The sequence below is a fragment of the Nicotiana tomentosiformis genome, chromosome 12 (assembly GCF_000390325.3).
Source record: "Nicotiana tomentosiformis chromosome 12, ASM39032v3, whole genome shotgun sequence".
Taxonomy (NCBI): Eukaryota; Viridiplantae; Streptophyta; class Magnoliopsida; order Solanales; family Solanaceae; genus Nicotiana; species Nicotiana tomentosiformis.
The window spans coordinates 32,603,420-32,675,508 of NC_090823.1; the positions used below are offsets into that span (position 1 = coordinate 32,603,420).

At 39.3% G+C, this 72,089-nt stretch overlaps 2 protein-coding genes and 1 long non-coding RNA gene across 4 annotated transcripts; all 3 read right to left on the reverse strand.

Annotated features, from left to right (window-relative positions):
- Nucleotides 1–14,685: 14,685 nt before the first annotated feature.
- LOC104105587 (uncharacterized) lies at nt 14,686–16,349 on the reverse strand. Its single transcript, XM_070190303.1, has 2 exons — nt 15,825–16,349; nt 14,686–15,120 (listed from the first exon to the last, which is right to left on the reverse strand). The coding sequence occupies exons 1-2, from the start codon at nt 16,347–16,349 to the stop codon at nt 14,686–14,688; spliced, it is 960 nt and encodes a 319-aa protein (XP_070046404.1).
- Nucleotides 16,350–38,449: 22,100 nt separating this feature from the next.
- Nucleotides 38,450–42,090, reverse strand: LOC104105586 (inactive glucose-1-phosphate adenylyltransferase small subunit 2, chloroplastic). Of its 2 annotated transcripts, none has more exons than XM_009613933.4 (9): nt 41,602–42,090; nt 40,784–41,074; nt 40,251–40,502; nt 39,963–40,130; nt 39,727–39,830; nt 39,510–39,624; nt 39,283–39,381; nt 38,961–39,068; nt 38,450–38,796 (listed from the first exon to the last, which is right to left on the reverse strand). In XM_009613933.4, exons 1-9 carry the CDS (start codon nt 41,758–41,760, stop codon nt 38,680–38,682), a joined length of 1,413 nt encoding a protein of 470 aa, XP_009612228.1. In that variant the 5' UTR covers nt 41,761–42,090; the 3' UTR covers nt 38,450–38,679. The 2 variants fall into 2 exon arrangements, with proteins under 2 accessions (XP_009612228.1, XP_009612229.1); XM_009613934.4 differs by having other exon boundaries at nt 39,510–39,621; nt 41,602–42,087.
- Nucleotides 42,091–43,536: 1,446 nt separating this feature from the next.
- On the reverse strand, nt 43,537–52,767 carry LOC104105585 (uncharacterized). Its single transcript, XR_011412700.1, has 3 exons — nt 52,151–52,767; nt 48,658–48,717; nt 43,537–43,836 (listed from the first exon to the last, which is right to left on the reverse strand). It is a non-coding gene; the product is annotated as an uncharacterized lncRNA (long non-coding RNA).
- Between the last annotated feature and the right edge of the window lie 19,322 nt (nt 52,768–72,089).

Consider the following 72,089-nt stretch of genomic DNA (forward strand, 5'->3'; position numbering starts at 1 on the left):
AAAATCTGCTTCGCGAACGCGAAGGTGTTGTCACGTTCGCGAAGAAGAAACCACTGGATAGAAAGTTTAAGTTTTGAAAATGGGATTTCATTCCATTTTCCATTTTTTCCGATTTGGAGCACGGAAAGAGGCGATATTTGGGAGATTTTCAAGGAAAACAATGGTGTAAGTATTCTTAACTCAATATTGATTAAATTACTTGAATCCATGGTTGGTTTTAACATTTAACGGGTAAATTAAGTTGGAAAATTTAGAAAACCCTCTTGGTTTAATTTGAAGATTTGAGGGTCGAGTTGATGTCGGAATTAGGTAAAATTGGTATGGTTAGACTCTTGGTTGAATGGGCTTTTGGTTTTTGTAACTTTTGTCGGGTTTCGAGACGTGGGCCCCACATGTAATTTTTGAGATAAATTTCAGATTTTTGTTGAAAATTTTTATTTTCATATGGAATTTGTTCCTATAATTTGTATTGACTAAATCGAATTAATTGTGACTAGATTCAAGCCGATTAGAGTCAGAAAATCGAGGGAAAGGCATTCTTATTGACTGATTGAGCTTGGCTTGAGGTAAACCCTGTGTGGGGGAAATCCCCTTAGGATTTGATACTATTGTAACATTTTGTGATATGTGAGCGCCGTGTACACGAGGTGACGAGTGCGTACACAGGTTAAATTTGGAAATATCAGTTCTTGCTGAGTAGTCTTCTCTTAAATTCTTTAACTGAGTTGCTTTAGTATATGTAGTGATCATGTTTAGTCTAGTATCACATGTCTACATGCCCTAACTCTTACTTGCAATATGTGCAACATGCTTAGCTGAATTACATGCTTATTTGATTTGATTTAAATCTTTAATAGTGAGATTCTTGCTGTAAATCCGTTGTTTCCTTCAGATATCTGTTGCATATTTACTTTGGGACTACGAGGCGGTTCATCAGGAGATCCCCCTGTACTGCATATTTACTTTTGGGACTACGAGGTGGTTGCTCCAGAGATCCCCTTGTACTGTATATTTACTTTTGGGACTACGAGGCGGTTCCTCGGGAAATCGCCCTGCACTGCATATTTACTTTTGGGACTACGAGGCAGTACCTCAGGAGCGCCCCTATTGTTTACCTCTATTTGATGTGTTGTTCACTTCTCAGTCATTTCGGTATATTATTATATCCTTTGTCTTACTTTTCTATTATTTCCAGTAGGGTCGGATCTGACCTCGTCACTAATCTACCGAGGTTAGGCTTGGCACTTACTGGGTACCGCTATGGTGTACTCATACTACGCTTCTGCACATCTTTTTGTGCAGATCCAGGTACTTCTTACCAGCCTAGATATCAGTGAGCTACCTGTGGGCGGAGACTTCAAGATACATCTGCCAGTGTCCGCAGGCCTCGGAGTCCCCCTCTATCCTTATCATGTTGTTTTTCTTATTTTAGTAGACTCTGATATATAGAGATATTAGTATTTCTCTTAGAAGTTTTGGGAGATTGTAGTTCTTTGACTTGCACTTTTCATTTATTACAACTATTGAGGTTTGAGTTTCAGACTCTTATTATGTTATTCCTCAATTTGTTAGGCTTACCTAGTGTTAGAGACTAGGTGCCATCACGACATTCTACATAGGGTGAATTGGGGTCGTGATAAGTTGGTATTAGAGCTCTAGGTTCATAGGTATTATGAGTCACAAGCAGGTTTAGTAGAGTCTCGCGGACCGCTACGGAGACTTTTGTACTTATCTTCGGGAGGCTATGGAATTGTTAGGAAAATGTTCACTTCTTTGATTCCTTATCATGCGTATTTGTTGACTTCAAAATTCTAATCTCTTGTCTTTCTATTCACTCACAGATGGTGAGGACACGCACAACTAGATCCGATGATCAGACACCCACGCCCGCTGTTGAAGTCGCAAGGGGGCGGGGCAGAGGCCGAGGAAGACCACAGGGTTCAGCTAGAGCACTTGCACGAGTTGCTACAGCAGAGCCACCAGTATCTCCTATTGGAGAGCAGGCACCTGAGATGCATGTTACTACCCCTGCACTTCAGGAGACTCTTGCTCAGTTTTTGAGCATGTCTGGCACTCTAGGTCAGGCATGTTTGATTCCACTTTCTCCTACCATATCTCAGGCCGGGGAAAGAGCACAGACTCCCACCGCCCATACCCTAGAGCCACGGTCCCAGGTTGACCATGCTGTCGTTTTAAGAATTTAAGCCCCGTCTGGCAGCATAAGGCACTGAGCAGCTTCTTATTATGTGTATTAACTTGCGTGCGCGGTTGAATTCAGTTACCGGATGATTCGGAGTGATTTGGGACACTTGGTCCCCAAAACGGAAGCTTAAGTCTTAGAATTTTTTACCGTAGTCGAAACTGTGTGATAACGACTCCAAAATGGAATTTTGATGATGTCAATAGCTTTGTATGGTGATTATGGACTTAGGAGCTTGTCCGAAAAATTATTTGGAGATCTGTAGAGGAATTTAGCTTGAAATGGCGAAAGATGAATTTTTGGAAAGTTTGACTGGGGGGGTTACTTTTTGATATCGGGGCCGGAATCCGATTATGGAAATTGGAATAGCTTTATTATGTCAATTATGACTTGTGTGCGAAATTTAAAGTCATTCCAAATTGATTTGATGTGTTTAGGCACAAAATATAGAATTTAAAATTTCAAAGTTTATTAGGCTTGAATTGGGGTATGATTCGTGGCTTTGATGTTGTTTGATGTGATTTGAGACCTCGAGCAGGTTCGTGTTATGTATTGGGACTAGTTGGTACGATTGGACGGGGTTCCGGGGGCCTTGGGTTTGATTCGGGGTGGTTCCGGACTAAGTTTGAGTGTTTTGATGCTGCTGGTTGCTGGTTCTGGTGTTGTTCTTCACGTTCGCGAGGAGCCTCTCGCATTCGCGGAGAAGGATTTTGCTGTTGGGACTTTGTTCTTCGCGTTCGCGAAGAAGGAAAGTTTGTTGTTCGTCATTTGAATTTAGAGGCTCATAGCTCACAATCTATAAGGAATTTAGAGATGATCCAAAAATGAAAGTTGTACCCCTTTGTGTATAGTTTTCGGAACAGTAAACTATTTGTCATTTGGAGTTGTGTAAAACAATTTATGGTAGATAAACTATAGGTTTTCCGGGAAGAATTTGGAAATCTCTATTGCATAGGGCTAACTTTGGAAGCTTATATCTCATCATCTCTAAGGAATTGGGAGATGAGCAACAAATTAAAGTTATAGCCGTTGGAGTCTAGTTTTCATAAAGTCAAACCATTCATAATTTGGAGTTTTATACAAAAGGTTATGACCATTATACTAGAGGCTATCTCAGAAGAGTTTGAAAATGACTTTTGAAGAATTTGTTCATCGCGAACGCGAGGGGTGTGTGGCAAACGCGAAGTACAAAACCCTGGGCAACAGAATAAAGTCCAAATTCGTGTCATTCTTCCATTTCTGGACCAAGGAAGCTCGAGTGAGGCAATTTTTGGAGAGTGTTTCAAGAAAAATATTGGGGTAAGAATTCCTAACTTGATTTTGGTTAAATTACATGAATCTATTGTTGTTTCTATCACTAAATTAGTGAATTGGGTTGAAAAATTTATAAAACCCTCTTGGTTTAAGTTTAAGATTTGGATGTCGATTTATTCTTGAAATTCGATAAAATTGGTATGGTTGAACTCGTATCGGAAAAGGTGTTCGGATTTCATGAAAATTATGTCGGGTTCCGAGAGACGGGTCCTGCATTGACTTTTTGGAATAAAATTTAAAGTTGACGTATTATTATCCGGAATTATTTTCGATGAATTTTAATGAAGTTGTACAATTAATTTGGATAGACTTGAGCTGGCCGGAGGTCAATTCAAGCAAGAAGGCTATTTTGGAATATCGGCCTAACTTCAAAAAGGTAAGTGTCTTGCCTAACCTCGAGTGGGGGAATTACCCTTTAATCATCGAGTCTTATGTGCCGTTTGTGAAATGTGAGAAGCCGTGTACGCGAGGTGACAAGTACGTACTCGGGCTTATATGTGAAAAATATATTGGGTTTAAGTCTTAGGCATATTGTGTAGTAAATTGGATAATTATTGGCATTTATTTAATCATCTATTTGCCATGCCTAAATCCTTGTTGGTTGAACTTGTTTTTATATAACAATTTGATGTGATTGTTATTTGAATATTTATGTAATTCTGCGAGTTTGTTGGTTTGATAATTCTAGGAATTTAATTTCATTTTGAATTTTCCCTATGCAAATAATTAATTAAGCAAGTTTAAGAAGAAGCATTAATATAATTATCTAAATTTAGATTAATGAAGGCTTTGATTTATGCTGAATAATTTCTATCTATGTTGATTGTTTTTGTGGTGTTATACACGTTGTGTGGACCCTTCGGCTATTTATTGTGAAATTTATTGATTTGGTTATATCTTTGGAATTTGGTTGTGGCCATTGGGCAAATTGTGATGTGAATTGATTTTGTTATGTTGTCGTGATAAATTCCCGTATCAATTGTTGTGTTGTGTGAGTTGTTATTTTGAGGATATAAGGGTGGCATTTCACTGTTGATATTATGTGGGTATAAGGGTGGCATTTCACTATCGTTGTGTTTGTTGGAATATTGTCTGGGCGGAGCGATAAGGGTGGCTATAGGAGCGATAAAGGTGGCAATAGGAGCGATAAGTGTGGCTATTGATATTGTCTGGGCGGAGCGATAAGGGTGGCTATAGGAGTGATAAGGGTGGCAATAGGAGCAATAAGAGTGGCTATTGTCAAGGATGATATGTGATGATGTGGGGTTGTGGTGTTGATAATTTTCATGTGATGTTGTGATTTTCTTGTGTTTATTTTTATACCTTGTGCAGTTTGTCTTGTTGTTGGTAAATTTATAACAATCTGATTTATGTTGAAATTGAGAGCATGTGGATATTGCCAGGCAGATTATAAAAATAAAATGTGGGCACGAGGTGCCGTGAGTAAATAATGAGGATATTTGATACGTGAATTATCCGTGCAATTATGATATGAAATGAGGGCACGAGGTGCGGGGAAAATATGATGATTTAATTATGGGCACGAGGTGCCGTGAAAATATGAAAGTGGGCTGAGACCCGTGTTTACGAAAAATATGAAGATGGGTTAAGACCTGTATTTTTATGATTATGAAATGAGGTGTCACATGGTGACTTTTTAATTGGAAGAATTATATTCAAAATATTTATTTGGGATGATTTTTATTCAAAAAGAATTATATTTGAGAAAACTACATTTGAAAGAGAGTTATTTGAAAGAATTACATGTGAAATATATTTATTTGAAAAACTTGAATTAATTGGGCGTACATGTATTTATTAATTGTTGAGTGATATTTATGGTATTCTTGTTGTCTTGCTGCGCATACCACTGGTTGTTTTATCCTGCCATTATTGCTATCTGTTTTCTAGTATTTTGTATATTATATTGCACAGGTTATTAGACTAGTGAGTGTCTTGACTGTACCTCGTCTCTACTCCATTGAGGTTAGTCTTGATACTTACTGGGTACCGACCGTGGTGTACTCATACTACACTTCTGCACATTTTTGTGCAGAGCCAGGTATTGGAGATCTCAGACTTGAGTAGAGTTAAGAGGGGATCGTAAGGATTCAAGGTAGAGCTGCTTGGCCGTCGCAGTCCCTTGGAGTCTTTTCATTTCATTGTACTGTTAATTTGTAATCAAACAGTATTGTATATTCGGTCCTCGTGATCATTCCATGTATTCAGTTAGAGTTCGTGACTCAGTATTACCAGTCTTGGGAAGTTGCATATTCATATTTGTTCCGCTGTCAGTTTTGATTATTTATTTAATTAAAAAAATGGCTTCAAAATGTAATTGAAATCAGCTTACCTAGTCTTAGAGACTAGGTGCCATCTCGACGCCTGTGGTGGGATTTTGGGTCGTGAAAATGCCCCAGAGGTTATACCGGTGTAGCCAGTTGTCCTAGTTCGGCTCGAGGTTAGGGCATTAGTGTTGGAGGGGGAACAACTCAGGCTCGAGAGGTACAAGAAGTACCAATCTCCCATGTTCAGCAGTTTGGCTTCAGAAGATGCTCAAGGTTTTCTTGTGGAATGTCACCGTATCCTCCATACTATGGGTAATGTGGATTCTAGTGGGGTTTCTTTCAAGGCATTCTAGCTTAGAGAAGCATCCTACCAGTGGTGGCGGGCATACGAATTGGATAGTCCAGCTGAGACAGCTTCACTCACTTGGACTCGATTTTCAGATATGTTCTTGAGGGAATATGTTCTTCAAAGTCATATAGATGCATGGCGCGCAAAGTTTGAGCAGTTGCATTAGGGTTCTATGATCGTGTCAGAGTATGCGGTCTGATTCAGTGATTTGGATAGGCATGCACCAGCCTTGGTTGCCACAGTTCGAGAGCGGGTTCGCCGATTTATTGAGGGGATCCACCCTAGTATCAGATTCAGTATGGCCCGAGAGTTGGAGATGGATATCGCATACGAGCAAGTGGTGTCGATTGCTAGGAGATTGAGGGTATGCGGATCCGGGAGAGAGAAGAGAGGGAAACTAAGAGACAACGGGATTCTGGCATGTATAATAGTTCTCATGCCCCATCTACAGCTCGTCAGGGTAGGGGTTATAGGAGTCGTCCTATTCATTCAGCACTTCTAGTCGCCAGCGGTACTCCGGCCATTCCTAGGCCCTAGGATCCCTATTATGCACCGCCAGTGTCTAGTGTACCTCATGTACAGGGTGCTTCCAATGGTCAGTCCAGTTGATCATTCCCGAGCCAGTCACATCAGCCACGTCCTCCAAGAGCTTATTTTGAGTGTGGTGAAACTCGTCATATAGTGAGAGATTGCCCCAGATTCAAGAGGTGTGCACCTCCACAGATTTTGCTGGCTCCACCTATTCTACAGGGCCCTCAGGCTTCTCAGGCCATGGTTATTGCACCAGTTTCCACTCCACCTGCATATCCAGCTAAAGGTGGAGGTTAGACATGTAAAGGCCGCCCTAGAGGGGGAAGCCATGCCAGATATTATTCCCTTTCTGCTAGGACATAGGTCTTTGCACCCGATTCTGTTATCACATGTATTGTTCTGGTATGCCATAGAGATGCATCAGTCTTATTTGATCTAGGCTTCACTTATTCTTATGTTTCATCTTATTTTGCCCCGTATTTGGGCGTACCCCGTGATTCTTTGAGTTCTTCTGTTTATGTATCTACACTCGTGGGTGAATCTATTATTGTTGACAGCATGTATCAGTCGTGTTTGATTATTATTAGTGGTTTTGAGACCAGAGATGATTTATAATTGCTAAGTATGGTAGATTTCGATATTATTTTGGGCATGGACTGGTTGTCGCCCTATCACGCTATTACAGGTCTACCGCGGCTAGAGTGGAGAGGTACCTTGGATTATGTTCCTAGTAGGGTTGTTTCATTTCTTAAGGCTCAACGAATGGTTGAGAAGGGGTGTGATGCGTATCTGGCCTATGTGAGAGATGTTAGTGTTGATATTCCTACCGTTGAGTCAGTTCTGGTAGTAAGGGACTTTCCCGATGTATTCCCAGCAAATCTTCCAGGTATTCCACTCGATAGGGATATTGACTTTGGCATTGATTTGTTACCGGGCGCTCAGCCCATTTCTATTCCATCATATCGTATGATCCCAATAGAATTGAAAGAATTAAAAGAGCAGTTACACGAGCTGCTTGATAAGGATTTTGTTCGGCCTAGTGTATCGCCTTGGGGTGCTCCTATCTTATTTGTGAAGAAGAAGGATGGTTATATGCGGATGTGTATTGATTACCGCCAGTTGAACAAGGTTACAGTGAAGAACAAGTATACATTGCCACGTATTGATGACCTATATGCTCTTCTTTAAAGTGCCAGAGTGTTCTCTAAGATCGACTTACGTTCAGGCTATCATCAGTTGAATATTTGGGAGCTAGATATCCCGAAGACTACTTTCAGGACTCGGTTTGGTCATTATGAGTTCCTTGTAACTTCATTTGGGATGACCAATGCCCCAACAACATTTATGCACTTGATGAATAGTGTATTCCAGCCCTATATTGATTCTTTCGTCATTGTGTTTATTGACGATATTCTGGTGTATTCCCGTAGTCGCGAGGGTTATGAGCAGCACCTAAGGACTGTGCTTCAGACTTCGAGAGAAAAGAAGTTATATGCAAAATTTTCAAACTGTGAATTATGGCTTGATACAGTGGGATTCTTGGGTCATATAGTTTCTTGCGCAGGGATCAAGTTAGATCCGAAGAAGATTGAGGCAATGCAGAGTTGGTCCAGACAGTCTTCAGCTATGGAGATCCAGAGTTTCCTTGGTTTGGCAGGGTATTATCGTCGATTTGTAGAGGGTTTCTCTTTTATTGCTGCACCTATGACCAAATTTACCCAGAACGGTGCTCCGTTCAGCCGGACCAAGGAATATGAGAAGAACTTTCAAAAGCTCAAGACAGTTTTGCCTACAGCCCCAATATTGGTGTTGCCTAGGGGTTCAGGGTCTTATACTATGTATTGTGATGCATCGCGAATTGGTCTCGGCGCAGTGTTGATGCAAGACAATAAGGTAATTGCCTTTGGGTCCTGACAATTAAAGGTACATGAGAAGAATTATCCGGTCCACGGCCTTCCGTTAGTAGCTATTGTTCATGCCTTGAATATTTGGCGACATTATTTGTACGGTGTCCATTCTGAGGTTTATACCGATCACCAGAGTCTACAACATCTGTTTAAACAGAAGGATGTGAATTTGCGACAACAGAGGTGGTTGGAGTTGCTTAAGGATTATGATATCACCATTCTCTATCATCCTGGCAAGGCCAATGTGTTGGTCGATGCCTTGAGTCGTAAGGTGGAGAGTTTGGGTAGCTTAGCATACTTACCGATAGTAGAAAGGCCTTTAGCCTTGGATGTTCAGGCCTTGGCTAACTAGTTTGTTAGATTGGATGTTTCCGAGCCGAGTTTTGGCTTGTGTGGTTTCTCAGTCTTCTCTCTCTGATCATATCAGATAACGTCAATATGATGACCCCCATCTACTTGTCCATAAGGACAAGGTTCAGCACGGTGATGCACAGGAAGTCACTATTGGGGATGGCGGTGTATTATGGATGCATTGCAGGCTATGTGTGCCTAATGTAGATGGTTTGCGTGAGTTAATTCTCTAGGAGGCTCACAGTTCGTGGTACTCCATTCATCCAGGTGCCACGCAGATGTATCAGGATTTGAGGCAGCACTATTGGTAGAGGCGGATGAAGAAAGATATAGTTGGGTTTGTAGCTTGGTGTTTAAATTGTCAACAGGTGAAATACGAGCATCGGAGACCGGGCAGATTACTTCAGAGACTTGAAATTTCGAAGTGGAAGTGGGAGCGTATTACCATGGACTTCGGAGTTGGGTTCCCATGGACTTGGAGAAAGTGTGATGTTGTTTGGCTGATTATAGACCGGTTGAAATTTCAGTTGGTACTACTTATTATTTGGATTGTTGGCTGATATTTATATCCGCGAGATTGTTTGCCTACACGGTGTGATAGTATCCATCATTTCAGATCAGGGCACGCAATTTACATCACAGCTTTGGAGAGCAGTGCAGCGAGAATTAGGTACACAGGCTCAGTTGAGTACAACATTTCACCCTCAGAAGGACGGACAATCCGAGCACACTATTAAGATACTGAAGGCTATGCTACATGCTTGTGCATTGATTTTGGGGGTTCTTGGGATCAGTTTCTGCCACTCGCGGAGTTTGCTTATAATAACAGTTACCAGTCAAGCATTCAGATGGCTCCATATGAGGATTTATATGGGAGACGGTGCCGATCCCCGGTGGGTTGGTTTGAGTCGGGTGAGGCTATTGGGTACTGACTTGGTTCAGGATGCTTTGGAGAAGGTTAAATTGATTCCGGAGTGGCTTCGCACGACGCAGTCTAGACAGAAGAGTTATGCCGACAGAAAGGTCTGTGATGTTGCTTACATGGTTGGGGAGAAGGTTCTACTCAAGATTTCACCCATGAAGGGTGTGTTGAGGTTCGGAAAGAAGGGCAAGTTGAGTCCTAGGTATATTGGACCTTTTGAAATACTTAAGAAGATTGGAGATGTGGCTTATGAACTTGTTTTGCCACCTAGTCTATCGGGTGTTCATCCAGTGTTTCATGTATCTATGCTTCGAAAGTACGTTGGAGATCCATATCATGTTTTGGATTTCAGCACAGTGCAGTTGGATGGTGATTTGACTTAAAATGTGGAGCGGTGGCCATTTTAGACTGGCAGGTTCGAAAGCTGAGATCAAAGAATATAGCTTTAGTGAAAGTGCAGTGGAGTGGCCAGTCAGTCAGAGAAGCTACTTGGGAGATTGAGCGGGAGATGCGGAGCAAATATACACACCTATTTGGGGCTCCATGTATGATTCTAAACCCGTTCGAAGACGAACACTTGTTTAAGAGGGGGAGAATGTAACGACCTGGCCGGTCTTTTTGATTATTACACCCTCGTTTCTCTATTTACTACTCAATTTATGATTTACAGTTGTTTTATGACTTACCGGGTTAGTTGGTTTGGGTCCGGAAGGATTTCGGAGTAAATTGAGACACTTAGTATCATAATTGTAAACTTAAGTTGGAAAAATTAAACGGATGTTGACTTATGTGTAAACGATCCCAGATTTTAATTTTTGATGGTTATGTTAGCTTCGTTGGGTGAATTTGGATTTAGGAGCGTGTCCAGATTATGATTTGGAGGTCCGTAGTGGAATTAAGCTTGGAATGGCGAAAGTTTATTTTCTGGGAAGTTTGATCGGGGAGTTGACTTTTTTATATCGGGGTTGGAATCCGATTATAGAAATTGGAACCGGTCCGTTATGTCATTTATGACTTGTGTGCAAAATTTGAGATCAATCAGACTTGATTTGATAGGTTTCGACATCGGTTGTTGAAGTTGGAATTTCTTAGTTTCATTAGGCTTGAATTGGGGGTATGATTTGTGTTTTTAGCGTTGTTTGATGTGATTTGAGGGTTCAACTAAGTTCATATGATGTTTTAGGACCTGATAGTATATTTGGTTGAGGTCCCGGGGGGCTCGGATGAGTTTTGGATGGTTAACGGATTGAAATTTGACTTGGAACTTTGCTGGAATTTTCTGATGCACTGTCTGGTTTCCTTCTTCGCATTCGTGAGAGGGGTCTCACGTTCGTGAAGAAGAACTGAAGGCAGGCGAGTTTGTTCTTCGTGTTCGTGACAAAATGACCGCGTTCGCGAAGGGTTGATCCAGTGTTCATCGTGAACGCGTGATGGCGTTCGCGTAGAAGGTTTGGGGACATTGGAACGTAAAGCTTTGCAATCGCGAAGGGTAGCTCACATTTGCGATGGAAAAGCTTGGTAAAGAATCGCGTTCGTGAGGTTTTCTTCGCGTTCTCGAAGAAGAAACTCGGGAAGAACAAAAAAAATGTGCTTCGCGAACGCGAGGGTGTTGTCGCGTTCGCGAAGAAGAAACCACTGGACAAAAAGTTTAAGTTCTCCATTTTTACCGATTTGGAGCTCGGAGAGAGTCAGTTTTTGGGAGACTTTCAAGAAAAATAATGGGGTAAGTGTTCTTCACTCAATATTGGTTAAAATACCCGAATCCATGGTTATTTTTAATATTTAATGGGTGAATTAAGTTGGAAAATTTAGAAGACCCTCTTGGTTTAATTTGAAGATTTGAGAGTTGAGTTGATGTAAGAATTAGGTAAAATTGGTATGGTTAGACTCGTGGTTGAATGAGCTTTCGAATTTTGTAACTTTTGTCGGGTTCCGAGATGTGGGGCCCACCGTCGAATTTTGAGTTAAATTTTGAATTTTTGTTGGAAAATTTGTATTTTCATATGTTTGTTCCTATAATTTGTATTGACTGAATCGAATTAATTGTGACTAGATTCGAGCCGATCGGAGTCGGAAAATCGAGGTAAAGGCATTCTTATTAATTGATTGAGCTTAGCTTGAGGTAAGTGGCTTGTCTAACCCAGTGTGGGGGAAATCCTCTTAGGATTTGATATTGTTGTAAAAGTTTGTGATATGTGAGCACCGTGTACGCGAGGTAGTAAATTCTTTAACTGAGTTGCTTTAGTATATGTAGTAATCATGTTTAGTCTAGTATCACATGTCTACGTGCCTTAACTCTTACTTGCAATATGTGCAACATGCTTAGCTGAATTACCTGCTTATTTGATTTGATTTAAATCTTTAACTGTGAGATTCTTGCTGTAAATGCGTTGTTTCCTTCGGATATCTGTTGCATATTTACTTTGGGACTACGAGGCGGTTCCTCAGGAGATCCCCCTGTACTGCATATTTACTTTTGGGACTACGAGACGGTTCTTCGGGGGTTCCCCCTATACTGCATATTTACTTTTGGTACTACGAGGTAGTTCTTTGGGAGATCCTCATACATTGCACATTTACTTTTGGGACTACGAGGTGGTACCTCGGGAGCATCCCTGTTGTTTACCTCCATTTGTTGTGTTGTTCACTTCTCAGTCATTTTGTTATATTATTATATCCCCTGTCTTACTTTTCTATTATTTGCAGTAGGGTCTGACCTGACCTCGTCACTACTCTATCGAGCTTAGGCTTGGCACTTATAGGGTACCGCTGTGGAGTACTCATACTACGCTTCTGCATATCGTTTTGTGCGGATCCAGCTACTTCTTACCAGCCCAGATATCAGTGAGCTACCTATGTGCAGAGACTTCAATGTACATCTGCCAGCGTCCACAGACCTCGGAGTCCCTCTCTATCCATATCATGTTGTTTTCCTTATTTTAGTAGACTCTGATGTATAGAGACATTAGTATTTCTCTTAGAAGCTTGTGACTTGTTTCTATCGGGTTTTGGGAGATTGTAGTTCTTTGACTTGCAGTTTTTATTTATTATAACTATTGAGGTTTGAGTTTCTTATTATGTTATTCCATAATTTGTTAAGGCTTACCTTGTCTTAGAGACTAGGTGCCATCACGACATCCTACGGAGCGTGAATTAGGGTTGTGACACGTCAAGAGTCTTACTCGCATAGTAGATGGAATAAAACATCTTGTCCTTCCTCTGTCCTAGCACTGCCCCAATAGCATGGTCACTTGCATCACACATAAGTTCAAATTCTAAGGACCAATCCGGTGCCGCAATAATGGGAGCAGCCACCAACGTCTTTTTGATCTCTTCAGGCAGGCGTCATCAAACTTGGAAGTTATATCATTTTCAAGCAACTTGCACAAAGGAGTAGAAATTTTAGAAAACTCTTTAATAAAGCGTCGATAGAACCCCGCGTGTCCCAAGAAACTCCGGACACCCTTCACAGAAATGGGTGGAGGTAATTTTTCAACTGCCTCCATCTTCGCCTTATCAACTTTAATTCCGCTCCAAGACACTCTGTGACCCAACACGATGCCTTCCTGTACCATAAAATGGCACTTTTCCCAATTCAACAATAAATTTGTTTCTTCACAGCGGGCTAACACCTTGCTCAAATTCTTCAAATAGTCATCATAAGAAGGCCCAAAGACTAAAAAATCATCCATAAAGACTTCCACAAATATTTCCACCATATCGGTGAAAATAGCCATCATGCATCTCTGGAAAGTGGTTGGTGCATTACAAAGACCAAACGGCATTCGCTTGAAGGTGAAAGTTCCATAAGGGAAAGTGAAAGTGGTCTTCTCCTGATCCTCTAGGCATATGACAATCTGGTTGTACCCAGAATAACCATCAAGGAAGCAATAATATTCATGCCCCGCCAATCTATCAAACATTTGGTCAATGAATGGAAGTGGGAAGTGGTCCTTGTGGGTTGCTTTGTTGAGCCTTCTGTAATCAATGCAAACTCTCCACCCCGTCACAGTGCGAGTAGGAATTAGCTCATTTTTCTCATTCTCAACCACAGTCATCCCTCCCTTTTTAGGCACACATTGTACTAGGCTTACCTAGTTGTTATCAGAGATAGGAAAGATGATACACGCATCTAGCCACTTAATTACTTCCTTCTTCAGAACTTCTTTCATGATGGGATTTAATATCCATTGCTTCTCAACACTGGGGTGGTGTCCATCTTCCAGAAAGATTTTATGCATGCAAAACGATGGACTAATTCCCTTGATGTCAGCAATTGTCCACCCTATAGCCTTTTTATGCTTGCGAATTACTCTGAGCAATTTTTCTTCTTGTATATTAGTCAAGCTGGATGAGATAATCACTAGAAATGTCTCAGAGTTCCCCAAATAAGCATAGCACAGATGCGCTGGAAGGGGCTTTAGTTCTAGCTTTGGAGCTTCTTCAATGGATGGCTTAGGAGGGGTTAGAGTGACAGGCCTGCCCAACTCCTCAAATCTCCCAAACCCATGGACATAGCTGCAAGACATGTCAAGTACTTGCTTAATTTCTCCCATCATCTCATCTTCACTGTCTTCTCCATCCCCAATCAAGGCTCGTTCAAGAGGATCTATGGGGCTCATATAAGGCACCAATGACGTAGCATCACTTTCCACTAGAGAAATCATGGATAACTCTTCATAGTAGGCTGGCAATCGGAGTGCTTTATACACATTAAATACCTCCACTCGATTCCCTACTCTCATCGTCATCTTTCCTTCACATACATCAATAATCGCTCGGGTCGTGGCTAAAAATGGACGCCCCAAAATAAATGGGACTTCCTAATAAGGCTCGTAATCCAAGATAATGAAATTAGCAGGGAATATGAAAGAACCCACTAGAACTAACACATCTTCAATCACTCCTTCAGGACGAGCAAGGGAGCGATCAACCAACTGTAAGATTACCGTTGTTGGACGCAACTCACCCAACCCCAACTGTCTGAACACAGACAACAACATCAAATTGATGCTCGCTCCAAGATCACACAAAGCTTGCTCGACTGCATGCTTACCAATCGAGATTTGGATAGTGAAACTATCCAGATCATTCAATTTCTGAGGTAGCTTGCTTTGAATTCTTGAGCTACATTCCTCAGTGAGTGCCACAGTCTCGAATTCGGTCAACCTCCATTTATTTGCCACTATGTCCTTGATGTATTTTGCATATTTGGGCACTTCTTGCAGGATGTCTACTAGCGGAATATTGATTTGCACCTGCTTCAAAATATCAAGAAACTTTTTATATACGGCATTATCCTTCACTTTTTCAATCTTTGAGGGAACGGAGGTGGTGGCTTTGCAACTAATAGTGGGGGTTGCTTAGTCACCGCCTATTCAGCTGGCTTCTCTAACTTCTTTGATTTTTATGATTCTGACTCTATAGTGGCCGGCTTCTCATTAAAAATCACATATTTTCTGTTTTTCGACTGGACTTCTTCTAACTGTCTCCCATTCCTCAATGACACAACATTAATAGATGATTTAGGATTAGCCTCAGTGTCGCTTGGAATAGGTCCAAGTGTTCGAGTATTTTGGGCACTAGCAAGTTGTCCCAATTGTCACACCAAATTTCTCATTGCTGTTGCTTGGTCCTGCTGGTCAGTCACCACTCTTTTCATCATCTATGATGTTTGGGCATGCTGGTCAGCCATCAATTTCTTCATCATTTCCTCAAGGTGACTTGTTGAGTTTACATGTTGTTCAGCCTAAGGTGGTCTATATTGTTGTTGAAGTGCTTGTGGTTGGTATTGATTCTGAGCACCTTGGTTTCCACCCGAAGAGAAGTTTGGGTGGTTCCTCCAGTTGGGATTATAAGTATTCACATACTGGTTTATTTTTCCCCTATTTACATTACCCACAAAACAGACAGACTCATGATAAACTGGGCATAAGTCACTCGTATGACCCTCTCCACATACTTCACATAACAATTGAACCTGTTGCACTGGCTGGGCTTGTTGCTTGTTAATAACCAAGGCCATCTCATTGACATGGTTGGTCAATGTGGAAATGTGCGTTGATAATGTCGAGATGACATCTAACTCGAGAACCCCTGTAGATTTTTGCACTGTGTGTCTGCCTATCTCTCCTTGCCAATCAGGATTGCTTTTGGCGAATTTGTTCAATAACACATATATATCACCAAAGCTTTTCTCCAACACTTGACCTCCAGCTGCAGCATCTACCACAATATTTGTCTCAAGATGTAACCCTTCTATGAAAGTGTGAGCTAACACTTCATTTGTCTGATTGTGATGAGGACAGTCTCTGAGCAGTCCCTTGAACCTCTCCCAAGCTGAGTATAAAGACTCCCCCGCTTTCTGTTTGTAGGAGACTATCTCACTTCTGATCTTTGCAGGTTTACCTGAAGGGAAGAACCTTGCCAAAAATTTTCTTGCCAGATCATTCCATGATGTAATAGAATTGGTTCTGCCTTCAGCCATTGCTACGCTTTGCCGAACAGAGAGAACGGGAAAAGTGTGAGCCTTACATAGCCTGGGGTGACTCCGTTAGTGATATAAGTATCACTAATCTCCAAGAAATTCAGGATATGTTGTTGTGGATCCTCGTGTGGAAGATCCATTAACTGCCCATTCGCATGAAGTAGCTGGATCATGCTTTGTTTCAGCTCAAAGTGCCCAGTGATTCTAGGCTTCACAATGTTGGAGGTGACATTAGCAATGCTGGGCATTGCCACCTCCTGAACAGCCATATGTTGCTCCTCTTCCATGTTCACAGGAAATTGAACAAGTGCCTGAAACTTATTTGTGTCCCTTGCTTCCCTCAACCTCCTATGAAATGTTCTCTCAGGTTCGGGGTCAAAGCCTTGAAGTCTGTCCTGGCTTCTGATCATTCGCATTCAATCAATGTTCCTAAGAGCAGAGCAACAATCAAGTAACGTTAGACATGATGAAATAAATAATTAAAGCAAAAACTAGAAAGTACTCAATATTCAAGTCCCCAGCAACGGCGCCAAAAATTTGTTGCTCCCTAATGCACACGCAAGTATACGTAGTCGTACAAGTAATAAAATGATAAGTCGAATGTCGAACCCATAGAGACTTGTATCAACCAACCACTAAATTCACCAAGGTTGTTATTCATTCGAGCCAATTCGAGTTCAAGAGTGTGATTATACTAAATAATAACTAAATTATCAAGCAGCAAAATAATTATTGTGTATTCAGTAAAGACAATATTCCAGGGTTGTGATCGATTCACCAATCCTATTGTGTTCTAGTTAACTCTCCCTTTCATACAATTCACCCGTGGTTGCTAATTAATCGAACAATTTCTCTCGTAGCCTTCTCCCGAAGTACTACTCGCATATTCAAAATAGATTAACACCTATATTCCTATGAAATCAATCTATTAAGAACGCATTAAGATTACGATATTTAATTAAGCACGGTGACTAGGTATATTCCTATCCTACCACAAATCCCCCCACCCCCCAGAGTTAAGATCGTACTCTCTTCAATTCTTCTCTAATCTAAACATGAATTTCCCGAGCATAGCATAGATAATAAATAGAACCTAACTGCTGGCCAGACAATTAAGCAATTAATCACAGAATTGAAAAAATAATCATATATTGATGAATTGTAATCAAGGTTAAGTCAACGTTAAACAACAATATTCATGGCTAAATCACAACCCCAGAACTATGAGTTTTAGCCACTCATGAAGGTATGAAACAAATTCATAAGTGTTGGATAATTGAAAATACTAAGAAAAGATGAAGAAAACTGAGATCTCCTCGCTCCCGGATATTCCTTGTGTGTATTCTCCCTCCAAAGTGGCGTCCCCCTCTAAAAATAAGCTTAGTCTTGCTTTTATACGTGTTGGGTAGGTCTAGGGCCGAAATAACCTTGTCCGGGGCAAACTTGGACAACTCCCCCGTCACCAGCATCCAGCCCAGCGCCCCACGCTGAACCTGGCGCTAGCTAGTAAAAGTTTTTGCCACTGGCGCCACAGGTGGTGTGGAGCGCTGCCTGTGGCGCTGAAAATTCAACTTTTCCCGTTTTTCTCCGTTTTGGCTCTGATCTCGCACCTTTCTCCCCCAATTTCTTCTGAATGATTCCTACACATAAAAGCACCCCAAATTAATATAACTCAATACATTTTACATCTGAAATCTACGAAACACGAGTAAAACATGAGGCGATATACATATAAATATATATACTTTAAGCTAAATATTAGCAGGCAACAAGTTAAGTTCGGTGGTGTGTGACTCGATCCACCTCCAAGAAATTTGTGCCATACGACCCAGAATTGGATAAGCTACCTGTGGCAGTTAAGAAAGGATAAAGAATCGAGCGGATCAATCTTGGGGCAGACTTCGACTCAAGAAAAGATGGTGCACCAGGAAGATGAGGGGGTGGACTTAGCTGCAAGAGAAGCGGCATGACAAAGAGAATTAGTTGCACAGGTAGCAGCATCAGCAGCCCTTAGAGCTGCTGATGAGGCTGTCAAATGGGATGGGGATCGAACATTCAATCTATATCGACTGATGGTTAAAAGACGAGTTTGAAAATGCTGTAAGAACTCTTATTATATTAGCATTGAGACAAATCTGACCTTTTTGTTACGAGAAAAGTCTAATTCAAGATCTCTATAGCGACTTCATAATTTTAAATTAATATTTGAACTCATTATGACTCCCCTATCGTATAAACGGATAAAGCTTCAGCATATAGCGCAATAGATTCCTATAGCCAAGGTATCTATAACAAAATAGTATATATTTAATTCTGACTTGTACAAAACTACAGGGAGTGAGTATTTCTATTATCGAACATTTGTCAGTCACACGTGTCTCTAACGGGCTATGACTTCTAATATATTATTCCCGTATATGATTTGCATTCACAACACTAAACAAGAAGTAACTATCACCTAAAGGATGGTTTGTAATACCCCTCTACGTACATTACTGCTAACTAGTAACATTCAGCACACTTGAATAGAAATAAACATGATGGACACCTTTAAACACGTACTAACATTGCAAATAGGAGAATTCACATATACTTTGAAGAATATTGTAGTTGAGAGTACATCCAGTGACAAGACTTCAAAATCCAATTAGGAGAATGAGACTATTGAGTTAATTTTCACTGCCAAATAAGCAATGTGATGTTGTTGCCATGGCTTTTGTAGTCCTCTTTTTGCAAAATAGTTGTTCATATTTTAGGTTGCAAATACCCTTTCTTGTTCGATAAATCTTCAGATAATGGTACATTAACTGCCAGCTAAATTTATTTCCCTTGTCCCCAATAAATATAAAGAAAGTTAAAATGGACCAGAATGACTTTCATGATTTACTATGTTTTTTAAATATCCACATAACCAAAACATTTAGAGTGAAGTTGTAGCCTAAGCTAGCGTTTGGACATATATTGTTTGAATCTTGAAAAGAAAATTGAAGTTTACCTTTTAGAAGTTGAAGTTGTGTTTGGACATGCATTTTACTTGAAAAAAGGATGAAGTTATGTTGAAAAATAATTTTTAGAAGTTGAAGTTGTGTTTGGATATGCATTTTACTTGAAAACAATTGAAGTTTTGTGAGCGAAAGAAAAAATTTCAACCAAAAGCTCGCACAAACCAATTTTCGGAACCAAAAATTTTCATCAATTGTTTTTCAAAAAATAATTAAATTCTATGAACAAACAATGTTTTCAATTTTTTTTTTTTTCTGAAAAAAGAAAAAAAATCTATGTTTAAACGGGAGCTAAATATTCTAACTTCACTTGCACACGATGCAAGGTTGAAATCTCATCAAGGGTCTTTTCTCTTCTTTCTGCTTTTTTGCGATTCATGAGAAGAAAAAGATAATAAAAAGCAACAGCAGTATTTCTTTTTCCCAATTCTCTCATATACCTGCTAATTTTCTCAATATACCTCCCATTAGAGCCCTAAGTATATTTTTCTGCTATTAGGGGCTATAAGAAAATCTCTTATTAACAAATTTGTATTCTTTTCCTTTAAAAAAAGAACATTAAGCTTGCCTTTCTTCTATAGGGTCTGAAGACAACCTTTAAGAGGTACTTGTATACGGGTAAAATCGGGGGCAATGTCTACCCCGATGAGAGAACGAAGGGGGAGCACATGCCCGGGTTTTGCAGTCGAGGTCAAAGACCCTTCGTATCAAGACCCAAGAAGGGTGAACGGTATATCCAACACCAGACGTGGAAACGTGACGCGCCCGGGCGGTGTGTAAGTTCTAGACCTCGGGAGACGCGCTAAACGGTTATGCATGACAGATAGAGGGCCGTGATACCCGCCTTCAATCGAATATCACGTCGTGAATCTCGCTCGATGTCGATTATGGATCAACATTTATCAAAAAAAAAAAAAAGATTTTTACCTTTAGACTTTTACTAAGACTGAAACTATTCTACTACATAAAGAGAAAGTTTTTTTTTAGTATGACATATTGTAGCACGCAATTCAAGGAATAAAAGTTTATTTTTACCTTTTAGCTACTGTTGAGAACTTTGTTTACTTGTTCTATTCTTCATTCACTCTTGGGCTCGAACCGAGGGTCCAATCGAGGATGGGATCACCGCTCAATTTAAGATTAGGCTTGTTCATAACATCAAGATTGGTTTGATCGTTTCTTTCATCTTTAATTCATTTATCTGCTATTCTAAATTATTCGTGTTGAATTAAACTATGTATCTTTTAAATCACGTGCAAATTCAATTGTTACTCAATTTTGGGGTAAACGGTTTGGTGCCCACCGTGGGGCTAAGGATAATAGTGGTAATTTAATACGAATCTCCATAACACACCCTATTTTACACTTGTTCTTTGAAATCTTAATTCCAGGTCAATCTAAAAATGTCAAACTCTCAGTCTGCTCATTTGAACGTTGACGCTGAGTCGGGCCATCATGATGAAAATAATAACATGGTGCTCACTAATGATGTGCTTCCCACCGATCCCAACGACGTCCCAGCCATCGACCCGGTCAGTGCAACTAATAGGGTACCTATTTAATTACTAAAGATCATATTCTTTATTAGTCTGCTAACCGGTGAGATTATGGATAAGGGTTCTTGTTCTTCTAAGGGGAAGGTGTTAGACACCCCTTAAAATCTACCTGAGGGAGCTCCATAGGACTTAGACTAGGTTTGGGACTAATTGTTTGTACTATGCCTTAATTAGTGTTCAGAAGTGTAGCTTATCATATATTAGGATATAATATCTATAAGGGGAGAGTATGGTTCAAAGAGGATGGATTTAATGAAAAGCCTTTAAGAAAATAATGTTAGTATATATAAACTTGAAAAGGGACTTTGAAAAATGGAACATTTGTTATGAAAACGTTTTAAAAAGAAGCTTAAGTTAGTGCACTTTGTTTGAGTTTTTAGCCAAAATTGTCCCTTATCTTTGGGGTTAAGTCTAACTTTATCCTTTATCTGATGCCCTCAACACTTATTGTCCTTTAAGTTTGCTAAACTTGAGTAGGTTTAATCCATTTAACAAAAAACCCAAAGGGAGACCTAAAAACTAACAGTGATTTCACTGAGTCAACTGGGTAAAGAAACTTTCAGTACTCAAATTTTGCAGAACCGATGTAGTCAACCTAAACCTATTTAACGGGTCGGGTTGACCCAGTTCCTGACCGACCTAGACCAGAAGTAAACTGGACCGTCCCGAACCGGTGGAAGGGGGTCGGGTGTGGTTGGGTTTGGGGGGTTAGGGGGTTGGTCCGTATATATTTTTTTACCGGTTAACCGAACGGGACAAACTCGGTCAATAAAAATTATTGTTGAACAGGTTAACCGGACCGGACTGACCCGATTCAACGATTATTTTTTAAATTTTATTTTTAAAAATTATCACACTTGTTTCTACAATCTTAAAGGTAACAAAGGGGTGGGTCCTTAGGCCCAGAACCGTTCTGTTTTAATTTTTCATCGGATGGGCCGAGACCCGTTAAGTCCGATTTTAAAAACTCGGTAACCGTCAGGATTGGTGACCGTCCGGTCACTATTTTTCTCAATCGGGTCGGGTCGGGTCGGTTAACCGGTTCAACAGTAATTTTCATTGATCAGGTTTTACCGGTCCGGTTAACCAGTAAAATAATATATACAGACCAACCCCCTAACCCCCTAACCTAGACCTACTCGTCCCCCTTCCACCAGTCTGGGCCGGTTCGATTTACTACCGGTCTAGGCCGGTCCGAAACCGGGTCAACCTAGCCCGTTAAACATGTTTAGGTTCACTACATCGGTTCTGCAAAATATGAGTACTGAAAGTTTCTTTACCCAGTTGACTCAGTGAAATCACTGTTAGTTTTTAGGTCTCCCTTTGGGTATTTTATTAAATGGACTAAACCTGCTCAAGTTTAGCAAACTTAAAGGACAATAACTGCTCAGGGCAATAGATAAAGGACAAAGTTAGACTTACCCCCAAAGATGAGGGGCAATTTTGGCTAAAAACTTCACTTTGTTTCCTAAATCATGGAAATGCATATTACCTTAATGTGGTTAAAGTGTAATGAAAATGATCCAAAGATATACATTGGTTTTAAAGTAAAAAACTGCTTGAAAGCCTTTGTTTTAGGGCAACAACACCTTAATCTTTTCGAAATGGTTGATTCCCTTTTTAAAGATTTAAACTCGCCACTCAGTTCTGGTTTTTCCTTTTGAAAGAGGGTCTGCCACCTTCGTTAAGCCTTTGATCTTCAAAAAACTTTAAGGAAAAGGTTATCAAGGCATAATGAATTAATAACAAGCTCGTGATTAGTGATTATAGAATTAATTGCTAACTAATGACTCTTTTAATCCTAAATTATTTAAGGCCTGCATAAGTTATTGTATGTGAGTTAAAAGATAAAATAAAGCATTCAATCCAATATATAATTATCATATACATATGAGATAAAATAACAGAAAATATAGCAAAGAATAACGACATAGTGCAACTGGAGAATAACGAAAATAGTAAATAAAGAACAGAAGGGAAAGAAGTGACTCTGGGAGGTTTGGGCCTTAAAGAAGAAGGCCTAACAGTAACAAGGATGAGCGATGGCAGACTCTTGGATCATACCATGGGTTGGACTTGGGTCTGAGTTCCTACAGAACTCAGCAGGCTCAAATCATTGTACATGTCCAAAAAAAAGGTCATTAAAATGACAACACTATATACATAATCATATATGAAATTCACAAGGCAAAGAATAAAAGTAAAGATCAATGACAGTACTTAAATACTAAGAAAAGTCATACTAGTGTGGAGGTTATGCATAGAAAATGATCCACATTGAACACCTTTCGTTGTCATTAAATACCAAACCCAAAGAGAGTAATAAGTGTCAATGAATTTAAGGGGTAAGGGGATAATTCTACTCAAGGTCGATGCCCCCTTTGAATCCCGACACTTCAAAGTTCCCAAGGGTCTCAAGGCCTAGGGCAATGCTTGTGCCGGGGAGAGCAGTCCAACTTTGAGTTAAACTCTACTCCCAAATACCATTAACCACTAACGACTAATTATTCCCTATCGGTTTGAATGCCAATGAGGCTCTTTCAATGCAAACCAACTACTATGACATTTCCTACCACATAAGCATACTCCACCTTATCAGAATAACTGGGAAAAAACTCATAGAGACAGTATGACTATACTTCAGTATTAAGTGAGTGAAACACATATTAAACATGTTCAAAAGTCAAGTTCTAAGAACATATGGAGGCAGGAACACTTGTACTACTGTTTCTAAAGAACCAAACAACGGGGGTCATATGACTCATAGATAGATAAGGCATATAGTTTTAGAGCTGTAACATCAGATGCTTTTGTCCTAATGGACTGATCACATGTTAGTCCAACATTAGATATTATCATGAGTACATAAATGGATAACACCACTTTAATCCTTTGGAATTCTCAGTATAGATCCAGACAATAATATAGGCAAGTTATTGTACTCAATTAGTAATAACAAAAGGTTTCTCATATACCATATTCAATCCAGAATGACAGGCGAAAGGAAGGATTGAGTATAATTTCAAAACAGTATTCAAAATATAAAGTCATGAGGAATAAACAAAGGTTGATACCAAACTCCCACACATACAGAGATTTCAATCAAGATTACAACCTCACAAGACAAGATAAGCCCCAAACGTTACAGAATTAGGTTATTAGTATCATTAGGGGTTAAGAATAGGGGAAACATCGTACCTAAACAGACTTAAATCAGTTGTACAAACATAGGTTGAATACTAGACATGGTGGAGTTGTATTCAAATTACAAAAAATAGTTAGCATTCAACCACAACATGTACAATTGTACCCTAACTTATAAGAGATAGACTGATCATAACAAATGTCACTGATGTGCACAGAAGTTCATCCTAATAGGACTGTTTACGACTAATAATTAGACATTGATGTAAAGCATTCATAAAGAGGACTCAAAGGACCCTTAAGGAATAACAAGCATTTATATAAAGAAAGCAAAACAGTTTTGATGTTCAGACTTCACAATCCCTAACCAAGTAATGCAGGGTTACCCTGTGTACCTTCATATATACCCTAGCTAGAGTCATCTAACAACATCCCATGTTTAGAATAACAGAACTCAAAAGAATATGGCATGATAAGCATGAAGACTGCAATAACAACCCTAAATATAGCATAACAGAACTCAAAGAATATGGCATGATGAACAGAAAAACCTAAGTATAGGATAGCATAACTTAATGGGTACAACATGTTAAGCATGAAGACTATAGCAGAACCTAAATACAGAGTAATAGAACTCATGAGAATACAACATGATAAACAAGAGGACTAAAATAAAATATTTTAGGATGATCTGAAGTCTAGGTAGATGTGAGAAGTCATTAAGGCAAGTTATGCAGCTTAATCATGTAGGCTATTCAATATAAAGATTTAAGTCATACAACTACTTAACCAATAATAAATACGACAACTTATCACAGATCATCAGTAGATCATGGTGAACCAAAAATAAACAATTATACACTGAACATATATTATAAGCAAAGCAGTTAATCAGGAAAATAATAGCACTTTCATGATGTTCAAATGAAGCAATTAAGAGAGGGAAGATGGAGGTGTACTAATCTTCTCTTGAGCAGGAAACAAAAATAAAAGACTCTTGTTTAGCCGTATAGAAACCAAGAACTCACCCCAACCAATGTAATACTCAGAGTCAATAAGAAACCGGAAGCTAGTTAGAACCCTAGCTTAAGTTACTACTCAAGACTAAAATCGAGATCTTTCTGAGTAATTTCGTGATAGCTTTTTTCTATTTGTAGGGTATGTTAGCTATCTATGTTGAAGATGTTCAGTCTGTTAGGTGAGAACATTAAAGCCCCTATTTATAGTGCCATTAATGGCTTAGGGTTTCAGCAAAATTCAAACTCAGTAGTGGAAGATGATGACTACTAGATGATGCAAGCGTAGGCGAGTGAAAATTAGAGAGACAAAGGTGAAATTGGTGAGGGATGTTACCTGAGAGGGGAGAGGTTCGGCTGTTGAAGTCTTCAACTAGTGGTTAGACTCTAATGTCCAGAGGTCATTGCGTTTGGCCTCTAAAAAAAGAATAATAATGATGAAGCTGAAGTTATCAACCATGCATGCTCTGATTTGAAAGAACGAAGGGAGAAATCACACGAATTGAAGTTTCATCCTTTAGGTCTAGGGTTTCAGATTGTGGATTTTTAATTTATTGATGGAAATAGAAAATAAATTGCAAGCTTCATATCCTAGGGACAAAGCGAATGATTTTCCAAGTTTGGATTTGAAAGAACGAAGACGAGGCAGTGTATCGGTGCTAAGGTCGGTATTCTAGTGATTCAGATTTGAAGAACACAAAAAGGGGAACGGAAAGGGAGGCGGCTGAGAGGGTTGTAAATGAATAAGGGTTAAGGGGTTTGGGGTCCGTCTCTAAGGTTAAACTTGAGAGATTGGATTTGGGTCGTTGATACTGATTTTTGTGGAAAATTCGGTGGTCGTTGGATATTTGTGATCCAACGGTCAAGATTAAAAACTCGAGTGTTTTGAAAATTAAAGAGGAAAGTAGAGTAAAATTGTGGGCTGTCGATCTAGGAAATAAACGTCTTAGATAAGTTGTGTTTGTTTTGTGAGTGAGGGAGACCGGTGACGTGGTAAGCACTGATTGGTTTAGGGAGAGTGGCCCGGATTGCTAAGATGGAAAGAGATGGGGTGTTTGGACTGGGTCAATTCCGAAGGGGCTTGTGCATTGGGCTGGAATTGATTTAGGAAATATCCACTTTGTATTTTAATTAGGATTTGCAATTGTAGCCTTTTAGTTTTTTAACCCCTTATAAATTAATTTAAATAAACTTAATTATTTTTAATAAAATATATTAGAAATTATAATTATCAAATATACTACTAATTATTGTAATTAACTATTTATAAAATACTTTGTCTTCTAAATTATAACACTAATTTTGAACATAATAATCTAATTAATCAAAATTTGAGAAATAATTCATTAAATTAATTATAAAGCCTAAATGGTGCATTTTAGAAATTGTTCTAATGATGTTTAAAGTAGTATACTTGTAATTACATAATGGTAATATGTTTTATAAAATATGTATTTTTTGATGAAAAATACTTGCAAAACATTCATTGCAAATTATTAAGTATGAATAAATTAATTTTAAAAAGGAGGGTCAAAATTGGTCGTCAACAGATGCTAACTCGCAGATGGCCATCTGATAAGTGAGAATTTTGACTACTTATTTGCGCCTTTTGACTTTCGTTTTAGTTCAAAAATGCTTAAAGGTATTCCCGAAAACTGATGAAATATGCTTACTTGAAGGAGTATTGAAAAATGAGCCAAAGTGAAGAAATTCAACTCAACAAGGAGTGATTTTGAACAAGGACAAAAATCAAGAAAAAAGGCTAAAGTGCGGACCACAAAATTCTGTCTGCGACCGCAGAACTAGAAGAAAATTCAATAGAGTTTCAGTGTAAAGTGAGGTCGCAGAAGTCAAAGTTCAAATAGTTTTAAATTCAAGCCCAACAAGAACTGCGGACTGCACTATAATTGTGCGGTCGCACCCAGAATTATGCGAACCGCAGAACTTAGGAGATGCGGCCGCATTCCAGAATTGTGCGGCCCCAAAATCTACTCCTGTCAAGAGTTGAAGAAAAGTGCAGACCGCACACAGAATTGTGCGGTTGCAGAACCTCCTAAAGGGAAATTTTGTCCGAAAATTCCAGCTTTGTATAAATAGACTCCTTTCGTGAAATTTGGTCAAGTTTTTTTAATATCTGAAAGTTGGTAGCCGTTTTTCTTTACTGTTTTAGGAAACTTTATCATAACTTGTCAATTTTACATTGAATTTTCATCTATTTATCATTAAATGTGAGTTTAATAATCTTTTCTTCTTTATTTTCTTCATCACCCACTATGAGTAGCTAAATTTCTAGCTAGGGTTGTGACCCAACCCTAGTGTGGGTACCTAATGAGTATTTGATTTAGGGCTTATTTATGGTTGGGTGTGTAATATTTAGCCTAGTTCTTGCTATAATTGTAGAATTAATGGTTGCAAACATTGATTCAAGCCTATTTGACTTAGTCTCTACTTGAGAAATAGAGACTTAGTCTAGGAAAACTTGGCTAACAAGAAATTGGGATGAACTCAAGAAATTGATAGTCCCAATTAAAGGGTTAAATCTAGAGATAGTAAAACCCGACTTGAGCATCCATCAACTATTTTGTGCATTACCCATTTGGACTTGAGAAAGCCAAATTAGGCAAAACCACTCTATTACCGAGAGGTATTGAGTGGGTAATTGTGTGTTGATTGCTATAATACACCCTGACCAATAAAACCCGCTCTAAATCTCACAACCCATTAGGCAAACACCTAGGTAGAAGTCACAACCTAGATCTTTTAAATACTTGAAAAACAACACCAAAAATATTATTCTCTAGCTTTACATTTGCATACCGTAGCATAATTTAGAAGTAGAATCAAAACACAGTTTGTGGAAGTGCATCTTAGACACTTTATGCGCTTAATCCGAATATATACCTAATCTCATCTACGCTCCATGTGGATTTGATCCTGACTCCTAGTTGGTTATTATTATTGCAATCAATCGCTTCACCATCAACATCAATTTGCCAACTGATCCCGAAAATAATGTTCGTAGAGGACCCCGACCAACAGCTCAAGAAGCGCCTGAAGGTGGGGACAATGGGGTGAGCCTACGACTGATTTTTGAAATGTTATAGGCCCAACAGGCGGCAATCGCACAGTTGCAGAATTAAAGCCACGCCCCCAACAGGGTCGAACCCAAATAATCCAGGGGAAGCATGCGAAGAGACGAACAAATTACCGAGAGACCAGGGTAACTTTCGAGTGATGAAGATGCTCGAGGCGTTGACCAAATGGTGGATTCAGGTGAGGAAAGTATTGAGACCAATGACAAGAAGGTGGAAAAATACAACTCTAGGGTCGATCAGATTCCAGGAGCACCCCCGATATTGAAGGGATCAGACTCCAAAAACTTTATCCAGAAGACCTTCCCCCGTGTGTGGCACAAAACCCGATCCCAAAAAGGTTTCGCATGCCCGTCATCCCCAAATATATTGGGACCACAGACCCGAATGAGCATGTGACCTCCTATACATGCGTGATCAAATGGAACGATTTGGAAGATGATGAAATCAAGTCGGTGTTGCTGAAAATATTTGGGGAAACTTTTTCCAATGGAGCGATGATATGGTATCACAACTTGCCTCCCAATTATATTGACTCATTTGCTATACATGTAGATGCTTTCGTAAAGGCCCATGCTGGGGCCATCAAAGTTGAGACGAGAAAATCAGATCTTTTCAAGGTCAAACAAAGGGATAACGAGATGCTCATGGAATTCCTATCGAGATTCCAGATGGAACGGATGCACCTTCCACTAGTTGCATATGATTGGGCCATTCAGGCATTCACTCAGGGGCTCAACCCCTGAAGTTCCTTGCCCTCTCAACATCTAAAACAAAATTTGGTGGAGTGTTAACCTGGGTTGACGTCCATAATAGGTACCAGTCGAAGATCAAGGTCGAGGACGACCAACTTGGGGGCCCTAATAGATATGTTTACCATATCAGGGCCGATGATAGAGCTAAGAGAGCCATTGATCAAGAGCCAAGACCGGTCCGAGAACGGTATCAACCATACAGCGCAGACCGGGGGGCAGGAATAGATCTGGGCATCACCCCACAAGAAATGAAAAAAGAAACGATCGAGGGCCTGGTGGCCGAGGTCTGATGAGCAAGAATGGGTTTGATAGGCCGCTTGGAAGTAGGGAAACACCGAAGTTATCAGAATGATACCTCAATGTGGACGCGACCAACATCGTGTCAACCATAGGGCGCATCAAAGAGACCAAGTGGCCCCGACCGTTGCAATCCGACCCTACCCAGAGAGATCCTAATTTGATGTATAATTATCACGGCACTCACGGTCACTAGACCGAAGATTGCCGACAGTTAAGAGAAGGAATTTTCCTGTTATTCAACAACGGGTACCTCTGAGAATTCCTGAGTGAGCGAGCTAAAAACTACTTCGGGAACAGGGAAGCCAACAAAAAGGTCGAATAAGAGGAGCCTCGGCACGTGATCAACATGATCATAGTAGGAGTCGACGTTCTCCAAGGACCAATGATAAAATGCACTAAAGTATCTATCACCAAGGAAAAACGCATCTGGGATTATGTTTCGGAGGGAGCCATTTTATTTAGCGATGAAAATGTCAAGGGCATCGTACACCCTCACAACGATGCACTGGTAATATCCGTGCTTATCAATAAATCTCGGGTTAAACGTGTGCTAAATCATCCAGGTAGCTCGGTCAACATCATCAGATCAAGGGTCGTAGAGCAATCGGGGTTGCAGGACCTAATTGTACCAGCATTCCAGGTATTGAACAAATTTAACATGGTGTATGAGACCACAAAAGGAGAGATAACCTTGCTAGTAAATACCGCCAGAACTATCCAATAAATGAATTTCTACATGATCAAAGGGGCCATGAGGTACAACGCTCTATTTGGAAGGCCATGGGTCCACAACATGAGGGCGGTGCTCTCGACCTTGCACCATGCGTTAAAATTTCCCACATCGGGGGGAGTCAAAATTGTCTATGGAGAATAGCCAGTCGCAAAGGAGATGTTTGCTATCAATGAGGTAATCCCGGTGACCGCGGTTTCGACATCAAGGAACATAGAACCGACCAAAAAGGAAGGGACTAAATAAAAATCACTGATATCGGCCTCGGCTGAACTGGAGAAATAGAAAGAACGATGAGCAGAAGAGGAGGACAATTATGGCATCCTGAGATCATTCATAGCTCTTGATGACACCGACACCACCAAATCAACGGTTAAAGAGCTAGAGAAAGTCATATTAATCAAGTATCTACCGGATCGAAAGGTATACCTGGGCACGGGGTTAACCCCCGATCTCAGGAAAAATCTTATTGATTTTCTTAAAACTAACGCCGATTATTTTGCTTGGTCCCATATTGACATGACAGGGATCCTATTGGAGGTAACCACTTATAAGCTGAGTTTGGACCCGAGGTTCCACCCGGTTAAGCAGAAGAGGAGACCATAGTCCGAGATCAAACATGTGTTCATCAAAGATGAGGCGTCCAAACTTCTAAAAATAAGATCCATCTAGGAAGTAAAATACCTGGATTGGTTAGCTAACATAGTGGTAGTCCTAAAAAGGGAAATAAACTAAGAATGTATGTGGATGATAAATACCTAAACAAAGCATACCCTAAGGATTATTTCCCTTTGCCTAACATAGATAGAATGATCAACATGACAGTCGAGCATGAGATATTCAGTTTTCTCGACGCCTACTCCGGGTACAACCAAATTTGGATGGACCCGGACGACCAAGAAAAGACTTCTTTCATAAACAAATTTGGTACCTACTGCTATAACGTAATGTCGTTTGGATTAAAGAACACTGGTGCCACCTATCAATGCCTAGTAAATTGATTGTTCGAAGAACAAATAGGAAAATCAATGGAAGTTTATATTGACGATATGTTGGTCAAGTCCCTACGAGAAGAGAAGAATTTGAAGCATTTGCAGAAAACCTTCGACATAGTAAGGAAATACAACATGAAGTTAAACCAGGAGAAGTGCGCGTTTAGGGTTGGTTCGGGTAAATTCCTCAGGTTCATGGTATCCAATCGGGTGATAGATATCAACCCCAACAAAATAAAGGCCATAGAAAGCATCACTGTAGTGGACAACATCAAGGCGATTCAAAGACTAACCGGGCGTATAGCCGCTTTGACCGGTTCATCTTGAGGTCCTCGAATAAGAGCCGCCGATTCTTCTCACTATTGAAGAAGAAGAAGATTTTTTCCTGGACTACGGGATGCCAGCGGGCTTTGGAAGAATTCAAACAATCCTTGTCGAGCCCCCCTCTACTACACACTAAGAAGGCAGACAAACAGTTGTACCTATACTAAGCGTACTCTGAGGTGGAGGTAGTGGTGTCTTGGTTCGGGAGGTAGAAGGTACGCAATTTCCCATTTACTATGTCAGTAGAACTGTAGGAGATGCTGAATCGAGATGTCCCCACCTGGAAAAGTTAGCACTCTCTTTGCTTAGCGCTTCCAGGAAGCTGAAACTGTACTTTCAATGCCACTCTATATGTGTCGTAACCTCTTACCCGCTGAGGAATATCATGTATAAGCCCCAGCTCTCTGGCCGATTGGCCAAATGGGCCGTGGAGATTAGCGGGTACGATATCAAGTACCGACCCCAAACTGCCATAAAATCCCAGGTGTTTGGCATACTTCGTGGCCGACTTTACGCCGGCCTTAATACCTGAAGTCGAGAAGGAATTACTTCTCACCTCGGGGGCTAATCGGGAATCTAGACCATATTCACGGATGATCCTCCAACACGAAAGGGTCCGAGCTCGGTATCATGTTGAAACCACATGTGGTAAGCAAAATTAGATAGTTTATTAGAACTGTAAAATTGACTAACAATGAAGCTGAGTACGGGGCCAGGATTGCAGGTCTAAAACTGGCTAAGGGCTTGGGGCCGAAATAATCGAAGCCAAGTGCGACTCCCTCCTCGTCGTAAATCAAGTCAACAGAACGTTCGAAGTAAAAGAAGAACGGATGCGGAGGTACTTAAACAAACAACAGGTAACCCTGTACCAATTCAAGGAATAGACTCTGCAACACATACCACATGATCAAAACAGTGAGGCCGATACACTGGCTAACTTGGGGCTCCGATGAATTCACTTGGGGGCAGTGGTACAACTGATGAACTCGGTGATATAAGAGGGTCATGCCAAAGTAAACTCTATGCGTTTGACATGGGATTGGATAAACAAATACGTAGACTGCTTGAAGATAGCAAAATTGCCTTTGGATCCCAAAGAATCGAGAGCCCTACGCACCAAAGCTGCCAGATTTAGCTTAGTCGAGGGGGCCTTGTGCGGAAGATTTTTCTTTGGCCCCCTGGCCAGATGCTTAGGGCTTGGAGCGACCAAATATGCCATAAGAGAAGCTCACGAGAGAACATGTGGGAACCATTCGGGGGCAGAATCCTTAGTTCGGAAGCTAATCAAAGTCGGCTACTACTGGAGCGAAATGGAGAATGGTGCAAAAGACTTCGTATGAAAATGCGATGAGTGCCAAAGACACACCCCGATGATACATCAACCGGGAGAAATGCTCCACTCGGTCCTATCTCTGTGGCCGTTTATGAAATGAGAAATGGACATTGTCAGCCCCCTACCATGGGTGCCCGGTAAAGCTCAATTTATACTATTCATAACCAATTATTTTTCCAAATGTGTCGAGGCTCAGGGTTCGAGAAGGTCCTAGAGAAAGAAGTCATCGACTTCATCTGGGACCATATAATATGTAGATTTAGGATACCAGTCGAGATCGCCTACGACAACTAGAAGCAATTCATCAGTAGTAAGGTGAGTAAGTTTCTCGAAGATCATAAGATCAAAAATATATTATCAATGCCTTATCACCCTAGTAGGAACGGGCAAGCAGAATCTACAAACAAAACTATACTCCAAAACCTGAAAAAGAGGTTGACCAGTTCTAAAGGAAAGTGGAAGGAAATCTTTCCTGAAGTCCTGTGGGCATACCGCACGACTTCGAAGTTGAGCACCGGGGAAACCCCATTTCTATGGTATACGGAGCTGAAGCCTTAATACCAGTCGAGGTAGGGGAACTGAGCTTTAGGTTCTAGTATGCTACCGAAGAGTCGAACTGCGAGGCCATAATCACGAGCTTGAAACTATTGGACGAAAGGCGGGAAGCCGTCCTGGTCCGGTTGGCCGCCCAAAAGCAGTTAGTAGGAAGGTACTACAACCGAATAGCTAACATCCGACACTTTCAAGTCGGGGACTTGGTATTGAGAAAGGTAACACTGCACACCAGGAACCCAAACGAATGGAAACTGGCCCCGAATTGGGATGGATCGTATCGAGTTATTGGAATAACTAACAAAGGCTCATACAAATTCGATGCGGGAAACGTCATTAAACTACCAAAAAATTGGAACGTGGCACACTTAAAGCGGTACTACTGCTAAGGTACGATCTTAATTTCTTTTAATTTTGTTACATTACGGACTAACGCATGCAGGTACTCGGCCAGGGGCGAATGTTGATATTAGGTCTGAAAGCACGTGTTGCACTCTTTTTCACTTGAACCGTTTTTATCCCGAGGTGGGTTTTTCGGTAAGGTTTTCAACGAGGCAACAATAAAATGTGCTACGTTAATTTTGAAGACCGGCCTTGAACCAGAATTAATGATCGTTTGCACCAAATCAACGGTATCCAAGCCCTCACAAGTTCGGCCTCGACTACTCGGGGTCGTTACCCCTAGATCAAGATATTAAGCAAAGGAAATGAAAATTTTATGTGTCAAAAACAAAGGCTTGGTGGCTAGGATTCATTGTAAGTGTCAAACGGTCATACGAATCGTGCACATATAGTCCATTCTAGCCACGGAACAAGGCTTATGCACCCCCGATCATATATCTTACATATTAAATAATGAAAGAAATCATTTACTTCCCTTATACTTTATTACTGCACAGTTCACTTCTCCGATCCGGGATCCTAAATCCCACGGGCTACCACTACTCGATGACTATCGATTGATAAAAATTCGGACAACCTGGGCTATCGAATCCCGGAGGTACCAAGCCTATTAGGCAGTGCCCGAATACAAAAGGCTACGGCCACTCTAAAACGGCTCAGAGACGTCCGAAGTCCATACTCAGAAAGTAAGGCCCTTATAAAAAATTGAAACCTATGGCAAAAACATCATCTAAGACACTTAAACATCTTAAAAGCCTTCGATTCTATCGATATCTTGAAGCCACGAGTAACCCCGAGTTGCCATCGAAATCAGCTACCATTCAAATCTCTAAATGATGGATACTTTAGATTACATTTGATTTTACGCTAAGACATTTAAAATGATGCAAAAATAAAATATCGCAAATAGATGCTGGAAAACAAAGATACAATATTGCCAAAAAGGGGAAATTTTATATATTACAAACAATATTTACAAAGGCACAATTAAAGGGCCTCAAAATAAACAAAGATGAAATTATATAAGGGAAAGCTTAAAAAGAACTAAGGCATTTACGCCCGATCTTAACTGGGGCTCGACTCGTCACCATAATCGTCGGAATCCTCGGAGCCTTCGCCGACATGTCAAAACCTCGGGCATGGATCTCTTTGAGGGTCTCTCTTCGGGATAGCCGCTTTACGTACTAGGTCTTCATCTTTAAGCGGGCCTTGGCTATCTCTACACCAGCCTTATACTAGGCCAGAATTTCCTTAACGTCGGAGGAATCATTAGAATTTACCTCCAACTTGGACCTCAGCGCGGCATACTCTTGGCCGAGGGCATCCCGTTCCGTGATGGCTGAGTTCAGCTTTGCCCGGAGTTCATCATTTAGCCGAAACCACTTGTTGGCCTTGTCCTTTGCCACCTAGAATTGGTTCTTGACTGATGCCATCTCCTCTTTTGTTCCCTCTTATCCAAAGCCAACATATCCATCCTGCCCTTCCACACCTCAGTCGCGGCCTTGACCTAGTCTATCTCATCCCAAAGCTGGTCGATCAAATCTACCTTCTATTGGACCTGCGGGGTTGCATTATTAATTACGAGTAGCTTCTCATTTTTAGCCATAAATATCCTTACCTTCTCGACCAGATCAGCGTGATCCCATTTCGCGGACGAGGCCTCTTTCTGAGCCTTTTCCAGCTCGGCCCGAATAGTTGGGAGATCCTTAAGAGCCTCATCTTGTTGCTCACAAAGAGACCTATACATGTCCTTCTTCCGGATATGCTCTTTGAGCTCAAACTCGAGCTAACTGGTCTCGAAACGAGATCGAATGAAGCTTTCATGGTGAAGCAGTGAAGTCTAAAAAAATAACAAAGCAATTAGAATATGGTGAGCAAAATCCGCAAAAGATACAAAGGATAAACGTCTTACCCAGTTTAGTGCTTGTTTCTCCTTGTTGAAGAGGCTCGACGTGCCTACATTGTTCATCTTTGCATGTTCTTCCTCGATCACCATGCAACAAAGGTAGTTGGCCATGCCCACCAGAGCGGACAGTGCCCGGGTGCCCGTCGAGATAGTAAGAACGACTATTCTCTTGCGGTCAGTGTCAACACTCGGGGCGGGGAATTGATTCATTAATTTTGGGCTCGATCTCGGCTCCCTCGCCCCCGATGGCACATCCTTTTTTGGGACCTCCAAGTGACTAAGCTCGGAAAAATCCTCTAACGCGGCCATGTCCATGCCATCGAAGAACGTGTTGAGGGCATCATCTGGGCCCGATGTTGTCTCGTTTGACTTCTCTTTGACTGCTTGGGCCTCTTCAAGCATGAACTCGGTATAGTAAGGCATCTCCACAATGTAAATGATACTGTCTACCTCCTCTAGGATAGGAGCGGCTTCTCGGGAGACCACGGCATCTGTCTCTCCCTCTGGTCCCTAAGCTAGAGGGTCATCGACCTCGTTGCCACTTCTTTCGGTTGTCGCATGCTCCTCCTTGATGAGGGTCGACTCATGGGCCATTAACTCGAGGTCGTCATCCTCGGGGTAATCTCTTAACCGGAAAAGGGAATCAGAATCCGACACCCTGGATTTGGAGCTCCTTTTATTTTTTCGGATCCGGATAGACACCCTTTTCTTCCTCACCTCGGCATCCAGGGAACCTAAGGACTTCCTTTTTCTTATTTTTCTCCTCCTTTGCGGCGGCACAGGGCTGTCCCGAAGCTGAGGGTTTGACAAGTGCGGACGAATCCTTGTTCTCATTCAACGGCCTGAGCTAGGCGGTCTTGGGCAAACCTGTGAGAAAGAAGAAGACTCAGCGAAATATAAGTCAGATGTATGGATGTAATCATTCGGAAAGAACCTCACAATGGGAATGGGCCTCCCACTTTCCCTTCGAGAGCTTGTGCTATGTGCGCTCGGAGTAGGGCATCTATTTGCAAATCCCCTCGATTCACTCCGTGAAATGGGGTATTGCAATAGGAACCCGGGAAACCACTGCACAATGACAAACAGGTGCAATTAGAAAGAGAATAAAACGGAACGCCAAATACCCAAGAAGGAAAACACTTACGAGATATGTTCCACTTGTCGTAGAACGGTAGAAATTCAGAGGGGGTGAGGTTTACGGTCTTCACCTGAACGAACCTCCCCTGCCAGCCTCGATCTTGGTCCTCATTGATGCTCGAGAACGGAGCCTTGCTTGCTTAGCGAACGAGCTTGATCAATCCCCCTCCCCCCCTCCCCCCGGAAGATTCGGGGACTGTATAGACGAAGCCGATGGTCGCGGGTGAACCGAGGTGCTTCGGTGTTGTTTTCAAAGTGTTAGAGGAGGATTACGATCCTTCAAAAGGATGGGTGAATCTGCCCAAGGCAGACCTCAAACCTTTTGCAGAAGTCGAGAACTATAGGGTCCATCGGGGTGAGTGTGATGGGGTAAGTGTAAATACTTAAGTACCTCTCCATGTGAGTGGTGATGTTTTCGTTGGGCTCGGGAACGACGAACTCCTTGCCCTCTCAGTTACAGTCTATGGACTGTGGGTAATGTTTCCTCAGTAATGGAGCATATGTACCTCTATTCTCCCTCACCCCGGTCCTGTTGACTGGAGGCTTTCTCGACGTTGAAGTCTCTCCCGACGGAGTAGCCCCCAGGTACGAAGCTATTCAAAGGAGGCTCCTGGGCCACCTGGGGAATGGCTACCTCGGCATCTGTGGCCGGATTGGAAGATGAAGGGGCGGATTTCTGAGGCACGGATTTAGAAGTTTTCGCCATTGAGTTCTGGGAATATGAAGATTTGAATAAAAGCTATGAAGGTTTGAAGATGGGATGAAGATATGAAGGTCTAGGTTGAAGATTCAAAAAAAATCTATGAAGATTTGAAGATGGACTGAAGATATGAAGATCTAAGGAGCAATGTGTGAAGATTTGCAGAAGTCAAAGGCAAGTAGAAAGTTCGAGGGTAAATTCAAGAGTTCTGGAATCGAGAAGCGTGGAAGTAAAAAAGGGGAGGCAGTAGCTTTTATAGAGGGAGAACAGTCAATGCGCGACGTTTCGCATTCGAGGACAGTCAACCGGGGACTGACACGTGTCCAAAGTCAGAGCGATGCAACTGATGGACCGTTTTGTTGATCCAGCAACCCTGTCGTGACGTACGAGGGAAGAAGCCGGGGATCATTTATTGCTTCCCGTCGTTTAGATAAATCTACTCTCCGAAAAATAAGTGGACTATCTGTATACGGGTAAAATCGGGGGCAATGTCTACCCCGATTCCCCGATGAGAGAACAAAGGGGGAACACATGCCCGGTTTTTGCAGCCGAGGTCAAAGATCCTTCGTATCAAGACCCAAGAAGGGTGAACGGTATGTCCAATACCGGGCGTGGAAAAGCGACGCGTCCGGGCCGAGTGTAAGTTCTAGACCTCGGGAGACACATTGAACGGTTATGCATGATGGATAGAGGGTTGTGATACCCGCCCTCAACCGGATATCACGACGCGAACCTCGCTCGATGTCAATTATGGATCAACAATTATCGGGAAAAGAAGATTTTTACCTTTTTATGGCTTTTATTAAGACCGAAACTCTTCTACTATATAAAGGGGAAGTTTTTCTTTAGTCTGACACATTGTAACACGCAATTCAAGGCAATAAAAGTTTGTTTTTACCTTCTAGTTATTGTTGAGAACTTTGTTTACTTTTTCTATTCTTCATTCACTATTGGGCTCGAACCGAGGGTCCAATCGAGGACGGGATCACCGCTCAATTTAAGATCAAGCTTGTTCATAACATCAAGATTGGTATGATCATTTATTTCATCTTTAATTTATTTATCTGCTCTTCTTAATTATTCGTGTTGAATTAAACTATGTATCCTTTAAACTGGGTACAAATTCAATTGTTACTCAATTTTGGGGTAAACAGTACTCTTTCCACCAAAAAGAACAAGCTGACATATTTTTATTAAAAGATTCCAAGAATTTGGAAACTTTATTCCCCTTCACATGAATTCAAGTCATCACAGCATCATTCTGTATTATCTAAGTCTGAACTAAAATGTCTCAAGAAAAGAAAATTCTCAGTGTACAATTTGACTTCCTGCAGCTATGTATTCCTATCAAATCATTGAAAGAATGATATTTTCTGTCCAAAGCGAAACTCATATAATGCTTCCATTTGGAATAATGGCACCCTTCAAAATTACAACTATGCCTCCAGTGATAATGTAGCCATTTTCTTCATTACTACACTCTTGGACATTTTCCCTATTCAAAATCTGCATGAAAACAATAAATTATGAATGCAGTTTGACAAAGGAAAGAAAATGAAACTGACAAGATCAAGGCACAATGTTCTCTGCTATAAGACTTTTTATTTGCAAATTCAAACATCTAGTCCTTAGCATCATAGATGTTCAAACCAGAAATTCTCTTAAAATACCTTAACATTTTTGCCAATTCTCACATTCTTATCAATTATTGCTTTCCTTATTTGCGTGCCTTCTCCAATTCCAATAGGAATGTGGATATCCTCCTCTAAGCGACCGCCCTGCATATTTTCACTAAGTTAAATATCCTTCTCTAGAAACTTAATCCTCCTAAGTACCATGAGTGGATAAGAATCAAAAGTAGAAATATAAGGGATCTCTCCAACAACAAACACAGTGGGATCAAATGAGGTCTGGGATAGAGGCTGTTTCCGATAGACCCTCGAATAGGTATCTCTCCGATGAAAGTAAATAAAATGTTTTCATGTGTCTTACTTGATAGGTATCGGAACCCATTATTACTGAATCCTCAACAGTTGCTCCATCACCTACTCTTGTTCTCATGCCAACAACTGTACCTCTGATCTTGCATCTCTGCACTCAGAAAACACGAAGCGCGAAAGAAAGATGTTTGTGAGGCCAAATGGTTGTATAGTCTTGGTCTTAATAAAAATTCTAATTTTCTTTTTATAAATTTCAAGGACAATTGATCACTTTTATACATTGAGAAAGCATCCATCTCCGATCACAGAGTCCGTTATAACAGCATCAGTTATCTGAGTTGGAGGTAGGTGTCGAGGCAAAGTGTATAGCGGAGAGTCTTTGTCATACATGCTGCTATCGAAAATGAAATTTTTATTAAGTCATTGAAGGACCTATTCTGGGTAACATTAAAGGGATGTAGTGCCTTTTATTCTTGAGACTTTTGAAGATACTGACCAATATGCCTTATTTGTATTCTTTATGCTTTCCATATTTGCCCGGTAGTAAGCTTCAATGCTTCTGATATCGTCCCAGTAGCCGCTGAATTTGTGTGCATATACCTGTTTGTTCCAAAGAACGGTTTAAATTAGAGCGAAAACAAAATATTGACTATGTTTACACCACAAGAGGGAGATATTTTATGTTGAGAAAATCTTAAAGATCTGGTAGATATGAAAATACATGACTCTTACATTCATTCCTAAGGAAATTGCACCTGGTACAACTTCTCTTCTGAAGTCATTGGCCAAAGGATGATACTCTGTCAGAAGCTTTATCATAGCATCTTTATTAACAACATAGATATCCATGCTGGCAAAATTATCATGAGAAATGTCTTTCAATTTCTCTGAATTTTGTACCTGAAATAATGTGTTGATCTTTTACAAGGAAATTAAAGAACCTCCAGTGCTAATTCATGTTCTTTTTTAGCAGTATGAAATGACTTAATGAGAAACAAATGAAGCAATTGGAAGTCGTACTCGCTTCTCTGGATTGTCTTTGAAAGCAATGACTTGATTTTCAGAATTTAGTTGGAAAGTACCAAATTCTGTATCGTTATCCCTCGTTCGACTTAACACTGCAACAGTTATATCAGCTCTGTTGTTCCAGTGAGCCTCTAAGAGTTCCTGGAAATCCATTTTGTAAAGATGGTAACCGGGAAGCAGTAGAAACTCGAGGATCGGGTACTCTTCTAGTACCCACAAACATCTTCTTATAGCATCAGCAGTTCCCTGAGAATACAAGAAAATGACCCCCATTGTTCCGACGGAGAGAACATATGATTAGCTTTTGGGGAAAGTTCCAAACGAACAATTTCAACAAAGTCTTACTGTCTTCAACTCTATGTACTCCTCTATCCGTAGAATAATTGAATGCATAGAAATGGCAATATCAGAGTTTTTCTTATTCGTATTAACAGCTACTCGAGGGGGAATGTTTTAGCAAGCATTTATAGATAGTTGGAAAACATGCACATAGTAAAGGTTTGAAACTACCTTTTGTGTTTCTTTACCTGAAACCATCCTTTGCCCTCAGGGCTCTGATAAGCTGCAATGACTTCAACTAATGCTTCGTTCCCGATTCGTGCACTAGAATAAGCTCTTGAAAGGTGGGAATTTAGAGAGGCAGAGTTAAACTGTGTAAGTGCATATACCTTCCTTATATTACTATTGATGCAGTTACTAACAACTGCATCAATGAGTCTGTAGTTCCCTGCGATAGGAAGTGCAGACTCTGACCTTCTCTTTGTCAATGGATAAAGTCTTGAATTTGATCCATCTCCAAACACAATTGCTGCAACATTCTGGCAACAATAGTTAAGATCTTTTAAATATCTGAGGTGAAGAAAAAAGAACATCTACATTATAGATTCTTGAAACATTGACATTTTTCTTCTTTTAAGAACCACTAGAAAACAGTAATAAAATATAACAGACTCAAGCCCGACTGCCAAGGTATTGTCCGCTCTGGCCCAACTTTTGAGGCCTCACAGTCAGAGGCGACCTATATTTGGAGAAGAGGGGTCACTGGACCCCGTTAACTACAAAATTTTTGGATATATATGTGTATGTATAGAACAGTCATATATTTTACTTGGAACCCTTAAAATCAAAAGTCGGGGGAACTGGTTGAGCAGTTCGGTCATGTACCCCGACAGTTGAAATTCTTGAACCCACCTTTAATGGCCCCTAACCTTTCCATCCCATTTGAATGTGGGATTCGCCTAAAGCAAGTTTCTCGGCGAACTCCTTTCGAGTTCAACCGCTAGCGGTCCATGAGCTGTTATACAGATGTAAATAATGTGAGTGTTTAAGGAAAAGGTTAGCAAACCTGGTCTGCTGGAGGAATTAGAGAGTTTGGACATTCAAAATGTTGTGTATATGATAGATTCAACTTTGATGGAACAGAAGCTGGAATGAGCTTTGATGTAGGCTTGTAAACAAAATGAGGGGCATTAATCTTGAGATTCAGCCAAGTAGGAAGAGACATGACTGAATACTTTGTATGTCAAAATCTCTATATCCCCTACTTGGTATACTTTGCTTCATCTTCCCTTTATGTGATGTGACAGCAATTTAAGAAGGGGAAGTTTAGGAGGGAATATTTAGCTTTCTTCTGGTTCATGAACAGTGTAACATGTAGTATATGAAAACATCAGAATATTGTCCTACAATTAGTTAGCTTAAAGTGAACCTATCATAAATACATTCTATTGTTGCTAAGGTTTTCTTTGTCCCTTTTTCATGGTTCTATGTTTAACTTTGATTCTAAGCTTCTCTTCACATATACAATGTAATTAAAAAAAATTCTCATATGATAATCATGTTATTCCATACGTCTCTTTTTTCATCTCTATTTATTTTTCATTTCTCTTTAGTAAGGGTGTCATCCTTACAAAAAAAAGTTCTTTTTATATATGTGTTTGTGTAAATAATATCTTTCTAAATTATAATGAGTATATATATCAAGTTGACATTATTTGAAAATAATATAAAGTAAATATAAATTTAAGACACGACGTAAAGTCTTAAAAACATCACCGTCTCATTCTCATGAAACTCATTTACAAGTTGAATTATGACAATAATCTGATAAATTATACAAGGTGATCCGAAGGGTGGGGGTGGTTAGCAATATTTGAAGTTTGAAAGGAATCTTAAGAAAGTTTTGCTTACTTTTGGCAAATGAGAATGGAGTGGATCCGAAGGTAGGCATTATCTCTGCTTTCGTGTCTTCTGTTATTGTCCCCTCTAAATTCTATACCAAGCAAGTTTCAAGAATTTTATATCCAATTTACATTTTAAAATGTGGACTAATGCTTTTAATACTAACAATGGTCTCTCAATAATTAGCTTTACACCTAATAATGAGAAACTTTTTGCTATTACGAAAAAGCTAATTACTCCAACTCACATTTTATATTGATAATAATGCTCCATGTTTTAGGATATTTTTCAAACATTCCTAACAATTGATTTTTTAAGAAGATGAACAATTGATCCCACAAAGTTCAAAACTCTCAATTTAAGAATTAATCCAATTGGCTAAATTTTTTGAAATTAATCTGACAGTAACTAAACACTTTCGTTTGGTATGATAGATAAGCAAATATAATCTTCGGATTGGTATGATAGATAAGCAAATATAATCTTCGGATAAAAGTTGAGTACCATCTTATTTCTTTTTTGATTACTAATCCTGGAATAAGTTATCCAAGGAATAAAAATAGTATCAGAATAACTTATACCTGACAGAGGGAGGAATAGTAATCCTAAAATAAGTTATCACAAGATAAAGCAGTAAAATTGACAATTCCAATATTAATATAAATAATATCAGATTACTAATCCCAATATAACTAATTTCAGCATAACTTAGTCTTCAAACCAAAACCAAACGTTGTAGGATTCAAATGGTAAGTTCACTTAATTCTACAATCTCGATACAAGAAAAAAAAGAAAAGAAACTTCTCTATACCTAACCTTGATATTTAAACTTACACAAGTTAGCAGTACATAACGAATTAATCATATAGGACAGTTAGAAGAGTATATCCTTTTAAAATGGAAAAGAAAAGAAACAGAAGTTTCTTAAGAAAAAACCTGTTCCATACACCTAACCTTAATATCTAAACTTACAGAAGTAGCAGCACATTAAAAATTAATCATTCTTCTGTTATTTACTTTTGTTTTCTACTATTGGAGAATTGGGGGGGTGGGGTGGGGGGTGCTGTATTACCATCGAAACAAGTATCATGTCAGTAAATTCAGCATGGGAAAAGAGAGTTTATTTTTATAATAGGTGTCCGGGCCAACTTGCAAGCACGGACAACCGAAGAAAAAACAAAAAGTCTTTAATATTCAAAAATACGAAATTGAAAGATTGCAGTTTTGTCCAAGAATGGCATTACTGCAAACAATTCTCAATAAGACAATTCTGGTTCCACAGAAGAACAATTTCCGAATTGCAACAATTTTCTTGCAAATGATACAGCTGCTGGAAACAAGGATCTTTGCCTACTCTAAGGGCTTCAAATGATGCTCGAACAAAGATGCCATTTCAATCCTGAAACATTAGCACATTAGTATAAAATCAAACTTGAAGCACAGTAAAACAAGACTTCCAAGAAAACCAAAGCTATCTGAACTTGGAACATTTCAAGCTGCACTTCAAGCTTTTCGTAACAATTTTCACAATAAAAATCAAGTTGAGAGATTTGTGGACCCAAAAATTGAAGTTCTCTATCCAATAGAAAAGATAAAAACAATTTCTTTTTTTGTGACAATTGTTAGTTTACAGATATGTATAGTGTAGTCTTGTCCCATATTGGAATAGGAGTAATATCTCCTTGTAGTGTATAGCTATAAATAGGGACCTCTTGTATTGTATTTATCATCTAATATCAATAACATATTTACTCTCGTGCCTTCTCACATGGTATCGGAGCATTAGTGAGAAACCCGTCGTTGTGCATCATTCCAGCGACTTGCGGGAAGAAAGACCTCTTCGCCGTGCAATTTTCCGGCGACTTAGAAGGTTGTCCGTAAGCAAATCATTTTCTGTTGGTGTTGTGCAAAAACCAACACCACCACAAGACTCATCAGGCTCCGGCGACCAAACCCCAGTCAACCCGACCGGAAAACACACGTCCACGCGCCCTCACGCGCCTGGAAAAAAGAATTCGGCGAGATCGGACCCACGCGCTGGCGCGTGAGCACTGTTCCGGCCAGATTTTGAAAAAGTTTCAGTTGAACAGTAGGATCGCCTGGTAATTCCGATCCTACCCTCACTGGTTTTGTTTCATTCCGACCACTTTGAGTTTTTTCGTCAGTTATAGTAGATTCCGGCATTTCCAATGTGAACAGTGTTGTTTCCGGCACAGAAACAGTGTTCTGTTTTCCTGCTGTAAACAGTGTTTTTCAAGCTATTTCTTCAGTTTTCTCACCGGAGTTACTTATTTCCACTATTTCAAGTTAACCCTACTACTACATCTCGTAGCGACATGAGAACCAATGCTTTGAATAGTCAGATAGTTTTTTTGCAGATTATATTGAGTTCCTTCAGTACAAAGCATGTAAGCAGACATCTTCTGAGATAGCTTCTATTGTTCAAACAGGTAATAGCGTGACTTGTTTCTCCCAATCTTCATCCTCTGAGTCTTGAGTCATTGATTCAGGTGCATCAAATCATATTTCTGGTAACAAATCTCTTCACTACTATTTCGTATTTTCAATCTCTTACAAAAGTCACAATGGCCAATGGGTCTCAAACCATGGCAACTGCAATAGGTCAAGCAAACCCACTTACTTCCTTACCTTTAGATTCAGTCATTTATGTTCTCAATAGTCCTTTTAATCTAATAGTTGTTAGTCGCTTAGCCAAATCACTTAAATGCGCTGTTTTATTTCTTGATGACCATGTTTTTATACATGAACGCAGTACGGGGCGGATCATTGGTACCGGGCATGAATCAAACGGACTTTAATACCTTATCCTTGCTAAATCACATGGACTCACATCTTGTCTTCCTTCTACAACTTGTCCTGTTACTGATTCACCAGATTTATTACATAAACGGTTGGGACATCCCAATTTGTCAAAACTTTAGAAAATGGTATCTGGTTTATCTCGCGTGTCAGCTCTACAATATGAGTCATGTCAGCTCGATAAGCATACTCTCTCCCATTTCCCTCGGCGTCTTGATAATCGAGCAGAGTCACCCTTTACTTTAGTCCATTCAGATCTTTGGGGTCCTAGTCGGGTCAGTTCCACCTTGGGATTCCGTTACTTTGTCAGTTTCATTGATGATTATTCTAGGTGCACTTGGATATTTTTGATAAAAAATCGATCTGAGCTGTTTTCTATTTTCCAGACCTTCCACGCTAAAATTCAAAATCAATTTGGGGTTTCTATTCGCACATTTCGTAGTGATAATGCCCGAGAGTATTTGTCTTCTCCATTTCAGCAGTTTATGAAATCTCATGGGATTATTCATCAAACATCTTGTCCGTACACATCTCAACAAAATGGGCTAGCTGAAAGAAATAATAGACATCTTATTGAAACTGCTCATACAATCTCATGCCCCGTTGCGTTTTTGGGGGATGCAGTTCTTACATCTTGCTATCTTATTAATCGTATGTCATCTTCAGCTATCCAAAACCAAGTTTCATTCTCTGTCATGTTTCCCCACTTACCTTTGTTCTCTCTTCCACCCCGTATCTTTGGAAGCACTTGTTTTGTCCATAACCTTACTCCAGGAACAGATAAGTCAGCTCCTCGTGCTCTTAAGTGCGTATTTCTGGGTTTCTCGAGAACACAAAAGGGGTATCGATGCTATTCTCCTGACCTCCAGCGGTACCTTATGTCCGTTGATGTTACCTTCTTTGAAACCCAATCATACTTCACAGGTTCAGGTCATCACTTAGACATTTCTGAGGTACTACCAGTTTCATCTTTGGAGATTCAGTCACTCCAGCTCCACCACCTACAGCTCCAGTTGGTTGGCATTGGGTTTATGCAGTCAAAGTCGGCCCGGATGGCGAGGTTGATCGGCTTAAGGCTCGTCTTGTTGCAAAAGGATATACTCAGATTTTTGGGCTTGATTATAGTGATACTTTCTCTCCCGTGGCTAAAGTAGCATCTGTTCGTCTCTTTTTGTCCATGGCTGTTTATTAGTTAGACATTAAGAATATTTTTCTCCACGGTGATCTTGAGGAAGAAGTTTATATGGAGCAACCACCTGGTTTTATTGCTCAGGGGGAGTTTAATGGTTGTGTGTGCAGATTGCACAGGTCACTATATGGTTTGAAACAGTCCCCTCGAGCTTGGTTTGGTAAGTTCAGCACAATTATTCAGGAGTTCGGTATGACTCGTAGTGAGGCTGATCATTCTGTGTTTTGTCAGCATTCTGCTCCTAATCTGTGTATTTATATAGTGGTTTATGTTGATGATATTGTTATTACTGGTAATGATCAGGATGGTATTACCAATCTGAAGCAACATCTCTTTCAGCACTTCCAGACTAAGGATCTGGGTAGATTGAAGTATTTTCTAGGTATTGAGGTCGCTCAATTTAGTTCAAGTATTGTTATTTCACAACGGAAGTATGCCTTAGACATTCTTGAGGAGACTGGAATGATGGGTTGCAGACCTATTGGCTCTCCTATGGATCCGAATGCTAAGCTTCTGCCTGGACAGGGGGAGCCTCTTAGAGACCCTACAAGATATATGAGGTTGGTTGGCAAATTGAATTACATCACAGTGACTAAACCTAACATCTCTTTTCCGGTGAGTGTTGTAAGTCAGTTTATGGATTCTCCCTGTGATAGTCACTGGGATGCAGTTGTTCGCATTCTTCGGTATATAAAGTCAGCTCCAAGCAAAGGATTTCTATTCGAGGATCGAGGCCACGAGCAGATTGTTGGGTACACAGATGCTGATTGGGCAGGATCACCTTTTGATAGACGTTCTACGTCTGGATATTGTGTTCTAGTAGGAAGTAACTTGGTCTCGTGGAAGAGCAAGAAACAGAATGTAGTTGCTCGATCTATCGCCGAAACCGAATATCGGGCCATGGCTATGGCGACGTGTGAGTTAGTTTCGGTCAAGCAGTTGCTCAAGGAGTTAAAGTTTGGAGAAATCAGCAAGATGGAACTAGTGTGTGATAACCAAGTTGCTCTTCATATTGCGTCAAATCCGGTGTTTCATGAGAGGACTAAACACATTGAGATCGACTGTCACTTTGTCAGAAAAAAATTCTTTCAGGAGATATTGTTACAAAGCAGATATTTTCACTAAGTCTCTTACTGGTTCCCGTATTAGCTACATGTGTAACAAGCTCGGTACATATGATGTGTATGCACCGGCTTGAGGGGGAGTGTTAGTTTACAGATATGTATAGAGTAGTCTTGTCCCACATTGGAAGAGGAGTAATATCTCTTTGTAGTGTATAGCTATAAATAGAGACCTCTTGTATTGTATTTATCATCTAATATCAATAACATATTTTCTTCCGTGCCTTCTCACAACAATAATGGTATCCAAGTCTGCTTGTGCGCACCTCGACTATTTCACTAAGTACCTACTGCCAGAGGTGGAGTCAAGATTTCAAGTTTATGGGTTCGAAATTCTAATTTTTTTGAAGTTACTGGGTTCTATTAAGAATTTATACCTTAGTCAATAGATTTTAAGACAAATACAGGGTTCGAACCAAAGCTACTGGGTTCGGCCAAACCTGCTTCCAGCACTCTAACTCTGCCCCTGCATGCTACCTCCCACCAACACAAGTACATGGTAACTCTGCCACCAAGGCTTAGGCAGATGGGAAGAAGTCACTAGTATTTTTTGTCTTGTTGGAATTTGAACCCTGCTCTTCAAGGTTTGCACCCAAATTCATTGACCACTAGACCACACTCTTGAATGTTCAAAAGACAAAAACACTTCTATACCATATATTTCATTTTCTTTACCCTGCTATTTTCCTGTAAAGTGACATTTGGGTTCAGTCTTATTAGGTGTACGATAGATTTCTTCGCCTGAAGAAGTGTCACTAAATTAAGGGACAATTACAGTTCGTATGCACACATTTAGTTATCCAAAGAAAGACCCAACCAAGGAAGTGAGAAGTATAACCAAGATCATGCTTTTGGAATATAGACAGTATCAACTGCCAGAGACAATCAAAATAGCATCTTCTTAGCTTTTGTGCTTTATATGCATTTTATTCCAAATCTTGTGAATCCAAGCTACAACTCGCACTAAGAATAATGATACTTAAGAAATTACAGAAAAACACCGTATAACATGGGCATTTTGAGCAGAATCGGACAAGATGGATAACGTGTTGATACAATAAGTAATGCCACACAATTACAGGCAACTTACAGCTGTCAATGCTGCTTCGGCACCTTTATTCCCAGACTTTCCACCAGCACGATTGAAAGCCTGCAATATTATGGGATTTTCATCATACGATATGCTATCAAACCACAAAGACGTTGCCCTTGATAGCATACGAGGCAGGAGAGAGAAAATAAGGGCAGGGGAGATTAGAGGGGTTCTGGTCAATTTTCCAGCTAGCCAAGAAGAATGTTGGGATATATACAGATCCAAGAGGCGGTAAATTATAGATCTTATAGTGATCCACAGAAATTAACAGCTATCAACAGCAATACTTTAATTTGTTCAACTTCATTTTTCTCCACAAAACATTTAGGCTACTCTTCTGATAAACAAGGTGCAATATTAGATGAAAGACATACCAACTGGTGCTCAGAATGTCAAAGATGATTTTTCTCTTGAATAACTTTAGGTTTAAGTAAGCTGGCCAAGTTAAAAATTATGATATCCTACAGATGGTACAGATAGCACATATAGAGGGTACCATGAAAGAAGTTGCCTAAGATGGTTAGGTCATGTTCAATGTGGACTTCAAGATGTACTGGTCCATAGGTAGTATATAGGTGTGGCAAAAAAATGATTATAGGTCCAAAAAAGGAACGAAGTAGACTTAGGCCTCGTTTGTTTGCACTTAATGGAGGTCTGAATCTTATTCATTCAGATTTCATACATTAAGTGCGTTTGTTTTTAAAATCTGAATCTTAATTATTCAGATCTTAATCGTTAAGTATGTTTATTTTTTTTACTTCACAACCACTTAATGGGTCTGAATATGTCTGTATCATTAAGATCTATAACAGAGACTTAGTTTCATTAAGATGCTATCATCCATATTCATTATTAACTGCCGTCACCGCCTACCATTATCAACTACCACCATGCCACTCACCATCCCCACCACTCCCACCACCATCATTCTCAACGACAATCAATACTAATCCACCTCAACTACCACAACTAACCACCCCATCACCATCAACAACCATAGCTGGCACTGCCCATCATTATAAACTACCACCACCCACCACCATCTTCCTCAATCACAACTACCACCACCACCACCCGCCATTATTAACTATCACCGCCCACCACCACCATCCTCAATCATAATAGCTACCACTACCAATCTCCACTAGCTACTACCCTAAACTACCACCATTAACCAAATCTACCACCAACCATCGCTTTTAGTCGGCATTCACAAGCACTACCGTTAGCCATCACCACCAGCAAGGCAACTATCATATTTTAAAAAGCTATATATTTTAGTGATGGAATATTAGATTAATTAGTATTTTATTTGAATTTTATGTTTATTAATTTTCAAATAAACGTAAATTTTATACATTCAGACGTTAAAAATCAAACAGTCTTAATCATTTAGTATTCAGATCTTAATACACATCTTAACATTCAGATGTGTGTTCAGATTCAGATGTCTTAATCTTAATACATATCTTGATATTCAGGCGTGTATACAGATTCAGACGTCTTAATCTTAAAAATAAAAAAAATGAGACTTTAAAATCACCTGAAATGAAGTTGCCTAACAGGACCTCAAATCTCTTAAAATAAATATAAACTTAACTAAAAACAGAACACAATTGAAAGAAAAGATCCACATAAAAGACCAACTAATTGAGATTACACTAGTTACGTGTGTAAAGGGATAAGTGTAAGATTTAGAGAACTTGTAGTATGCCTAAAAGGCATATAATAATTTAGTATCATAATGAAATGAACCTGAATAAATATGGAAATGAAGGATTCATATTATCAACCCAACGGATTCGGGATTGAGGTATAGTTGATTGATTTTAATATAGGCAAGTAAGTTAGCTGCACAAGTGAAGGTAGAAATATATGCATAGTTACAACAATTCGAGAACAAAGAGCACCGATCGAACTTAATAAAATATTTGGTTAGAGAGTACAAAATATTTTTAGGAAACTAGTTTTTTATGCTACTTTCCTCAACTTACATTCCTCAAAATCCCCATGTTTCCTGTACTCCTTTCCCCCACTCCCTTCCCCAAGACTCTATTTTCTTCAAGAATTTAATTGTTCTTTTCAAAATTTACACAAACCCAAAAGAACTAATGTGCTACTTTACATTTTCACACAAGAACAACGTTAAAATTTGAGCTCGATAACTAAAAAGAAAGTACTTTATTTTGTTGAAAAAGAAAGTATTTTTTTTACAACATGAAAAGAAATTACTCTTTTTGTTGAAATGAAAGAAACTACTTTTCCTACATCATGAAAAGAAAGTACTCTTAATAATAGTTCTATTTAGGGTGGGTGGTGGCGAGGTTGGGGTGGGTGGGTGTGGTCGGGGTAGAGGGTAGGGGGTTGGGGTGGTTTGGGGGTGGGGTGGGTGAGGGTTGGTTGGTGGAGTTGGTGGGCATGGGGAATAGGGTGGAGAAGGTTGAAAAAGAGTTTTGAAAAATGTTTTCTTTTGATAGGGAAAACATTTTCCTCCAATTGGAGGAAAATATTTTTCAAAACATTTAAGCCAACCAAACATGGAAAAATTGAAAAATGTTTTCCGGAAAATATTTTTTTTATACCAAACGCACCCATAGTGTCTTTGTTTTTTCTTGTTGTTATAGTTGGTTGCTTCCTGTTTTACTGTTTTTTAAGCCGAGGATCTTTCGGAAACAGTCTATCTACCTTCACAAGGTAGGGGTAAGGTCTGCGTACACACTACCCTCCCCATATCCCACTTGTGTGATAACACTGGGTTGTTGTTGTTGTTGTTGTTGTTGTTGAGATCAGACTCCTAGACCGAAATCATGGTAGTTCTGATTTTAATGTCAATTGCTCTTTGCTCATGCATCTTTCATTTTTTAGCTTCTTCATTGCCCCCTGTAGATACATTATTCTTGGCAGAGTTCCTTCAAAGATTTTCTTACTTTTTCTCAACTGAGTGCAAGGGCTGGGGCATGATCACTATTTTCCACATATGAGCAACTAATGGGATTAAGATGCGGTTTATGTAACTTAAAATATTCTCTTTGTACAGTTGACAAATAAACATTTGACACGAGTAAGAAGGACGTTATCCATTTTTCAGGTTGCAAATTCATGTTTTGCCTAGTCATTTTGAACCGGGCTGCCCTTTTCTTTTCCTAGTCATTTTGAAGTTACTGGAAGAATAAAATCAAATAGAGAAAATGAACGTCATGCAAACTCTTCCCCACCTCTTAAAACTAGACTCCTTGAATATGATGTGTTTTTATGCCATGCACAACTGGCATGTGCAGAGAAGGTGAAGATCCAAGCTTTGTTATTTTACTCTAAAGCTATATATGATTGTTAGGACACATTAGTAAAAGGCCATACTTAATTGAAGTTAGAAATAAAAGAAACAAAGTAACAAATTACTACAAAATCGCTACCACAATTAGTCACTGCCATAGATATAATCCTACTAATATGCTTGTGAAGAATAGAACTGATTGCCTAGAAAATTTACCTGTTCCAAGGTATCACATGTCAGAACACCAAATATGCAAGGAGTACCTGCACTCATTACATTAGGGAGATTTTAATATTCATCAGCTAATGCAAAAATAAATTGAAGCTAGCAACTAATGAAAGAAAAAAAAGCTACAAGTCACTGTGTGACAGACATGATACTAGAATAAATATCATGAACTTACCAACTCTTACCAAGATATCCCAAGCCAAATTACATTGGAAACATAAAGACGTCTGCTAACTCCCTTCTCAAGTTGTCTCATTAAGAAATAAAGTTCCTTATTCAGGAAAAGGTTATTTAGTTGCAATTCATGAACAAATTTCAGTAGATGGAAGTATGCACTAAAATGATTAGATGGCCAAGTTATCCCAAACTGTCTACATTTCATAAGGTGAGAGTCACTTTGGATTGAAGGAACTTTGAAAAATACATGTGATAGGGCCAGGGTGTTGGGAGGGCAGCATGAAATCTATGATATTCCATTTCCATATCTCAGCAAGATTAATATACCCCGAAGCGTTAACAATGCTCAAGAATTGTACCTTTCAGAAAATAATGCTCATAATTTTTAAAAGATAATTAGAAAATGAATTACTGTCGGACTGCCTATGCTGAATCTTAAAAGTTCAGATTTCTCAAATATAAGTAGGCTAAGTCGAGGCCTAGTCGGTCTTATGTTGTTTCCTAAATATTAAAGGGACTTTTTCGTATATATACAAGATTTTAAAATTATTTCCCCGATTTTGCCTAAGTTTTCATATTTACGGGAAGTAACAAAAGTTTTTTACAAAATATATACAAATTCGGTCAAAATCTACAATTTATCTACAACATAAATATATATTTTTTGTACAGAATCCGGTCAAAAACTACAATTTACATACAATTTATATACAATTATGTAAGTTGTAGATATTTTGTATTCCGTTTCTACATTCGACATACAAAATATATACAATTTGTTCATGTCTTCTTTTTCGAGTTTCAATCTGAAATTTCAACTAAAACAACCTCGAATCTTTACCAAATTGTCTCAAATTTGAGATATAAACTCCAAAAGATATTTCCAATAATTTACAACAACACCCAATCCAAACAAAAAATAATTTCATGAAATTTCATTTTCTAAATCAAAGCTTTGAAGCTTTTAAATGATTGTCAATGGAGTTTTTAATAGATTAACATAGTTTTCAATTCAATCTACTCGCTTCTAATTAATACTATTTTGTTTATTGATTCCAAAAAGCTAAAAGAATGATAACTAAAATAATTCTCTTCATCAAAGCTAATTTTTCCTTATTTACTTCCTCGTTTTCATAAGATCTGAAGCAAGAACTTTGCTAGGTACTAATCTACTCTTCTTTTTTTCACTTAATAGTAGTATCATTTCTTCAATTAATCCACACGAAGATATTAATATAAGAATACTGATAGAGAATGAGAGAGAGAGAGAGAGAGAGAGAGAGAGAGAGAGAGAAGAGGGAATTTCATATTCAATTCCTAATATAATGAGATACTCATTAATACTAATTTGTAAATAAGTTTCTAATATAGTACATATAGGTAAAAATCCCAATATTAAATGCTACAAGTTCGAATCCATTTTCATCAAACATATTATCCGATTTTCAGACTGCGTGAGTCATTAGTTACCAATGTCCAGTGTTAGAATCCTAAGATACAAAAAAATAAAAAGAAATTGAAATGGATGGAAGCTTGGAGCTTGAAGAAAATGAGAAATCGAGAAAGCAGTTGGAGAAAAAGTATGAGAATGAAAATAAGGTCTAAAAATACAATTTTAATAAAGCTTATTGAATCAATCGGTTAAACCATTAGAAAAATTAAACAAACCGAGTCACGAATCGATAATCCGATAGTTCAATAATACTAAATCAATTTCAACTATTTACCCAACAATCTTGTTTACCAGTAAAATACTACGGTTGAATTTATAGCGTTGTTTATAGACAAGCGAATCGATTTGACCCAAAAATAGTAAATAAATAAGAACATAAATAAGATTATCAAATGAAATTAAGGAAGATTACAAGCCTGACTAAGAACTTAGCATTTCCGATGGCAAGAGTGAGAAAAATGTTCAAGAACCAAGACTGAGCGTAATATGAAAGTAAATTATAGTTTTTTTTGTGCAAAATATTTAGTGTCTATAATGGTTGCTAATACTCCTATTTATAACCCTATTCAGGGAAACAAGATCCCAAAATAAAGCTCCTATTGAATGAGAATAAAACCGTTATTGATGGATGCATAACAATTGGCTATAAATACAAATATTCTCTGTAACGGTTACCCATTGAATGTTATCCGATGACAATGCTTTGGATCTTTTGTTACCGGTTACTCTGTCTTCGGGATTCGTTCAGTACCGATTGCATGCTTACATCTGATGCCAGTTGTTTGTTGACTCACATCCCACCTATCTTTAGTTCCACATGTCATTCTGCCATTCGCTCAGCAGTCACTAACCAATTTTACCCCATACAGATAGTCCCCCCTTTCTGGTTACACAACTTAGTGTTACTGGAAAGTAGATAAGAGTTACTTTCTTGGCGGGAAAGTTCATGAACGGTCTTTGACACTTGAAAGGACGCACGTCTTCTTGCATTAATGACCCGAACACGTGTTGCTCCGTGATTCAGTAAATATTTTTGCCAATTTTCGAGATAATCATGACTACGATTTTTACCGTCTATAATTTGTCCACTACCCATCATTCTAACTCTTTACTTTTACAATTTCCTCTTCTTTTCCAACTTACCTGAGAATCCCGCTTGAGAACTTCAGCTTTATCAGTAAACTGTGCACAGCGTTGACATTTATCGCACTTTTGTCCAAATGGCTTCACGTCTTGCTCCATTCGGGGCCAATAGTAGCCGGTCTTGACTAACTTGAGAACCAACGAGTCTGCACTGGAGTGGTTTCTGCAGACTCCTTCATAAACTTCCCTTGTCGAGTAGTCAGCCTATGAGGCCCCTAGACACCAAGCCAATGGCCCCTGGAACGACCTCATGTATAACTATCCGTCAACAAGACTGTAACGAGCCGCCTTGGTCCGTAGTGCCCGGGATACTTTTGAGTCTTCGAGCAATTTTCTATGTCTTAGATATTCAATGAACTCGTTCCTCCAATCCCAAATTAAGTTGGTTGAATTGACTTCAGAGTAGCCATCCACATCCAACACCGAATGCAATAATTGAATGACCGTACCAAAATCAGACCCTTTCATATCGGTGGATGAACCCAAATTAGCCAATGCGTCTGTCTCCATATATTTTCTCCCTTGGAATGTGGATAATTGACCACTCTCTAAACCGTGCGAGTAATGCTTGAACCTCTTTCAAGTACTGTTGCATGCGCTCCTCCTTGGTGTCTAAAATTCCATACACTTGGTTTACCACCAGCTGGGAGTCGCATTTTATCTCGATGACCTCAGAACCTAGTCCCCAAGCTAATTTAAGTCCTATAACCAAAACCTCGTACTCGGCATCATTATTAGTTAATAGTACAATTCTAATGGCCTGCCTTAGGTTTTTCCCCGAAGGAGTGATTAAAACTACCCCGAGATCGGACCCTATTACGTTGGAGGCTCCATCCATGAACAAGTTACAAATTTCCGTAATTTTCCCGATACCAACACTGCTTCTGTAGCAGCTAAAGGCATTAATCCTGGACTGAAATCAGCCACAAAATCGGCCAAAACTTGTGACTTAATTATAGCCATGGTCTTGTATTCAATGTTGAGTTCGCTAATTTCGACTGCCCACTTAGCCAAATGACCTAACAACTCAGGCTTATGAAGGACACTCGTTAAGGGAAAGGTTGTCACAACGGCTATTGGATGACATTGAAAATAAGGCCTAAGCTTTCGAGAGGCAATTACGAGAGCTAAGGCCAGCTTTTCAAGGTACGGATAGCATGTCTCCGCTCTTGATAATATTTTACTAATTTAATAAACAAAAAATTGTGTACCTTCTTTTTTCGGGACCAAGATGACACTTACTGCCGGATAAATCAACAGTTGCTGCCCTTCTCCCAATTTTGACAACAACGGAGGGCTAGACATGTACCTTTTTAGGTCTTTCAGTGCCTATTGGCATTCGGGAGTCGATATGAAGTCGTTCTTCTTTTTCAAAAGCAAAAATATGTGATGGAACTCTTCCGAAGACCTCGAGATGAACCTGCTTAGAGTCGCCAACCTATCGGTCAATTTTTGTGCTTCCTTCATGCTTGTTAGTTGGTCCGAGATATCCTTGATGGCCTTGATTTTATCGGAATTTACCTCGATTCCTCTTTGAGAGACCAAAACCCCAGGAACTTACCGGAACTCACTCTGAAGGCACACTTCTCTAGGTTGAGCTTCATGTTGTACTTTTTCAGAATGTCAAATGTCTCTTGGAGATATTCTAGATGATTTCCTGCATTAAGAGAACTAACTAACATGTCGTCAATATAAACTATATTGTCTTACCTATCTGTTTTTCAAACATCTTATTAACGAGCCTCTAATAAGTGGCTCCGATATTTGTAAGCCTAAAATACATCATATTATAGAAATTAGGGGTGGGCTTCGGTCGGTTAGTATGAAAGTACGATTTGGTTTATCGGTTTTCAATTTTGTATTATTAATAACCAAATCAAAGTATTTACGGTTCGGTACGGTTTTTTCAAGGTTCGGTTCAGTTATTTTCGATTTAGTTTTTTGGTTATTAACGGTGCAAGATTTTTATATGTTGACTCATGACTGCTCGCTTTTATATTACATTGTAACATTGGAATAAGCTCTGTTACATTGGAAATTTAGAATAATTCATGTGGTTCCCCATTATACAAAAGCAGGCAACATCTAAAATCTTGCATACTAAAATATTACATTATACAAAAGCAGCCAGCAACCAGTAGCTACTCAACGCCTCTACACTCCACGGTCCACTCAACTAATTGCATAGTAAAATCTTACATTTTTGCATACTAAAATCTTGCGCCATTATACAGAACAGAAGCAGGCAACAACTACTATTGAAATTTTGGTTCAAATTCAAATAATATTTCACTTTAAACCTAAAATTTCATAGGATCAACTACATACAACCCCTCACACTTTTGAGCAACATACGTTAGAGATTACATTTACACATTAGGGGTGGTAGAAGGTAACAACATTTCATATCATACTAAAATCTTGCCCCATTATACAGAAGCAGGCAACAACTACTATTTATGGGAGTAATGCAGAAGTTTTAAAGAAGCAAGCAATATCTACTATTTTAGTTCAATACAAGATCCTGTAAAATTCAAGAGATAACCAAATAAGTCTAGAAATGCCATCACCAAATAACAAAGCAGTGGCAAAGTAGTCACAAGCCACAAGCCACAAAGTAAGTTTAGAAAAGGATACGTAAAGACTTAAATACGAATCACTGGATGAGGCATGAGACACTTCTTACTATGCTTCACTAAGACAAAAGTGCCATTATACTTCGGATAACAATTATAAACTCGACCACAATAAACACACTTTGCTTCGCGGACTTCTTCATTTTCTTCAACTACCTCAAAATGTTCCCAAATAGGCGATCTGGCTTTAGGACCATAAGGCATAGTTGAACCTACAAAATAAGAAAACATCACAAGTTAAATAATATATTTTAAATTATAAATAACAAAAGGATATCACAAAACAAGCAATTCTTTAAACTTACCACTTGTTCAAACTATGTATCAACAATGCTAGTATCTCTTTCAACAATGCAAGTTTCTCTTCCGCTCTTTGCCATATCTAAATATAATTTGATAAAGTGTGTCATATAAAATTACAAAGTAAATTAATTTTCACTAAAATACTCATAAAATCCAAAAGCATACCAAGTTCAATTTGCTCAAGAAACTCCGAATCTTCTTCAACATTAATAGGAGTACACACACATCTAAACCAATCTTGAACACAAACAAGACTTTGCATCAACTGGAGGGTCAATGAACTCCTAAATGAATGAAGAATGAGGCCACCGGTGCTAAATGCACATTTTGATGCAACATTAAAAATTGGAATGTCCAATACATCACGAGCTAGCTGAGATAGAACAGGAAATCGAGGCACATTAACTTTCCACCAATCTAAGATTTAAAGTCATCAGAATCATCAGACACTGGCTCTTGTTCTTCACTAATATATCTTTCCAATTCAGATTTAACACCTCCACTTCCAGAGTCTTCATTTTGCCTTTTCAATTGAAGCTTTGTTCTCACAGATTTCGACCTCACATTTCCACTAGATGAATCAGATGAAGTAGATCTAGATGGAGATGATTGAAGATAACATCCTCTTGAATATGTTTTTGATATTCCCCAAACAAAGAATTCAAATAAGCATCCACTTCAACAGTTATTTTCTTCCCTGGTTCCTCCCCGAACATTTCCTCAAGTGCAAAACCAACATACTCTAATTTGTTATGAGAATCTAATACAGAAGCAATGAATATCATTTTATGCATCTTTTCAGGTTCACCCCAATATTTTTTACACTTTTCTTTCATCTTCCCCGCCATCTTACTCAAATTAGTATCATCAGTAGCTAAACAAGTTTTCAAATGACTATCAAGCTCATATATATCCTCAAAATGACAATTAGAAGTGATATAACGTGAACCTGAAACTTTTTCGGTGAGCTCGTAAAATCTTTCAAGAAACTTTATCACGTTTCTCACATTCACCCAATCATCACATACAAATGGACTTACAACATTCCCATCCTCAAAAACATGCATACAAAGATGAGTAGAAAATCCATCATCAAAAAGATAAAGTTTGGCAAAGCCCTTCTCAAAGTTTTGCACCGTTTCCAACATCAAGTAGGTGGAATTCCACCTAGTAGGAACATCCAAACACAATATTTTGCTACATTCTACCTCTTGATATGAACAATATTCCCTAAACTTTAAGGCCCTTTATGGAGATGATCTCACATACCTTACAACTCGTCTAATATGTTTTACAGAAATATCAATTTCTTTCAAACCATCTTGCACAATTAGATTAAGTATGTGAGCCATGCATCTCACGTGAAGATACTTACCACTCATCGAATTAGTTTTCCACATATCTAATTGTTTAGATAATTCTTTGACCGTGACATCATTCGAAGAAGTATTATCAATAGTAACAATAAATACCTTATTCAATTTCTATTCAAGTAAACAATTACCTATAACTTTTGCCATCTCGTCACCCTTAAGACTAGAGATAGGGCAAAAATTTAGTATCCGTTTATGCAATACCCAATATCTATCAATAAAATGACCCGTCAAACACATATAGTTAATTCGTTGTAACGAAGTCCATGTGTCTGTGGTAAGAAAAATTTTTGGTTTTACTTCTCTTAAATTTTTCATTAGTTTAAGTCTCTCTTCACTGTAAACTTGAAAACAATCCCTTGTAATTGGCCTATGAGAAGGAACATTCAATAGAGGTTGGGCTATACACATAAACTTCTTAAACCCTTTCTTTTCAACAAAGCTAAAAGGTAATTCCTCCGTAATTACCATCTCAACTAAAGCCCTCATAACTAGTTCTTGATCAAATTTTCAAAGCACCCCACCATCCATTTGCCCATTTTTTGTAAACACAATTGTGTTTGAGTATTATCAACTTTTCTTGATATTTTTGGACACTTCTTTAAATGTGTATTCAATGATATTGTTCCATTCAATCGTGAATCGGCCTTATAATCACGACCACAATATTTACACTTTGCTCTATCAACTCCATTATCATCTTTAAACTTTTCAAAATGATCCCAAACGGTTGATCTAGATTGTATGGATTTTTTTTGGATATTGACTAGTTTCAACTGAATTTGTAGGTGAAAAAGTAGGTTCACTTTCAGATGAACCCACCTCGCTTACTCTACTTTCTACTTCTGCCATCTATACAAAATCAAATGAAAACAGAATTAAAAATACAAACTGGTATACAATATAAATCAAACATGTTGCAATTCGCATAAATCAAGTTGATTGTTTGTTTAAGGAGTCAATTGTCACTTTTATTTCAAAAGAACAAAAGCAAAGCCAATGGACATTTAAGAAAGAATAGAAAACGATACCGTTGCTCTCGGTGTACAATAGCAAGGAATGCAATTGTGACCGAAAAATGATGGTTCGTCACCGAAAAACTATGCATGACACTAATATACAGTCAGGGAAGTTAATCACTCCAGCAAATAGCATACAAAAGGAATTACCACCACTCACATTTGGGAGCTTTCTACCACAGAAATACCAATCGATAGAGGAAGTTTATGAAACTAGTAGTTCTGAAGGTGCTCTGCAACTTCAACCTGCCAAAGCGGAAGGAACAACGGTACATGCAACTCGGTGATTACAGTACTCTGAAGCGAGTGGATCGGTAAAGCCAACTCCTACAACAGCTAACATTGTATGAGGGAATCACAACTCACAAATGGGTAAACCCTTGTCTTTTGTTCCTCCAATTGATAGAGATGGTAAACGAATTGTCAAATTGAACGAGGGAGATCTACAATCTCAGGAAGATTATTGTAAAACCTCTCTAATTGGGTACATAATCGTAGAGAATCCTTATGAAAAATCTATGAAGAATTTTGTTATGAATGTGTGGAATTTTGTTACATAATCTCATATATTAATTCATTCTAAGGGATATTATATCTTCAAATTTCACACCATAGCTGATAGGGACCAAGTTCTCCAGTAAGGGCCATATACCTATAGGAACAAACCAATGGTGCTAAGGCTATGGGAAATTAATTTCTCATTCAGCAAAGACATACTAAGCATAGTGCCGGTTTGGGTGAGATTCCCTGGGTTACCAGTAGGATATTGGTCGACTGAGGCTCTAAGCAAAATGGCCAGTGTAGTAGGCAAGCCCCTATACACTGATAAATTCACTGCTCATTATGAGAAGATATCTTATGCAAGGGTTCTTGTGGAGGTGGATGCTGCATATCCTTTGGCCCTATGGTGTAGATTATTGAATATGATTGGAGGCCTGTGTTCTATAATGACTATCTGAAATTTGGTCATGATTCTTTTGACTACCGGTACAACAAAAGCTGTAATGAAGAGGAGGATAACCAAGAAAGGGGAAAGCCAAGAAGGAAGATAAGAAGAGCAAATAAGGCAGCTAGGACTGTGAAGCAAACATCGTTGTTGAAAAATCTAGAAATGAATGCTGAAAAAGATCCAGAGCCACAGAGGAAGGAAGCCCTGCAAGCAAACCCTGCTCATGAGCCTGATTGCACTGAGATTGTTAGGGAGAATATAGAGCATGTAAAGCAAAATACTCTTATGCCTTGTCAGACCAAAGAATGGGTTAACCTTCAGAATGACACATGCTGCAATCCTGTGAGTGGAATGCTAACTTGCAATGATAAAGGGAAGGTAGCTGCTGAGCTAAGGCATGATGGGAGTAGAGGGCAACAGGAGGATCCAAGTTCAACATTCTCTCCAAATCACAACCCTAAATGATCATTGCCACTTGAAATACTAGGGGCCTAAACAAGGCCCATAAACAGAAGGAGGTAAAGACCTTTCTGGCTAAAAATAAGGTAGATATAATGGGGTGTATTGAAACCAGAGTAAAAGAACATAAGGGTAAGAAAATACAAAAACAGATTGCTCAGGGGTGAAATGATTACTGTAACTATCCTTATGCTGTAAATGGTAGAATTTGAATTATGTGGAGAGCACATATACAACTTCAGATTATTCAAACTACAGATAAATTCATCCATTGTCTAGTGGAGGATACCAGAACTCAAATTACCACATATCTCAGTATCATATATGCCCAGAATGATGGCCATCAAAGGGAGACTTTATGGAGGGATCTTAAACAGATAAATATGCAGGCTCATCTGCCATGGCTTCTTAGTGGAGATTTTAACAATGTTCTATCTTCTGAAGATAGAATAGGGTTCCCTATAATCATTACTGAAACATAAGGATTCAAAGATGTGGTTGATTTTCTACAAATTACTCCTCTTAGAGCTAAAGGATGACGTTTCACTTGGACAAACAAACAAGGCACTGGTTCAAGAGTGTATAGCAAGATAGATTGGGCTTTGAGAAACTATCAGTGGATACAACAATATGGTCATGTGGAGGAAGATTTCTTAAATCCTACAGTCTTTAATCACTTCCCTATCCTAATCAAATGTGGTGGGCAGAAACTATTACATCCTAAACCATTTAGACTATACACAAATGTCATGGAACTTCCACAATTCCAGAATATTATTCAGCATATTCGGAATCAGAATTATGATGGCACATCTATGCAACAGGTCTGGTGCAAGGTGAAGTCTATGAAGGTGTAATTGCAAGATTATAATGCTTATATGGCTTCATACAAACAAAAACTTGAGCAGACAAGAGAGAGATTGATTATTGTTCAGGACCAGATTCAGCAGGATCCTTTAGCCTATAACCTGTTTGACTTAGAGAAAGACACACTAGCTGACATTGAAAAATGGAGCAATGTTGAGGAACAAGTGCTGAGGCAGAAGTCCAGGGCCTGCTGGATTGAGTGTGGTGATGCAAATACAAAATACTTCCATACCCAATGGAAGATTAGATCCAGCCAGAATAGTATAACCTCTATATACACTGACACAGGAATGAAGGTAACTGATCCAAAATTAGTTGAGCAGGAATTCATCAGAGTATTTAAGTCCTTGATGGTAGACTGTGCTACTGAAATGCCTTGTGCAAATACAACTATAATCAAGGATGGACCATGCTTAACTATTTTACAACAGAGAGGATTAATTCAGAAAGTAACTGATGAGGAAATCACTACTGCAGCGTGGGAGATGCCTAGAGACAAAGCACCAGGTATTGATGGATTTCCTGTGGAATTCTTTACTATAAACTAGAACATAGTGAAGAAGGACATCTTTGCAGCTGTGAAGAGCTTTTTTACTACCTGTAGCCTGCCTGGAATGATCAATACTATAGCCATCATCTTAGTACCTAAATTCTCAGCAACTTCAACAGTCAAGGACTATAGGCCTATTGCATGTTGCACCATATTGTATAAGATTATCTCTGAAGTCATTACTAGAAGAATCAAAACTGTTCTTGATGGTTTGGTTGGACATTCCCAATCAACATTCATTGAAGGGAGGTGTATTATTGATAACATACTACTCAATCATGAGTTATTTAAAGGATACTCCAGAAAAGGTATCTCTCCTAGATGTGTGCTGAAGGTGGATTTGAGGAAAGCCTATGATACTTCGGAATGCGGATTTCTCAGAAGAATGCTTGTTGATATTGGTTTTCCCTTCAAGTTTGTGCAATGGATAATGGCAGGTGTTGCTACAATGTCATATTCCTTGGTGCTAAATGGAGGAATGATCAAACCTTTCAAAGGCAGAAGGGGGATTAGACAAAGAGATCCAATGTCTTCATACTTATTTGTCATTGCAATGGAGTATTTAGGAAGAGAACTGGGTCAATTACATAAGAATGGAGATTTTAACTTTCATCCTAGGTGCATGAAGTTAAATAATACACATATCTATTTTGCTGATGATCTCCTGATGTATTGCAGAGCTGATATTGAGTCTATTAGAATCCTTAATGCTTCATTTCCCAAATTCTTAGTTGTTTTTGGCTTGCAGGCAAATGTGGATAAAAGTGCTATATATATATATATATATATACGGCTGGAATTTCATTAACTGTGAAATAGAAAATTCTTTCAACATTGGGCTTTACTGAAGGAAAGCTTCCTTTCAAATATTTGGGGATTCCTTTAGATTCTAAAAAGCTATCAGTTCAGCAATATCTACCTCTTATTGAGAAGATAACTGCAAGGGTCACCTGCTGGCTAGCTAAGCTTTTATCTTATGCTGACAGATGTGACTGATAAAGGCTGTTATTTTTGGCATTCAAACCTAATGGGTATAGTTCTTTGTTCTTCCAAAGAAGGTTATGAAGCTAATTGAGGCAATATGCAGAACTTTCCTATGGACTAGTACTGCTACTATCTCTAAGAGAGCACTAGTGGCATGGGATAAAGTATGCAGTCCTACAGTTGCTAGAGGGCTCAATATACTGGACATCAAACTGTGGAACAAAGAAGCAATCGTAAAATATTTGTGGGATATAACAAGAAAGAAGGATTGTTTATGGATACTATGGGTGCATAGCTTCTATATAAAGAACAGAGACATGGAAAAATGGCTACACCCAAGACTGCATCTTGGGTAGTGAGGAAGATACTAGATGGCAGAGGATTGATTATGGAGCACCAGAAACTTCAAGGCGAAATCCATAGCAGATTAAAGTCAATGTGCACAGATACAAAGTTCTAGATAAAGGAGATGTACTTGAAGCTGATACCAACATATCCCAGAGCTGAATGGAAAAGTTTGATGATGCATACCAACATACACCCCAGATACAAATTCACTCTATGGCTAGCAGCACAACAGAGACTAGCTATAGTGGAAAGACTATTGAAGATTGGCATCCAAATTCCTGCAGCTTGTGCATTCTATGGACATAACCTGGAGTCCTTTAACCACTTGTTCTTTGATTGCACCATCACAAAGCAGTTGTGGTCTAGACTATGTTCATGGTTGGGATATAATAGGAGAATTAGTGATTGGAAAATAGAATTGAAATGGGCATGCAAGAAAGCCAAGAGTAGAACAGGAACAAATGCAATTACTAGATGTGTGTTTGCCATGACTGTTGTATTGATTTGGAGAGATAGAAACAAGATCAAATTTGAACAAGCTAAATTTGATGATTCCCAAATCTTTTAGGAAGATAGTATTGCACCTACACGTCAGAGGAAAGGACATAGTCAAGTGGAAAGAAGCATTGCACCAGCTGAATTGGGTTCCATAGATAATTAGAAAGTACAGTAGGGAATCCTCACTGTAGTTTGTTATGAAACAAGTGTCTGTATGAAAATTTTATAGTGTAGGATAGATAGACACATGAATTGATAGAAGCAGAATGTGATGTATATCTAGAGTAGCCTGTCAAAGCTGCTCCTTGGACTCCAATGTACATATTTTTTGAATATCAATAGAATATAATGTTTAATAAAAAAAAGAAGTAAAAACAGAGGCAAAAAATAAAAGATGCAATTGTCACTTCTTTTTGGCAAATGTTAACTCGAAAGAGTCCTAAAAGTCAGAGGCAAACACGCATAAATACTATAAACAAGACCAGAAAAATTGAAAGTTGAAAGAAACTAGTAACACTAATAAAGTAATAATAATAGAAAGATAAATTTTATGCATACTATAATTTTAATAGCATGCACATTGCAATTTTCTTTTTATGCACTGCAAATTTATGCACATTAGAACTTAGAAGAAAGAGGGAACTTGGGAAAAGAAACTCAGAAGAAGGGGAAACCTGAGGATGAAGGAGGAGCGACAAGCGACGAGCGGCAGGAGAGGAAGAATGTGTCACACCAGGCGATGAGCGGTAGTCGGCACAGAGGAGGAAGGAAGTTGGGACTCAAGAAGTCAAGAACCCTAATTAGAACTAAGACAATTTTTAATTTCTAACGAAGTAGGATTAGGAAAGTAACGTAAGTCTAGACTGTAGGGTATTCAGGTATTAGGTAAATTGGGCTTCGGATTTGTGGACGGGTATTGGATAAATTGGGCTAAAAAGGAGGTGGCCAGGTGGGTGAGCCCATATGTTTTGTTCAAAAGTGATAACCAAAACCCAATTATTAATATCCTATATATTTCTCAATTCTCATACCCAAAACTTTAGTTTTTCGGTTTAACCAAAAATCGAAATACCAAAACCGTTAATCGCACCGAATACCAAAATTTAATAATATATAAACTGCACACCGACCGAATAACCAATTAAACATATACCGATAAATGAAAATTTATGGTTCGGCCGGTTTTTTCGATTCGGCCAGTATTATGCCCACCCGTAATAGCAATATGTGCCAAAGTTTGTGATGAAGTAAGTCTTCTTTTGATCTTTCAGGTTCATCCTAATTTAATTATACTCGGAATAAGCATCAAGAAAACTTATTAACTCGTTCCCGGTCGTAGCATCAATCATTTGATCAATGTTTGTCAATGGAAAAAAGTCCTTCGGGCATGCCTTATTTAAATTCTAATAATCTATACACATTCTAAATTTGTTATTCTTTTTAGGCACTACTACTATGTTATCTAGGCACTCCGGGTACTTTACCTCTCGAATCAAACTAATATTGAGTATTTGGATTACCTCTTCCTTAACAAACCTATTTCTGACCTCTTCTATCAGTTATTTCTTCTACCTTACCGGAGGGAAGTTTGGATCTAGACATAATTTGTGGACCGTCACCTCCAATGGAATACGTGTCATATCTAAATGGGGCCATGAAAAGTAATCAATGTTAGATTTAAGAAAATCTAAGAGTTTTATCCCGCGTTTGGGACTCAACCCCATTCCTAAATAGAACTTCCTTTCCAAAAATTCTTCGAACAAAGTCACTTATTTGAGATATTCTGCGGTTGACTTAGTTGCATCTATCTCCTCCGGTACTTGAAAAGACCTCAATACCTGATAAATTCCGATGACTCCTCATTTTTATCATCTTCAATTGGGACGGGAGAAGGCACCGGTTCCTGTAATTGCTATTTGCTGGTTTCTTTGCCCTTGCTGCTGTAAACGGTTACTGCATTCATCTCCCTTGCTACTGGTTGATCTCCTTTGATCTTCTTGATCCCTTCTGGTGTTGGAAAGTTTAACAGTTGATGGTAGGTTGAAGGTACGACCTTCATTTCATGTATCCACGACCTTCCGAGAATTACATTATAGCCCATGTCTCCATCTACTACTTCGAACATGGTGGTCTTTGTTACACCTTCGACATGTGTGGGCAAAAATATTTCTCCTTGGGTTATCACACTTGTTAGGTTGAAGCCAGCTAGAAGTTTTATAGCCGGAATGATGTTTCTGGTTAACTTCGCTTGCTCTAAAACTCTCTATTGAATGATGTTGGCCGAACTTCCTGGATCAACCAAAACACGCTTAATTTTGAAATCTAAAATATTGAGAGAAATTACCAAAGTATCATATTATAGGTAGAAGAAGTCCATCAACATCCTCTTCTGTGAAGGTGATGTTGTCTTCTGAGACTTCTCGGATTCTCTTGCCATGAGTCACCGATATCTTCGTCTTCTTTGCTGCCGAAAATGTCACCCTATTAACCTTGTCCCCTCCGAAGATCATGTTGATTGTCATCCGAGGTGACACTGCTGTCAGCTTTGATGGCTCTGCTTTGTCCCGGTTTCTACCATAGTTGTTCTTGGTACGGTCACTTAAAAACTCTCTGAGGTGACCATTCTCCAACAATGTCGCCACCTTTTCATGAAGATGTCGGCAGTCCCCAATCCTATGGCCGTGAGTCCCATCGAATTCACACTTTTGGCTAGGATCTGATCGGATTAGTTTCAGGAACCGAGTTTCTTTAATATTCCTCATTGCTGACACCAATTCTACCAAGATGATATTAAAGTTGTAATCGGATAACCTGGGAGATGCTAAATCTCAGGACCTAGACATCTCTTTCTCCGGCAATGATCGGCTACTCCGACCACGATTCGTCCTTCTATCGGAAGTGAACTGTCACGCCTCGACCTCGGGGAGTGCGTTCCTTCTACCAAACTCACCCATAAATAAAGAGAATATAAACTTCATTAATTAATACCACGAGGGTTCATGAACAACACTAGTTCCATCACTATTAGTTACTTCATTTATAAGTCTCTAAAACAATACATTTCACAACCATAGTTTTACAGTGGAAGCATGAGATACAATTACGACATCTTTAGTTTAACTTTTCCACACTAATACACAACCCACAATATGTCTACAGAGCCTCTAATAGATATAAAAGAGTACAATGATGGTGCCAACAACAAGGCTCGGGCTATAGCTCAAAACATAATACACACGGAACAAAAGATGCACAACCCCGGAATGAAGTGGGGCTCACCAAGTCAGCTTGGAAAAAGTGTACCGCTATCACTGGTCAATGTCTTCCGATGTGGAACCACTTGTATCCATTAAAGATGCAGTGCCCCCGGCAAAATGGACGTTAGTACATATCGAATAGTACTAGTATGAAAACTAAAACACCTACTCAAGGACTTGGAAATACAACATGAATATGATGAATCAAGGTAACAATCATAGGGCTTATGTAGCCATAAAAGTCAAAGCAAATTTATTAAGAACTTCCAATAATGCTTATAAATTTCAAGTCGGGAATCCTCTACAACTACCTTTACACAGAGCGGCCTTGCCGCCTCACCCCAATGTATGCGGGTGGAGGTGCAATCACAATACCATAACTATACACAAAGCGGATCCGCCGCCTCACCCCAATATATGCGGGTGGAGGTGTATTCATAATACCACAACTATACATAAAGCGGCCCCGCCGCCTCACCCCAACATATGTGGATGGAGGTTTAATCACAATACCACAGCTCTACACAAAGCGGCCCCGCCGCCTCACCCCAACGTATGCGGGTGGAGGTGTAATCACAATACTACAACTCTACACAAAGCGACCCCGCCGCCTTACCCCAACGTATGAGGGTGGAGGTGTAACCACGATGCCACAGCTCGAGTTCCCAAAATGATAATAATATGTACAAAAGAGTTCCCCTTTTAATCAACTGTTTGGCACCTTTGGCCTTAGCAAGTGTAAATTCATAAAGTTTCATCATATGAGAAATAAGTGTTTAATCCCATTGATTTCATACAAGATCTTCTTCCCGAAGGGATATAACATGATTAAGTCAAAAATAGAGAATCATTAACACACGAGGGTTCTAACACGTTATGCCAATCGGGCATCAATTCTAATAGTTTGAATACTCCACATCAATAGCATTCCATGTCCGAACTTTACACGATGGAGTTTTGTAATAACAGGGGAGTTCCTATACCAAAACAAAAGAGTTTAGCCTTCATACCTCGCTTTGAGCTTCCCTTAATTGACTACACAGTTCCGAAAATCCTAGAAACTTCGATCTATTTAGAGACATAGCAAAATTGAACACAAATTAGGAAGATATTCATGGTATCAGCTCATTGGAGCATTTTGTCAAACACTAGGTGTGTGAATTTGATTACAAAGTTCTTCCACAAGATTTCCTTCACTCCACAACTAATTCAACACCAAGAGTTTACTCATACTAGTTAAATTTCCTCCCCACCATCCTCAAAGCTACATGCATGCATAAATTACAACTCCCATACCTATAAATCATACTCCCAAATTACCCATCTTATAACCATACTCGAAATTGAAGACTAGGGTTTGAACCTTACCTCTTGGATGAAGACCTTGTGAGTTTTCCTTGTGAATTCTCCAAGCCGTGAGCAAGGATTGATGAACAATTAGCCTAGGGTTCCCCCTCTCTCTAGAACACTCTCACTTCTCTCTAAAATATCAGATTTTTGCTTCAAAAGAGTCCCTCTACTTCAATATATCGAAATAGCGTCGGGTTAAAAATTAGAAAAATTGAAGCCCTGACGCAGATCTGTGGTCGCATATGCGACCGCATAATTCTTCTGCGGTTCACAAAATGGACCGCATAATTCTTCTGCGGTCGCATATGCGATTCTGCCTCATTCTGCGACTGGTCTACGGTTCACAGACCAATTCTGCGATCGTGACCAGTCAGGCTCAGAGTGCGGACCGCACACAGAATTGTGTGGCCGCACAACCTCCGCAGCGGCATTTTTGTCAAATATTTTCAGCTTAGTATAAATAGAACATTTTTGTCATTTTTATGGTAAGTTTTGTTTTGGGAGAGCACTTGAGCCGTTTTTCTTTACTGTTTTGAGTAATATTGTACTAGATTAGCTTCTAAACATTAGATTTTCTTTCCCTAATCAATTATTATGCATTCTATATTAATTTCTTCTTGTATTTCTTCATTTTTCATGAGTAGCTAAATTTCTAGCTAGGGTTGTGGCCCAACCCTAGTGTGGTTACTTAATGGGTGTTTGATTTAGGACTTGTTTGTGATTGGGTTAGTGATATTTAGCCTAGTTCTTGCTTGAATTCAAGAATTAATGGTTGCAAACATTGATTCATGCCTAATTACTTAGTCTCTACTTGAGAAAGAGAGACTAAGTCTAGAAAAACTTGGCTAACAAGAAATTGGGGTGAACTCAAGAAATTGATAGCCCCAATTTAAAGGGTTGAATCTAGAGATAGTAAGACCCGACTTGATCATTTATCACTTGTTTTGTGCAATACCCATTTGGACTTGAGAAAGCCAAATTGGGCAAAATCACTCAAACTACCGAGAGGTATAGTGTGGGTAATTGCGTGTGATTGCTATATTACAGCCCCGACCAATGAAACTTGCGCTAGAGTTTACAACCCATTAGGTAACCACCTAGGTGTAAGTCACGACCCTAGATATTTTATAATTTGGAAAACAATCAAAATCAAAAATATTATCTTCTAGTTTTATAATTGCAATCAATAGTTTAAAGTAGAAGTAGAAACAACAAACGAGAATGTGAAAGTGTAATCTAAGGTATATCGTACAATTACACTAAATATATATCTAATCCCAATTCTAACTCCCTGAGGATTTGACCCCGACTTGCGTTGGGGTTTATTATTGCTTCGATCGCCTCACTACATATATTTGTTGTGTGAGTTTAGGCGACATCAATGTTTTTGGCGCCGTTGTCGGGGAGTTAAACAAATTTAGCTATATATCTAGGTTTTTGTGTGATTTGTCTTCTTTTCCTTCCGAGTCACTAATTTTGTTTTTGAATTGCTTATAGGTACGAGAATGGCTCTCAACAATGAGCCCATTGGTAATTTGCCATTGGGGAGGAAGTGGACTATGATCAAGGAGATGAGGTTCTTCCCGAAGCAAATAGGCGAGGCTGACCGCCTCATGATAATGTTCTGGTCCCTCCCCCACATCCACCAAGAGCGGCAACGCACCGGGTGTTTCCGAATGAGGGTTATGCAAGTGCTATAGTCCCTCCCCGTATTAGGGCGGGCAACTTCAAAATCACCAACGTGATGCTTACACTACTTGAGCAACGGGGATTCTTCATCGGGGCTCCAAATCAAAATGCTTACAAGCATCTCAAGGGGTTCGTCGATACTTGTTGGGGGAGCAAGCAAACCAATGTTTTTGAGGACGCGCTGAGGTTGAGGCTATTTCCCTTTTCTTTACGGGGAAAAGCATTGGACTGGCTAGAGAGATTGCCCAATCATTCCATCCATATATGGGATGAATTGGCCGAAAATTCATTACCAAATTCTTCTCTCTTGGGAACATGGCTACACTACGGGATGAAATTCTAGCGTTCAAGCAAGAGCCCAATGAGCCATTGCACGAGATTTAGGAAAGATATCGTACTATAGTTAAAGAGTGCCCGAATAATGATATGACAGAGGCCATGATCCAACAAACCTTCTACAGGGGGATCAATACAACAAATCAATGTGTGGTAAATCAGCACGCCGGCGAGAACTTCATGAACACACCTTATGCCGAAGCTTGTGAAATTTTGGATGAGATGGCGGATACCTCATCGGCATGGCAAAGTAGGGACAATGTTCAGCAAGGTGACCCCAATGTCATTCACCTACACAAGGAACTACATGATCATGGGCAAGATATCGCAGAATTAACAACCACAATGAACCAGTTTGCCAAAGCTCAACTGCAACAAGTTCAAGGGCCAAAACAAGTGAATGCGATGAAAGGTGTAAATATGATGATGAACAAGAGACGACAAAAAGGTCAACAAGGGCAAAGCCGTCAGGAATAATTCATGCAAGATGATAGTGGGTATGACCAAGGTGATTTGTATCATGAGCAAGAAGAAGA

Coding starts and splice junctions, on each gene's coding strand:
- LOC104105586 (XM_009613933.4), bottom strand. CDS start 41,760: ATGTCTCTTCCTACTTGGCTGAATCTCAAGATTAATGCCCCTCATTTT. Junction 40,503..40,783: donor AGGGCAAAGGATGGTTTCAG/GTAAAGAAACAC, acceptor TTGTATTCTCAG/GGAACTGCTGATGCTATAAG. Junction 39,625..39,726: donor AATACAAATAAGGCATATTG/GTCAGTATCTTC, acceptor CATTTTCGATAG/CAGCATGTATGACAAAGACT.
- LOC104105587 (XM_070190303.1), bottom strand. CDS start 16,349: ATGGCTGAAGGCAGAACCAATTCTATTACATCATGGAATGATCTGGCA. Junction 15,121..15,824: donor AGGTTCAATTGTTATGTGAA/GTATGTGGAGAG, acceptor ATTTTGAAGCAG/GTGCAAATCAATATTCCGCT.